The sequence below is a fragment of the Scomber japonicus genome, chromosome 14 (assembly GCF_027409825.1).
Source record: "Scomber japonicus isolate fScoJap1 chromosome 14, fScoJap1.pri, whole genome shotgun sequence".
NCBI lineage: Eukaryota > Metazoa > Chordata > Actinopteri > Scombriformes > Scombridae > Scomber > Scomber japonicus.
The window spans coordinates 26,753,444-26,825,532 of record NC_070591.1 but is presented as its reverse complement, the minus strand read 5'-3'; the positions used below and the strand labels follow the sequence as shown (position 1 = coordinate 26,825,532).

Here is a 72,089-nt window from a genome sequence, read left to right as displayed (position 1 = left end):
GCTTGTCGCTAACTGCAAGAAAATTGCCTCCCCTCTCACGTTCTCAATATCCTTTCACAGCTTGGTTTTGGGGGCTGTAGCAGATAGAAATGATTCTTAATTGAAACGTATTTATATTTTGAGTGGAATGGGAACTGTTGGCTCGGCAGCAACAATTCTTCACACCTAATGATACCATGCTAATGAGTTTGCCTGTATGATCATTTCATGACTAGTTCATGTGAGTGTTTTCCTGATCTGTAAAACATGAATTTACTGATTTTTGTCGGCATTGCAGGAAGTATCAATCAAAAAGATGTTTTTTTTATGTATTAAGAGCCATTCTTAAAATGAATAAATAAATTGGTTAAGGACATATTGGCATCATGGTTAATAGAAACCATGTTAACTGCTGGTAGGAGATAGGAGGCAAACTGTGGTGTCAAAATCAGTATGCCCAACCATCTGCCCCACTTCTTCCATATGAGCTTTTGCAAGGTTATGAAATTGTCACTATCCACTCCCCTGGGATATCTGTTGTTGGTGTCCACTAGTGCATTTTTAGCTGCTTGGTGCTCTACTATATCTGCAGTTCATGTCTAGGTAGTGTTTTTCATTCAAAAAAGCTCCCTGTTGCAGCTGAAAATGACTTTGATGAAAGTGGCTAGAATAGACAAAACTGTGAAATTGCAGGCAGTAAAACTGACACTTAAAGACACTAGAGTGCTGTGTAGAGCGGAGGCAAACTGCCAGAGTAATAATAATATGTCCTTAGAATAGTTTTTTTCATACTTATCAAACCATGGAGTGACCCTGTGTCCTGTATGGAGGTACCTTTTAGTATGTTTCTCTCACATAGTCAGGTTTTTGACCCTCATATGTAGGTTTTAAGCATTTGAACAAGTCACCAATGCTACTGATTGATCCATTCAGCTGGTGCAACCACTGTCTACAGAAGCTAAATTTGTAACATACAAACAAAATATACTGTAGCTCTCATTCTTTTGCACCTCTATACACGGTGTAATAATGCTTAAGCATGATAAAATTATCTATAAAGAAAGTAAACAGATTTTGTTTTTATAGTGGTATAGAGGCAATTTGCCCGAAGCAGCGTCTGTATTATTTAAGTGCTTTTTACAGACGTGACCATTGTTCTGTAGACTACTGAGCTGTTTTGTCTGAAAATATTGTTCACTTTTAGAGCTGAACTTACAAGGTAGACATGGCTATTGAGAAGCCAAACAGCATCTAAAGCACCGAAAGCCTCGTAATTGTTTCACTCAGTTACTGTTCCCTCTGCTTCATAGCGCAAGAATAAACTTCCCTCTCTGACTTTCTGCCTGAAGGCTAGAGGCAGGAATGTGGCAGGAATACAGATACAGCTTTCCAGCGTGTTTCGATAAAACAGAACTAGAACTTGAATCAAGAATGAGTTGCTGTTAGTTAATCACACAGTACACTTGCACCTTTATGAACATGTTTGATGCTTGGACAACACGGCATTGACGTCGTGTGATGTGTTCATGTAACTTTGTTATCAAAGTGGGCTCTAACAGCACTTAAAGAATTTGGTCTTTCAGAGACATTAGCCGTTCCTTCTATGAATAGTAAAAAGATAGCATCAGTCAATTGTACATTAAATTGCCTGGACATGGTGATGATGTAAATTAGCCATAGTATTTATGGAGAAGATGGCAAAGTTCTTTCCATAACAAGATTATAGGAATGGACTGGCTCTGTGAAATCACATCATCAAGCAACATCATTCACATACATTACATTCCTTGTCTAGTTTTTTGTAATTTTCGATTTTTTACACGATCAGCATAGCTAAAGTCGGTCTGGTGGTAAGGTGGATGGTTCTGAAAGACCATCACATGGATTGCCACAAAATCTTGTACAGACATTCATGCTCCTCAGAGGTAGTCAAAAACCTGACTTTACCTCTGGCGTCACCACAAGGCTGACAAGAACATCTCAGCAGCCAGTGGATCAATTGACATTTTGTGTGGGGATGTAAGCTTCCCAGTGGATAAATAATTTTGTGATGTTTGAATTTTCATGTAGTGCCTGATGTTAGCAACTCAAAGCACCCCTGTGCATAAGAGCAGCCTCACAGTGCCTCTAGCTTGGTTGTAGACTATTAAGGCCATAATTTGGCGATTTTACTTCCCATGTTCCATGTTCACCTATATTATGAATAAAATGCAGATCTCCAGATGAAACTTTAGCCAGACTTGTTGATTTGCATTAGAAACTATAGAGAATAAATTGTCCTAACCTATAATTTTGATGTGACCATTGCCACAGCCTGGTGCTGGTTGTTGTAATTGCGCTCACAGGCATTAATGTCAGTCTGTGAACTAGAACGCTTAAAGACAAACAAAACATGAGCATAGCATTATTAGGAATGGGTCCTTGAAGTGTGTCTACACATGCAAACCCAACACTGGACCAATATCTGCACCACAACAGAGCCTTCACAGAAAATTGAGTATGATAAGTTGTTATGGGAACTGTAAATTAGATGCAGAGTGGATTAGTTTTTGCTACAGTATAGTGTGAAAATGCCAGAACCAATTCAGCACCATACTGTTGTTAAGGACAGCTAAAGGCGGGGAAAAGTTAAAAATAATAAGGGCAGAGGTGATAAAAGAAAGAACCAATAAGAGGGGGATATAATGGGGGAAGAAGTTGAGAGAATATAAACCATTGTGAAATGTGGAATAAGCGACTGCATTTTTCTGACAATGTGCTCTTTTGAATCTGACCTTTTCTGCTTCTTGTCAGTCTTCCCCCTCAATAGATCTTCACTCTGAATATCTAAAATTTGAAGCAAAATGGAAAAATTCAAAGAAGGTCAGTTCTGTTTCTCTTGGCAACTCACAGGTCCTTTAACTTAAATAGAGAATAAACAGGCCGGTAGAGACGATGTGATAAAGTGTGCTCAGGGGAACTACAATACACGAGTGTCAAATTCAAGAAGTGCACTAGGTGTTCCTTCACTTTTTGTGGGTTTGTTTTACAATAGATTCATCATATATGTTACTACATTTCATCTATGGATATTATTACAAAATGAAGATGTATTGATTTTTCGTATAAAATGAGGCAGCACTGCAAAGAAGACATTATTTCCCCATACTATTCCCCCCAAAAAGGTTGCGCTACATTACATGTAAACTGCAAACCTGGTGTCCTTCAAATGTGTGCAAACATAGGTTACATGCTGTGGAAAGTATGACATTTCTCTGCTTATCTAGCAATTTGGGATTCTACGTATCTACTTGTGTTACTGTGGTTTACTGGCTGTCTTCATTTGTGGAAAGTCTACCATTCAGGACATTTTGCTTTGTGTCATCTCAACACACTCCTGTGGATGTTCTTTCTCTGGTAAATCTCTGAGTTTCTGAGGCGTGAAATAGTGAGACTAGTAAAGGGGACTTCCTTTCCACTCCCCTCCTCCTCACACATAAAAATCACATTATGGCCAATGTATCATAATTGTTCATCATGTGATCTTACACATAAAGTCCTGGAGCTTGTTGTGGCAATTTGCATTAGAGGGTCACACTTTCTTTAATGCTCAGAGTGTGACACACTCACACTCAGTACAGACAGATGAGTAGCTGTATGTGAGTGAGCACTGAACATTGGAGTGAATATTTTTTAATCTGTTTCACGCCAACTTCTAGGAGTTGATGTGACTAAATATGATTATACCAGACATGGCAGGATCTGTTTCAGAATAAACAGACACTCTTTTTCTTTTTCATACAGGAATATACTGCCCAGACTCACAAACATGATTTCTGTGACTATGTGACTATTAAGTGTTTTAATCTTTCATGAGTTCACACAAGCATTCACATATTCATACAATACCCCCCCCCCCTTTAATTATACTTAATCAAAAAAAATGATTATAGGCTGAGAATTAGATTTTGGTCTCCATCATCATCATAGTATGGCATTTCTGGCAGAGCCATTTGTTTAATGGAGATTTGTACACCTGTGATCATTCTGGTGAGCAAGGTTCTGAAATAAACACTATACAGGTGGCACAGCAACAGAGAATAAGGAATACAGTCTTTACAATTAAGACAATCTTCACAAGATTGAATTTCCAGGTAGTTTACCATGATGTCAGCCACTGCTCGTCTGTGATCACGTCATAGCCCTAGCCAGAGCTGTTATGTTACGAATAACTGATTGAATAGCCTGTCCATCATCATCATTAGCTGGGATAGAGGTACAGCATGATGTCCCAATCATAGCACATACACCTCCCTGCACACCAGTGGTTTGGCCTAGAGCCATGTGATTTTGTATTGCCGTCAGTCTAAGGGCTCCCAGTTTATTACTAATGGCTGCATCTGTCCAGTCGTAATATATTCTTTGCTACTCCCACACAGAGGAACAATCTTAAAGCTATTTTATCACCTTCAGACCATTTTCAATTCAATGGACCTCTTCTTTTGTGTATTTTGAGTAGTTTGGGATTGGGCCATGAGAACAATGGGACCCTGGGATGATGCCCAAACAATTTGAAACGTAATGTTTACATGTGGACAGGGAGTTTGGATATGATGCATTCTTTCCACATGCATTCAGTCGTTGGTTGCGGCTGGGTCTACATCAGCTACTCTGTAAAACACAAGATACACCATGTCTCATTCATGTAGGGACAGTGACTGTAGAATTGTTGGCACTGTACTTTGTCTAAAAATTGTAACTTCTGTTTGAAACAGATTGGGAAAGTCATTGAGTGAGGTACTATCATTGGTGCTGGGAATATCATGAGCACTTATTGCCAGGCTAACAGTTCCTTGACCATTGAAAAAGTAGAGCTGATTATGGGTTATTTTCATAGGAATGCTGAAATTTGGACTGAACTAGTCCTAATCCGTGGTGCGTTGTGTGCCCTGCTAGGCATTGGCTTTGCTGGCTGTTAATTTTCTTTCTTTTCTGCATGTGATATGTGATATGTTGGATGATACAATTTGGTAGTGAAGTTAGCATAATGCAACTAGGTGTTGGCTGTGTGGGCATGTGGAGGTTTGGGGTGTGTCAGCAATGCTACATCTCCTCTCGCTACATACAGTACCTAGCCTTTGTGATCTCATTTTTTGGATTAGGGGTGCACAAGAACCACAAGAGAGACAGTACTAGGAGGCATGTGAAAGCAAGCAAAACACAAATCAGTTAACTTGTGCTTGCAGCCAAATCGACAGACTGCACAAGCAAGCAGCATGATTAACCCAAATCAAATTAAATTCAAATTTAACAACAATATAAAATGTCAATGAACTTGAAAAAACTTCAATCACATCAGAGCACAGACTTAGAGTGCACAGCGTCTCTCAACACATTCCATTATAAAATCAATAAAGCATGCATGCTCAGAGAACAAGCTACAATCCTTGCTGTTCTGATATGGTTATGCCGTCTAATTGCATTTTTAGCATAGATAAGATGATTATGAATATGGAGACCAAATGTGAGGAGCCCCGATCTTGCCATTCTGTAAAAGTGTGTGGGGAATTATAGTAATAAAATGAATCCTGGTTACTGGCTGTATTTCCCTTCCCTGTTGAAAGTGAAGAGGCAATCAATCTGCCCTGTTTAGAACATTTTAGGCCTTTAAGGCAAAGCAAGGCAGCATTTGACAGTAAGAATTGGAAGCATAAAAAATACAATAAAAAAGATAAATAAATAAATCCCAATTATAGTAAAAATTGCCTTATCTTGGGGCATGATGGAAAGGGGTCAGATATTAAAAGGTTTTGGTCAAAATGCTAGTAGACAATGATTATTTAAAAAAAAATTATTAAATCAATAAATCTACCATCCGCAAAATATCTCAGAGAGACCGTTTCATTCCCAGCCTGTGAAACCTATAAGAGGGAATATCGATACATATGTAGGTTGACTAGAGCGGATTTTAAGCTTTTGGGTAAATATACCACCCAGCAGAGAATCTTACATATACAGTAGTCGATCTGTAACTGTAAACTCTCTTTGTGGGGAGCTAAATTTGACTTTAATGTTGTAGCCCAACTATAGGCTACTATACTTGAGTTCCAATTATGTTAACTAAACTATGCCAAAATCAGGCCAATAGCCTTGGGGTTTACCCTGCAAAAATGAATCTAATCAAAACACAAGGTGAAGGACACACTCCTCTGTAAAGGTCTGTCTACTTGTTTCTCTTTTTGGGATACTAGGACTTTAAATTTTTCCCATTTCATACAACCACATAACACTTCTGGCAGTGATCATAAGGGATGGAAAATATAGGTTAGTCTAAAGTAGAGCTTGGCTCTGATGAGAACGCGCCAAGCACTAAAAGCAGAGGAAAACAACTTGGGACTTTTATGATCTGTGTAAAACAACCGATCCCCAAACTTTGCCAAGGAAAGGTGGCTGTCAAACAAAGCATTACCATAAATCAGAGCTTTGTCTGGTCACCCATGGTTAGCAGACAGACTGCTCAGGCCTTGAATATAGAAGTAGAAGTTTCATGGATGCCTCACAGGGCTACATCAATCAGCCTCGACTGTCAGAACGGCTATGTGGCAGAGTCATGTGCCTCAACACTGAGATTCCACATAAGGAGGGGTGCAGTTAACCTAAATGCTGCCTCCAGTCCCACCTGACATGTATTGAGTGGCATAGTTGATAAAGTAGGCAATGGTGCGTTAAGTTTAGCTAAGCGAAGGAAACACATCTGCTAAAGGTACAATCACGCCAGAGGCAAAGTTAACCTGCAGAGAACAGGGGAAATACTGAGGACAGTACATGGGCTGTTAGCAAGGTACAGCTGACATTAGCATAACACGCATTGGAAATGATTCATCTTCTTATCAGATATATTGTAATTACTCTCTATCCCTGCTATTGCACTCACTGCCAGACATGCAGCATCCCTCTGATTATGCAGCTGACGGTTACATAAACAAAAGATGAGCCTTCTTTGTCACCTTGCTTCCTTCACTTAGATAGTGGGGCATACTGGGTAGATTGGGGATGACAGCCATTGTTTTTCAACCAATTATTTTTAGAAGAACCTTGGGAGAGAAACTGTTTTTTTTAGCCACACCAGCAGCTTCAATACTTTTAGACATAGATCTCTTAAACCACAACATGATGTTCTCATACTGCAGATTTTGTATGGTATAAATAATCCTATGCCATAACAGAACTAAACAAAAGAAACAAGAGGTTGTAACTGTGGGAAATGGATATATGTATGATGGAGGGTATATGTCTGTGGTATGTTTGTTCTTGTAACCTGTGAAAGTGTCTGTGTAACTTCTCACAGCTCTACAGAATGTGAAAATAATTATCCTGGAAACGACAATAAAAATCTATCTAGTTATCTAACCAAGAAATAAACTGGTAAAACAATACTGTATGTGCTTTACTGGTAGGAAGACTTTGTGTGCAGAGCCAGGCTAGCTGCCCCCCCCCTCCCTTCCCCAACCTGTTTCCAGTCTTTACAGCAAGCTAAGCTAACAGCTGCTGCTGTAGCTTACTGTGCAAATATGAGAGTGGTGTACTCTTTCCATCTAAATCTTAGTATAACAGCAAACACAACAGCTAAATATTCTAAATAAAGTCTGCAGTCTTATTTGCCAGATGTTTTTGTCTATGTTCCTTTATTTTCAGCTTGAAGTTGATATTACTATGTCTAAATAAATAAATAAAACACAACTAAAGAACGGAAAGTGTGGGTATTACTGTGTACCTCTGCCTAAGCCACCTCTGGGCAGCTTCCTTTTCTTCCCACTCCTCTTTGCAGGGTTAAAGAGATTTGACATGTTTTAGTTTGGCAACTCCTGATGGATTTACAGGCTTAGACGATGAATGGGGATCATTAAAGAGAAATGAGTCATACCTAAAGGTTGACTAAAAAAACAATCAATACATCCTGAGGGAGAGATCGCTACCACCATCTCTCTCAAATTGGACAGGATGTACAGTTTCTAACAGAGATGGAGATTATTCTTTTTCCTCTACTATTTAATTAATAATCATGACCCCTTCTTAAGATGGGGTCCCAGTTTGCCCTGCTTTCATTTGAACATAGAAATGAGCCAGATACATTTGTCTCCTGTTGCAAATCCCAATGATTTTCAATTGTACTTTATCATGACTTTGCTTTGCCTTCTGAATCCCAGATGCCATCTTAAGTAAAAACTCAAGTAGACTTTTGTGAGGTTAGTCCTGCAGAGTTGAGAGTAATACAGCAGTGCTGTACACTTAAGGACCCTTTATTTGAGATCTTTCATTATTTTTCCCTGCACAGTGATGAAAGATCAAGTGATATGGGTGTGAGTAACACCAACACTTTTGTTAGTTTTGCTTAAGAGCACGTGTGTTTCATTTCAATCCTAGATCCAAGATGGTAGAGATGTACACTGTTTTATGTGTCCTGCAGTATATTGGTAGCGAGTGCATAAACCGATTTTTCAAATCAAGAATGGTCACTCTGACCCTGTGTCTGGACAGAAAGTGTAGTGTTAGCGGTACATTAAGCAGATCAGCAGCAGCAGCAGCAGCAGCAGCAAGTGTCTAATCATGAAGCATTCAGATATGTTAAACATAGGTCACCTGCAATTTGGAAGCACTCAGAGCACAATACACAATGACTGTAGTTACCAATTAAAAGGGTGCAAATACTTCCACTGGCAGTTCAAAACTGTAGTGATTGTGAAGCACCACTACAGACAAAGCACAATGCTTTGGTGCAAACATATCCGCTCACATCCAAATTGAAGGCACAGAAGATAGGAACATTCTAAGAGCTCATTATGATGGGTCCACTTTATTTTAGGATGTAAATTATTTTATCTTTGCATGAAATGCAGCCCTTATTTTAAGCTACTTGAAATGAGAAAAGAATGTTTATTTACCATTAGGGTTCTTCTTATTATCATATCTGTACAAAATAAAATGTTTGTTCCTTTCATTTTGTTGTGTATATACTCATTCACACATCACATCAACTGCATTCATTTTTCTATGTGCTGAAGTAGCAGCCAGAGGCCAAGCAATCAGCCTTTTCTGAGCAGTCATGTTTTAAAAGGGCACTGCACCAATCAATTAAAAGATCCATTCTACTGAACTGTAAAGAGTGTAATCCAGTCAATCTCTCAAGACATTTTGGTCAAAAGAACAATATAGGATATATAGATCTGTTACTTCCTATGAGACCTTCAGAGGAACCATGAATAAACATGAGCATATAAGAAGAAATATAAATTCCTTTAACTGCAAATAAATATATATCAGACTTTCCTCTGAAGCTGAGATGATAGGGTTGATTCATCGATTTAATAATAGGTTACTATGCTGAAGGTGCCATAGTTTCAGCTTTCTGTATTTCACATGAACGAGTCTTGTTGGACCTTCACTCTTGCTGCTTTTTCTTTTTAAAAAATCATTCTTCGTTTTCACTTTTTTAGTCTAACTTAGCTGATCCAGTTAGTCTGACAGGCACTTTATAGTGATTCTCATGAAATCCACAATTTTTCTTTATTAGAATGTATGGCGAGCAACTATTAATGTGACCAGGCCATCACACACAATCTGTGTGAACCTCATAACATAACACCTCATAACATAACACCATCTGAGTTACTATAAAGTAGATTTATCACACTTCTTCTCTTACACATTCAGGTGCTAATCATCACCTCTTTTTCTCTATAAATATTATGCTAATAATTACTTTAGCTGTATTGGTAATTCATTGTATCCATCTCCTGATGACACTATCCATCCACTGCTATCATCACAGACTGATGACCATACATACAACAACATAGTAATACCTCTATCTGTGGATGAACTCCTTGGTCTTCTCCCTTCCTGCTCTGCCTCCAGCCTGTCTGCTTCACAGTGATGCCTTCACTCTGACTGACCTACCTACATACATACATACAGTGCATACAAATGTCAAACAACATGCTGCAGAAGAATGTCCTCTGGCTGTGCTTCTCACTCTCTTTGGTCAAAACAAACAATAATAATGCACAGACAGTGCTTTGGGACACGAATAACAAAGGCTGTAAACATGTGGGGCTTAAAAATAAGTGTGTTGTAGTACTAGAAGTTGGCAATAATTGATTTATCTAAAAATCAACTCTGATGATGAAAAATACCTTAGAATTGTACATTTACACACTAATAAACAAATAACTTGAAAACATTTAACACAGGCTATACAGTTCAGAAATGACTGTGAATTAAAGACTTGAATTGAGGAATCCTCATAAACGGATGTCCTCTTACAGCTGTTATAAACCTAAATGTTAGCAGTGTGCGTTCATGTATGAGTATATTGAACTTTGGGAGCACAGCAGCAAGCGACAGAGACATCTGTTGGCTGCCCAGAGGGGTGAACTTCCCTGGGTGAAAAAACAAACAAACAAGCTGCTGAGACAGACAGTTAACAGCAGTTATTTATCAGAATAAGGGGAAATAGGATAGGATAGGTTTTGCACTGAATGTCATCTGCTGTCGAGACGCCAGCAATACAGACATAAACTGAAACAATCATTTCTTATATGTTATTTGGTAATCAGTGATTTGTTGTACAGGGTGTAGTACTCTGTATTTATGAGTAACATAGCAGGACTGCAATTACTGTGTGTCTGCATAGAAGGTATGTAATCTTATGATCAATGAATGATGAGCATTCAAGCATGACGTAAAGAAATCAACTGTATGATTCTGAATGTTGCTAAGTAGGGTCAGTCAATACAATCATATCCTCTTGACATTTAGTAAGATGACACTGGAAGCCTTCATTACGTCACTGTACGTCAAACAGGATGTTCATATAGAAGCTCATATACAACTGAGAAATGGAGCCAGAAGACAAGAACTGAATGTCCTTTTCAGTCAAATACAAAAAGGGGATCCAGGAGAGTAAAATGTATTCTTTTACCTTTCTGCAGGACTTGATCCCACCCAGTAAAACCTCTGTTCACCTCAAAACATGACTCAACAGTTCACCTTGACACATACACAAACAGTGAGAGAGACAAATATTAAAAGCACTAGACTAATTCATTTTTAAAATGCCCTGACAGCATTTATGAACACAAGAGTATTTTGATCAAAGTCAGACCAGAAGACTGTGACTTTTTGTGTTGGGATGTTGCTTTTATTGGATATTAATTTGTTTTTGTTTCAGTTCTGCCAGTATTTCTACACAGCTTGCCTTTGTGTGTCAAGAGGATTACATGCCTCCAGTCCTTGAAACAAATTTCAAGGACTGCCTTTTTTTCATCTGCGTAATATTGCAAAAATCAGACACATCCTGTCTCAAAATAATGCTGAAAAAATAGTCCATGCATTTGTTACGTCTAGACTGGATTATTGTAATTCATTATCGGGCTGTCCTAACAAGACTCTAAAGACTCTCCAGCTGGTCCAGAATGCAGCTGCAAAAACTAGAAAGAGAGATCATATTACTCCCATTTTGGCTTCACTGCATTGGCTTGAAGAATTGAATTTAAAATCCTTCTCCTTACCTTCAAAGCTCTTAATGGTCAGGCTCCATCATATCTTAATGAGCTCATAGAACCTTATGTACCTACCAGAACACTGTGCTCCCAGCCTACTTGTGGTATCTCTATAGAATGGGAGGCAGAGCCTTCACTTATCAGGCTCCTCTCCTGTGGAACCATCTCCCAGATTTGGTCCAGGGGGCAGACACCCTCTCTACGTTTAAGAGTAGGCTTAAAACTTTCCTTTTTGATAAAGCTTATAGTTAGGGCCGGCTAGGCTTGTCCTGGATCAGCTCCTAGTTTATGCTGCTATAGGCTTAGACTGCCGGGGGACTCCCACGATGCACTGAGCTCCTCTCTCCTCCTCTCTATCCAGCCATCTATATCCATTAACATTAATGTACCACTAATGCATTCAACAACCTAAAATTCTTCCTCGGAGTTGTCTGTGCTTTCTCCTCTCACAGGTAATCTGGGGCTGTAGACGTCCGGATGATAGATTCCTGCCCCGGACCTTCTAACTTCAATGTTGATTTTCAGTGTGCTTCTCTCTCCTCTCTACCCCAACCTGTCGAGGCAGATGGCCGCCCACTTTGAGTCCGGTTCTGCCTGAGGTTTCTTCACGTTAAAAGGGAGTTTTATCTTGCCACTGTCGCCAAGTGCTTGCTCATGTGGGAATGTTGGGTCTCTTTATAATTAAACATGAAAAGTACGATCTAGACCTGCTCTATGTGTAAAATGCCTTGAGATGACTTTATTGTGATTTGGTGCTATACAAATAAAGATTGATTGACTGACTGATGAGGGATTAGATTTGAAGCCAGTTTTCCAGAGTTCACTGGTTTATATGTGTTTTCACAGAGAAGGATTTTTGAGAGCAGGACATTTAGTTTAAGGATGGATGTGTTAAAATTGATTTTGTACTGTAGTATTTGCTGAAGTATATGCATTTTAATTATGATCATTTACATACCTCTTGTAAATTTCTGCATCCACCAGGAGTAAAAAATATTTTTAGTGAAAACTATTTTAAAAGATGTTTTGTATATTTAGTATATATTGTGATCTGTTAGTCACGACTGATCAATGATCCATATATAAGGAAAACTTGAAAGAAGCTAAGACAAGACACGATAGACGAAGAAGTTCGAAAAGCTGTGTGATGTGCCAATTCAAGAACACGGTTTCTCAATTTTTACATACAGTGGGATAAAAACTGATCTTTTTCATAGTGAATTTATACCCCTGGGTCTACTGAAGAATGAATGCCAGTGTTGCAATTTTAGGTATCACTGAATTAGGTCTCAGTCCAGTGAATTAGGTTTAGAAGGATGCCAAACGTAAACCACAAAGTGATCCTGCTGTAAATGTTAAAATAAACAGAGAAGCATTTAAAACCTCAGGTCACGTACTTCCAACAGTAAGAACAATTATTTTCTCAAGGGTTGTGTCGTGTTGGGGAATTTTTAAATTAACATTTAGTGCAATACAACAACAAATATAAGGATTAAGCTTGCACTGCAATGCATGATAAAGGCATTCCGTAAATTAAAATTAGTAACCATAATTATATTTAATTTAAGCCTCATTTCAAGGAAAGGATAAATCCTGCTTTACCCCAACTGAACGGTTTTCATGAGTGCACATCTTCACAATGCGGGGATCAAAATATGAAAGCCAAGTCAAATGTCCTGAATGCAGCATTAGATAAATACCAAATAAAATCTACTAAATCCTCTGTCTGAATCCAGACTAAATCGGTCCAAATTGCTTTTGAAGGTACAATTGAAAAAGGCTTGAGTAAACAGACATGAGAAGACATAAGAAAACAAGCAATAAGAGAAGTTCAGTTACACTCCAGCAGAGACTTTTTATTGTAGAATCATATCCATTCCTGTGCTGTTAATAGCAGAGCTGCCAGGCCTCTCAAAGTGACCTAAAATAATTTTCTCACATCTAGTTTGATAAAGTCTGACGCAGACGCACATTAATGATGCATTGAGAATCATAGTGACTGTTGTGGACAGACACTCTGCACACTCAATATATTGAGTGTTATCTGCTAGGCAGAGATCCTGAAGGTACAACACGTCAGCACAATGCTCAGCTGTAATGTTTCTATTTTAATAATACAAGCGTGTATAGGGTGAGTCTCTGAAAGCTATGCACTCCTAGAGCATTGAGAGCTGCAGCCTTAATTTATTGAGCCAGTCATGTTGGATTTTGTATCTCACTCCAGCTGTGAATGATGAAACAATATTAAAAACATCAAGTGCAAAACTCACTTATTTCTTGTAAAATGACACAGCAGAGATCGTAAGAATCATCTTTTAATAAAATGTTTTAGCCTTCATACTAGCTTTAGTTTTTTGCACACAGGAATGTTTGCAATTCCAGCTGACATCCAGGCCTGTAATTGTCTTGAACTGTGCGAGAAAAGTGAGAGATTCACTGAGAGATGTGCAGCATATTATGTGACAATTAAATTAGCGAGTCCATAAAGTATACAGTTGAAAGCTGATGGTGTGAGAGTTGTTTTGTGTTGAACATCATCATCTGTGAGGAGCATTTGATCTGCAGATAACAAGAGAAAGTAGTAATTATATATGAGAGTTATATCAACGTTTTCTTTGCAGAGAATCCCAAGTCTCATACACAAGAGAGAAAGAGATGTGTGGGTGTGAGGGATGAGGTGAGGGTGCTCACACATAAATGCATGGACATGAATATATTTACAGTAAATGGAAATGCAAATGTAAGGCTAAATGAGGCAAAAAGCAGGATGTACAGTACTGTACCATATGATCTTGTAACATTAGGATGTGGTATCTCTGAACTGTGAAAGTTCCCTTTTCTCAAGACATGCACAGCCTGGCCAGAGGTCTGTCTTTCCCTCAGGAGATCTGCAACGCATGGTGAAACACGCAGCTTGTATTACTGTAGCAGCTAATAATGCCCATTCAGTCTTAGAAGCAACTAAATACAATGCATGTTGTAATGTTAGACAGTAATACTGATGTCAAATATTTGCTGTTTATTTGCGTGTGTTTAAACCTTACTGTCCAGAAAAGTGGCCACATTGCGTGTGTTCTGTTGAAAGCTGCTGTGCCACTGGTTGAGGACAACACAGCTCACACCATCCATGCTCAACAGCAGAGCAGTCTCCAGAGGTTTCTCCAGGGCAAACTGTCGAGCACTGCAGGAGCAAAACAGTGAGATTATGTGTGACAGAGAGAGGGGAAGCCCTGTTTCTATTAACTACTTCCAACTGAAGAGCCAAAATACTACCTAAGATAAATACATCAATTGTCCCTGAGTGAACCTCGTAAAACACATTAGAGAAGGAGAGGTGGAAGAAAGAATGTGTCTGTAGTGATGAAAGACGATGGGAAATTTATTGAAAACAACTAAATTGCTTAAATGGATAAAGCTATTTTGTTACCTCTTGTGCATGTCAAGGTTTGACTGACGGAGAACACTTGCATTGTTCTGGACCAAGTCAAAGAGCAGAGCCATGTGACACTCTGAAGAGAGCAAACATCATTATCAGGCAACAGAATAAATAAATCTCACAGAAAAAGACTAAACTATAACCAACAGCATTAAAAGTATATGGTACAAAGTATATGATACATAAGATGCCTCAAAAACATGATACACAATGCATTTTGTATATTGGGTGCCTCAGTTTCGTTAAATGCCCGGATGTTTCTTACAATGAAGGAACACATTCTACTTGCATTCATGACTCCTTTGTAACATTTCTACATGGAGCATAAACCATAGCCTTGAGGATGTCAATCATGCTCCACTACAAACAAGAAGACCTGTTCTATGCTGTTCTTATGTGACCAACCAAAATCAATCAGTTAGGTAACAGAAGACACAGGCTAATTAAGTCTGCAAAGAGAACCAGGATGTAAAAGAAAAAAGTGCTGTATATTATTGAAAATCCAGTCCTTCTATTACACAATGTATTTGCATACGAAAAACAAGTGCAGAGCTGAACTGAACAAACTTGATGAACTTGAACAAAATTGAAAAAGAGTCAAACAAAATTAAACAGAAAACCAAGACTTAAATACTAACAGAACAAATGAGGGAATGGGGAACAGGTGACCAGACACAAGTGCAGGGTTGGAGTGAATGGCAGGGCAGGTGTGAAGGCTGAGGAAAAACACTAAGGGCAAAGCAGGGCTAAACAAGAGAACAAACCAAAAAAGTCCAAAACCCATGAGGCCATGACAGTATTTCTGTTGTTTTTCTTTCAAGATCATTTTATGGATGTTATAGATGGTGTGTAGAAGCCAATGACGTAATAACTGTCGTTATAATAATCGGTCGTTAGTTATTGGCTTCTACAAAAGCCAATAACTAAATAGTTTATTACGTTATTGGCTTCTACATGGTATCTGCCTGCAGAATTGACATTTTTAAATATCTGTTAGAATGACAAAGTGCTCAAATTTCACCACATATTACAGCATTAGATACCTATTTGTATTGGTTGCCTGTCAAATACAGGGCTGAATACAAGGTTCTTTTATTTGTTTTTTAAGCCATACATGAGTTTGCACGGTGCAAACTCCAGTACATTTTAGATCTTCTCTGCCACTACTCCAGCCCTAGGCATCTTAGATCCTCAGATCAATTACTTTTAATAATATAGACTTTTTTTTTAATACAATTGGTAGTGTTTTCTGTCTTACATATATATAAGACATGAAAGACAGCATATATTTTTTATATTGCCTGGTATTTTATCATTTGCCTTTCATTGTTGTCTTCTATTTGTGACTTTTATTACTGATGTCATTTCAGCTCTACTGTTGTGCCTTTCACTATAATTTGCACAGAAATTTACTGAACTCTGGTTTTATTAAATGTGTTCTTAAAAAAAAATGACATGAAACTGGACTTGAATTTGAATGTGGACAGAAAACCCCACTATCATGCTCTCTATTTGCAAAAATACATTATAAAACAGAGGTAAGTGTGAGGTTTTTGATGAAACATGCCCACCATGAAAGTGGTAAAATTACACAAGTGTTTGGGTCTTCTATATAATTAATGCCTGAATGGTAGAAATCATTAGCTGATATGCAGTGGAAATCAGATTTGAAAGAACTGAGCCTTCACAGAAGAAAACAGACATACCAAAGAGACTTTTAGTAAGGCTCTCCAGCATAGAAACACTGTTACTTCTATATAGTCCATCTGCAATATATATTAATACACAACCCCACAACCTCACACTGCACAAGCTCTTAGACTAGATTTGTGGGTGTGAAAAACTCTGTCTGACACCAGGTGTGTGTCAGCAAGGTCATTCACTATCTTCTCCATGGCAGCAAGGACAGGCAATGTCTTGCAGCTATTCTGGCTGACTTCCTATACAGTCATGTCTTCATCTGAAGTGAGACACTGCCACATGCCCCTCCTCCCCACCCACCCACCCTTTGCTAAGCAACTGCTCGGGGGGCCAGAGCGGCAGTTCTGCTCTGACATGAGTCTCAGACGTGCAGTTGTCACAGCAGCAGAACAGTTATTGAGTTTTGTCCATATAAGAGCCACGTTAGGAAGTGATATTCTTCCTTAAACAACATTACGATGCAATGATGAAATAAACACAATTCCCAGATAAGCTATGAGTGCAGATGGTGCGGCATGTTCTGTATGACACCTTTTTTTCCCCTGCCATCGCCTAATCATATCCTGATGCCCAAATAAGTAGGAATGGTCCGGTGTGTTGTGAAGTAACAGCTGGAACTCAGACCGTGGTGTCAGTCACACTATAGTTAGCAGCACTAATGCCAGGCTAGCGGGTAGCACATATGTCTGGCCTGGGGCGATGTTTAGGGCCAACCTGACACTCTGTCAATCATGCTAGAAAGAGTCCACCCACCCTCAGACTACCTTTGTTTGCTGCTGAAGGAGAGTAAAGACAGCATGTAGGGTATAGGGCTATAAATGTTCAGTGAAATGTATTTGAGGGTGTGAAGAGCCGAGTGATGATTTGGGGCAGGTTATCTTTATTTGAAGGTCTCTCTAATTTTTGCTTGGAGATTGGAGTCATCTTGTCTCCTGATTATAGTTAATATAAAATGGTTTCTTTAAAGTGGTGTAAGTTGTATTAAAGAGGCTTCTTTACTGAAAATATAGATTTAAGCCATAAATCAGCGGAGACAACACTGACATCAGGTCTTAAAATACTTCAATTCAACTGCCATTATTTAACTGATGTCAGCGGATGTGTGATCTTGTATGATTAAAGACCATACTCCAAATATAACTCATCAAAAATGAATGAAAGCAAATCTTAAGAAAAAGGGAATCTAAAGATTTAAAGAAGGCTGTTGCACATCCAGAATAAATGAGAAGCCTTAAAAAGAAAGAGATAGAAACACTGAATGCAAACAATCCAAACTAATGGAATAAATTGGAGGAATCCTACAACAAGCAGGAGTCCAGATTCTTAAAGTCATATACATTATTGCACTATCAATCAATTACAGTTTTCCAGAGTATGATCCACTAATATAATTCCAAATGATTTATCCTCATTAGACATTTTCAGTTAAATTATCTTTATAGTCACACAGTGAAGTTGTGAATCTGATGGTAAAACCTCATTTAGGAGATTAAGCCTACTGCTCCATTTACTGCTTACATAATACGCAGACAGCTCTGCTCTAAAATTCAATCATTCGTTCATTATTTTTCATAATTTTCCATCTTAATTTACCATTTAATATGCTTTATAGAATTTAGGATGCTGTGTGATTTTATAAAATCTGGTTATTTGATGACAGAGACTACTTCTCAGTCATTTTTTCTTTTTTCTTTGTGGAACTATAGTAACATTTATGCTGATTTCTTCCTGCTAAAAAAGGACCACATGGAACAAATAGTAAAATTAAGACAAATACTAACCTACAGGTATGAGATTTACAAGTACAGAATCAATTTTCAGTATGTTGATCTGTTAATCCAGTACGTTAAATTCAGAAACCTTAAAAAAAATTGACAACTACATGTGACACTGTAATTCGGTCATCCAAAAACAGATAGAAGTTAAGATAATATGCAATGTTTTAATTCCCTCTTTCACTTTTACAAAACGACATACATTAACTCATATAAGATGCTCTCAGGTCCCATTAAATAAATATCATGTAGGGAGAATGTTGTGTGTGTGTGTGTGTGTGTGTGTGTGTGTGTCTGTGTCTGTGTGTGTGTGTGTGTGAGAGAGCTGTACCAGACAGATTGAGGGCTGCTAGTTTGGCAGGAGGAATGATTGCCATGAAGCGCTCTGTCCCCAGGTAAATGAAGCCACCACATCTGCATAGCAGCTGCTCTATCTCAGACAGACTTGACATATATGAAGTGGAGTAGAAGTGATTAGCTGCATTGCAATATAACAAATACAGTAGGTGCTCAGTGCAAAAGTCAAATAAATATGGTGCATTGCATTAATTTGCTCTGCTTAAAGGCTCTAACCTGGGTGTTTGCTTGCTGCCCATGATGCCCTCCAACTGATGGGTAAAATGCTGGCTGTTGGTTTCCAAAATCTCCTTCATCTTCTCGCACAGACTGGTCCCCTCTGTGCCACATACAGACATCGACATGCAAATATCAGACTTTCCACTTGTATAGGGTGTGACACTAAATGGCAGTTCAGTTTGGATTCATATACAGTGACATAAACGGACAAGAAAAGTGAGCTGCACATTCCAGCACATACTACAAACTGCTAGAGCTACACTGTAATTAACTATAAGCACCAAGCATATGTATCTGCTGCAATGCAGTGCATTTCCTCTCTTCTTTAAAGACAAGGTATTATGCTCATCTCTACCTCTAAATATTTATTTTTGGTCTCCACTACATTAGCTTTGCAAGATTCACAGTTCAAAAAACTCCTTATTAATCTTACACCAGCCCTTTAATGCAGCTTCTCAGTTAAGCCTCTGTCTCCTAACTGTCTCTTTAAAGTCCCCTCCCAATGAACCCGCTTTATTCTGGTTGGCCAGATTTCCAGAAACTTCTGAGTTCATATGAGAGTCCTGTTAAGTTACTGCAGATGCAAACCCAGCATTTCCTGCTTTAATGGTATAAATTAAATTGAAATGAATAATGAGAGACTTGAATTAGTGGCGGTTCAATAGTGGTACTGAACACCAGTCGACACAACAAGATATGGAGACATTTGGAGCTCTTTGTTAAATGACACTTTGGTCACTTTTAACATGACCATCTTACTTTGTAACATTGCATATATGACTGGGGAAAAAAAAGAAAAAAGTGTAATGGGTCCCCTTTAAGAAGAGATAATGCCAGAAAAACTTGTTGAATCACCTGGACTAACTGCATCTACTACATTTACTTACCAAAGTTACCTTCATTGTAAGGGTCGACAACATCTTTTGGAGGGATGTTAAGAATCATCATCAAGAATGAACACAAATGTTATGGCCAGTTTAAGATACAGAATTAGATGATAGATTAGAATAGTATTTGGAATACTATTAAACAAAATATAACTTAAAAAAAAGACCCCCAAAAAAGATACATTTGATGTTACGTGTGTCCACTGGGATGGTGTTAGGAGGCAAGACACGATTGGCAGGTATCTGGGTAAATGTTATTTCAATCAAACAAAGCACAGTTACAAACATATTGCGTACACAGTATATCCACATGTATTAAAATAATGTCTTTAGTACATGCACATCCGTAAAAACCAGTTGAAACACAAGACATGAGAGTGGATTTTTAAGACAGTAAAGACAGCGAAGCGGTAAATGAGAGCAAAAAGGACGGGGGTTGGTGGAAAAAGTAGAAGTGGTGCATGACAGAGGATAAATGCTCTGAAGCTAGAAATAGGATCTTTATGAAAACACATTATGTAATTGATTGAAAAACCACACTTAAAAGAGAGGCAGGAGGGAGTTAAATAATTGCCAGCACTGACAGCAGGTTAAAGTAATATTGCTGTCTGTATCTGGCGGGCCCAGATTAATTTACTGAACTCACCACTTTGATGGCTTGGCTTTGATCTCCCTTCCCCTTAGTTCCTTTGCCACCTTTGGTCTCCTTTTTGTTGTCACTTTCAACTGCCACAAACAGGAAGCAGAATTAATATATACACTTGTCTGTCGGGTAGATTACACAGCATTTGTACCACGAAAAAAAACTTTCTCAGTATCTGCAAAGTCAATGACATTTATTGGTGACTGAAGAACTGTTCTGTAAGTTTTCTTTTGGCTGCATCATCTATTACCCTCTGCAAATGAAAGCACTGAATACTGATTAAGCATTGATTATCAACTTAATTAGCTCATTAATTTTGATTCAAATCTCCCCTTCGTTTCAAATAAACAAAACAAATAATTAATGGGCTTAGGAGGAAGGAGTGACAATGTCTGTCAGCGCATCTGTTTGTGCATCAGTCCAATACTTTGGTCCAAAGACCAACCTTTTAAAAGTACATTTCCACAACCCATGGTAATTAGCACATATGTTTAATTTATACTTTCTGCTTAAAGTGAAGAGGGAGGGAAGGCATATTTGGTTGGTTGGCAATCTGCAACCTCACCATTGGATGCCCCTAAATCCTACATGCTGGTCCTTTAAGCTTCCAAGAGTACGATACTATAACAGACCAAAATGATGTAGGCAAAAACACTGAAAGAATGCACCTGTTTGATTAATGCAGTAATGGTGCCATGAGTGCCAACCTCTAAGGCAGAGCTCAAGCCAAACTGTCAACCTTATTTTTGTCACTAAAAACCAAAAACATTTGACTTAATCTGAAGGAGTAACAGGATTACTGTTTGGCTGTCAGCTCAGATCTTGACTGCCATCTGGTCATTTGGGGCGGAAAGAAGTGGTTTCAGTGGCACAGAGTAATTTAGAAATTAATTACTTGTTATTCCATATGAATGAATGTCAAAAAATACTCAGATGCTGCTTTAAATCAGTATTATTATAAAATCTCAGGTCATTAGATTGATACAATAGTTTTAAAAGGGTATTTGGAATTGTGTTTGACTCTAGAAGCCGCTATGTGGGGATAGCCCCACACTGGAAACATCAAATGCTTTCCCAAGTACAGAAAAACAGCAATATTCACACAGCCTTTGGCAATAAAAGCAGGAGAGCATGAACTTGATCAAGCATCATTCTGAGAGGATTCTAAAGTGTGAAAGCAGCAGCAGGAGTCATCTAGAGAGTGCGGTAAAGTTGGGCTTACTCGGTGGAGCAAACCTAGCTAACAATACCCAAATTGCCAGCGCATACAAACAGCAGCAGCACCGGAGACAGTCAAAAGTTTGTGGTAATGTAATTTGTGGTAATGTAATTCCATCAAGTCATTTTTCTAATGGTCGTGGCTGGATTTTCCGGTGAATCAAAGTGAATGAATAGTGACATGCTTCTTTGCCTTTACTCATGTGGGTTTCTACCCCTATTCCCCCTCTTATTCCAGTCATCTTCTGCTCTTCTTCCTGCATTTACTTAAAACATTCATTCCCAGCAAATGGCACTCCCCTCCTCCTCCTATAGCTATTCTTCAGCCGTCAAACAGCTTTTTTATTGACAGGCACGCTGTCATATTTGATCTAGTCCTGTAGTGTCCTAATGTTATGCTGCAGAGAGTCCAAATATTATTTCAGGAAGGATATGAAGCATTATGTCAAATTGTAAAATCATGCAATTTTCTGTTCATGCCTCTGTCTAAAGCAGTTGTTGCCCCATCATTTTCTCCACCTAGCTAGGTAATGGCTGTTTTAGGGAAAGTACATTCTGGGTTGTGGAGTCTGCCACACTGAACCACTGTACTGCTATATGCTTAAAATCATCTTGAAAAAAGCTCAGAGGCTCATCATGTACTTCTAAGTATCACCAATTTGGGGTCGCCAAATTCAGAAGTAGCCAACATCTACTTGTTGGAGAATCACTTAATGTCTTTAAGTCACAAATGTCTTGATAATAATAATATCCTGATACATTCACTTGCACTGCCATCTGTTTTTATTTGCATGGATTTCAATTAATAATGTGGGATCAGCATGGTCAATACTATTTGAGTGTACTTGGAATCACTCAAAAATTCCCAGACACAGTAACATTAGAGTCAGTAGGAACAGAAGTTCATATGAGGCAAACACTGCCCACCTGCAGGCAGTCTTTTTTTATAGTTTGTGCTAATTTGTCCTGTGCATACTTCATGCAAAGCACTGCACAGAATAACAAATAGCCCTTTCAAAAGAGGTTTCAGGCACTATATCTTCTTGACACAATAGTAAACTGTAGATGTCAAAAATATGGTAATCATGGTTCAGCACAAATCCACTTTTTTTCATTAGTTTCTTCACCCATGAATTTGATCGAGGTATTGAGAGGTCTATCAGGGGATGCATGTGGCGGTACCTCCCTGTCCCTCCTTATGCAAGTGTCAAGTGACATGCACATACACACTAGTTGAACAGTAACCTTTATACATTCACTCTCAAGTTATGCAAATGAGTCAACCTTTAAAAAGGCAGCATCAAATTCGGTGCTCTTTTCCCCTCCTTTCTAAAATATGAATGTGCATAATTCCCTCAAGGATTGATGTATCATTGCCAAAAAACAACTGGATTTTTCCCCCTGAGGATCTTACACTCATAGACCTCCAAAATAAAACCCTGAGAGACTGGAAGCTGACACAGTGTGATGGATAATATCAATTAAATACTTTTTCTTCTCCAGTTCTTGTTGCTTTTTATCAGGAACAATACTTTGAAACTGATGTTTAGCTACATTCTGTCTCCACATATATGATAAATGATTCTGCAAATGTAACACAGAGGAGAAAATAATGCTGAGAAGTGATGCTTGTTTGACCGATGTAGTGAAGTATAGCTTTGAAAGTCTTTATGTGTGACCTAAAATAGATATTTGTGTTTTAGATTGATTGAAAAAAATGAAACTGAAAATTGAAATGACACCAAAAGTAATGTAATCTTACCAGATTGTGAATGTAGCACGAATCTAATACCTATATGTTGGTATTTTAATGAGTGTGAGAGTGTAGTGTCATAGGACTTTACTTTTTATACTTGGCTGTCAATGTGTTTTCACTTGAAACAAATCATGTTCATTTGAGTAAAAACACAGTTTTGACATTTTGAGATTCATTTACACTTATTTTTGTGCTTTGGATTTTGTACCAATTAAGCAAATGAGATATAACATAGATTGGTGAGCTTTAGAGGAGCTGCAAGGCATATTTTGTTACCTTAAGACAGATTCAGGCTATTTCCTCCTATTTCTTGGGCAAAGCTAATGGAGGATCTAATTTGCACTTCTTTTTATACAGTACTTTGGATTTTGTACTGATTCAGCAAATAAGATATAACATATCATTTAATGGGCTTTGGAGTTGCTGCTACGCATATTTTCCCACCACCTTCTCTTTCCAGTAAGCTGGTGTTGTGATGCTTTTCAGCTGTACACACACTTTTTGTTTCAGACTGACATCTATAACAAGGTGTGGTAATTTCAACTTAAAACATGATTTGCTCAGTCAACAGTTAGCCTTTGCCAGCACCTACATATAATATCCGTGCAGTCCTGATTCTAAATTGCTCTAGCAGGCACAGTGAAATGGCCACAGTTAATGGACATCCACTTTAGTAAAGCAGGCAACGGTGTTCACGGATGTCTGCATGAACTTCTGCATGCCAGCAGGATGTGAAATGACCTTTCTCTGCTGAACAAATTCCATTTCTATGGATGGCTGCTTGCAGTCTGAATCAAAACGTCAAAACACTTTCACAAGTGTAAGCTATTGTTTACTAGAATATCATGAGGAATTATGTGAGTCATGTCAGTCAAACAACAAGAACCTCACTGTTTTTGTTAAGTTTTATAGATTAGACTGTTCTGCCATACATATTTATTTCCCTCATCAAAAACCTGAAGTCTCTTACAGTTTCTGAACTCTGGGGCAAGCTTCAGTTTGAACCCAATAGTCTTCCATTATAAACCACTGTTTTTACTGTTCTTTACCGTTCACTGTGTATGTCTTTGCAACAACATGTCCCTTACAATTCACAGTAGAGACCTACTTTCTAAGAAACTTAGGAGAATTATATTTAATTTGGCAGCATTGCAGAGATATCAGCAAGATAAGAATGCTTGTGTTAAAACTGTGATAAACTATGTCTTAAATGAATAATTAAAGTCTGTTTGAAAATATCTCACAGATTGTACCTTATCATTAAATACATAAGTTCGTCTCACCAAGTCATGGAGAAATATAATTTTCAATTTTCAACAAAGAAAGCAAATTAATCATGGTTTAGTGAAAACCATGGGGAAATGAGTGAACATAGGTGTTCTTAAGCAATCAAGAAAACTATTAGCATTCCAAGAATTTCAACAGGGTGCCTGTTTAATTCGCTAGTAAAAACTGGTTGAATGAACACTGAGCAGGAACTCTCATGATGGCTTTAAGCTTGCCTGAAATTATGTGGCTGCCGTCCACTCAAGTCAATTGCACTTCCGTATTCTCACAAGTTTCTAATCAAATACGTCACATGAAGTATTGCATTAGTCATCCCTTTTGTTTATACTAATTGAAGTACAGAGTATTATTGCTCATATCCATGCATAAGGGCAAGCAGTGTACATGTTGCTTCTGCTATACTAGCTGCTGTATGTATGTGTGTGTTTGTGCATACACCTGTGTGTGGAGTGGATATGAATTGTCAAGTTCCTCTTTAATAGATGGTCCCATGGTTGTTAATGGTATCGTATTGCTGCAACCAACCAGCCTCGTTTACTAGCTCACAGCTACATCCATTGTTTGGAGAACAGTAAAAAATATGCTTAACTCAAATGTTAACATTTTAATGTCACCTGGCTGTTTATCCTGAAGATGCAGATTTGTAGGGATGCTTGAAACATTTTTTTTTTTTTTTTAAATCAGTGTATTTATGTGTTTTTGGTACCTTTCTCTGGCTCTTCTCTGTTCAGGCGGCTATGAAGAAGCTGGAGAGAGAAGTCTCGGGACACAGAGCTCAGGCTTTCCTCCTGCAGGAAGGACAAAGCTTCCAGAGGCAACTCCAGCAGCTTTCTGTCTGCCAGTAACACCAAAAACTCCCCTGGTTCCATTTGTACTTTAACCGTGCACACAAACACACACACGCACACACACACACACACACACACATACAGATGTTGCTGTATAACATCCTCTAAGGAACAATTGCACCACAATTTCTTACTGGAACAGTGTGATTGTTCCAGTAATTCTGTTAATTCTTTTGCAAATATTTAAATACAGTTTACTGTCACTTTAATACTGCATGCTGCAATAGGGTTACTAGTACTGAGTTATCATGTTGTGAGTGTAAATCAACATGTATCATATTAAATCACATGTACAGCAAGCCTGAGGGGGATGAGCTGTGGCCCGTCTGAATTGAAACCTGCTGATGGTCTGTCAATGAACAACAAGGAAATGCAGCAGATGCTGGAATAAAAGATGATTCATATGATTCATTGTACGTATAGATAACTGCAAGGCCTTGGGGTGTCACAGACACAAACATGCCCACACCCAACATACTGTACCACTACCTGAGCTGCCTTTCTCGTCTTTATCTTTGGTTTTGGCCATTTCAGGGACTGGTACTGATGCAGCCTGGGGCCTGACAGTGGGAGATGAGGACAGGTGAAGATCAGTAGTGTTGCACAACCCTATGTCTAAAAAGGCAAGACATGAACCAGATAGTGTAAGATGTGACAAGTTGCAAGAAATATACACATGCAGTATTTGCTTTATGTAAGCTTGCTGCATGCTTTTCTGCATGAACAAACCTCACCAAACAACATTATCAGACAGACCAGTCTCACTTTGTTTTAAAAACACACATGTCCAAACTTCCTCACAGAGGACATTTGTACCTGCCACGGCTGTAAAACCGCAAGTCTAACTGATAACAATAAAAAATGCTCTGCCTCATTTAAACCAACACGCACAGAATTGAGGCCCTAGCACTGGAACACCTGTGGTTGATAAGACAAAATGTATGCTGTGATAAAGAAAAAAACTATTGTAAACACACAGTAGTATACCGTATGCACACTTACAATACAATCATAGATAAATTGTATATAATTCAAACCATATATTCCACTACCACTATCATACTACTCTGATAACTAACATTGGACTTCTAAACATTAAAAAAAACTTCACTTCAAACTTGCAAAGTTCTCTTCCTCAGGCTAATAAAATTAAATGAAATTTGTAAATCCTTTGTAGTGGATGTAATGGGGGTTCTGATGATATATACAGTACCTTGAGCAAGAGAAGTCTAACTGCATGAGAAGGGGATTCAAATAGTCTTCCATATCATGTACAATTTCTCTGAAGCGAGGTTCTAACTTTCTTTCTGCAGCAGTTTTCTGTATAGTGGGAACAAGAAAGCAAAGCAATGGGAGTGTCAGGAGCTGTGATGCAGTATTTATTGTTACAGGCCACTAATAACCTTCACGCCACACTTTTATTGCAGCTACACAATGCTTTAGATGTCAGCTGTCCCACGTCTCCCCCATGAAGCCAGAGGAGGCATGGGATGATAATAATTGCGGTGGAGTGAGTTTATTTATGAGGCTTGCAGTGGATAATTTTAATAGAGCAAAGGCCTGAACGAGACATACAAGAGTAAAAACCTGATGCTCATTGGGGGCCTCCTGTCTGCCCTCAGTACTGTGCCAACAGGCTTCCTTGAGGAAGGCATGTCTGGTCTCCAGGCCAAAGGCCCGAACCTGCTCCCGAAGTGCCATAAGAGCCCTGGGGCAAACCAAAACCTTGGCCACCCTAGAGCATATCAGGGTACCTGTAACAAAGGAATTGACAAACAATCAGACATGCATGCTCACAGACACATACAGGCCTTATAATTGGTCCCCATGAGCACTCACACCCCCCCCCTCCTCCTCCTCCTCCTCTTTCTCCTCCCTACGCTGCTCCTTTTGTAAGATCTCCCTCGCTCTTCATCTGTTTTATCTTGTTTTTTCCTGTCTTTTCGGCTTCATAAATTTGCCCTCATTCTCAGGAAATGAGTGTAGATACCAGCAAGCCACCCCCGCCCCATTGCAAATATTCCCACAACATCTTAAGTAAGACTAGTTCCATGAAAGGTCATGTGTGGTGATACAGTATGCTAATACCCTGTAATGACTTATTAAAGTTGGTGTTCTGTGCCAAGCCAGTAGCAAAGAGGTCAAAGGGAAATGCAGGTGATTTGTTTCACACTTCATTGCTATTTTCTCTCTCTCCTTGTCTTCATTAAATTTGAACTTTTCATCTGCCTTGCACATAAATGTTACGTGGGAATACTAAAGTCATTTGGCTCCATATAAATGCTACATGTGTGATAATGACCATATTCCCTTAAGCATTGGAACAACTTGCAAGCAGTATAAAAATACATAAAGTATTAACAGTTAAATGCTCTGTCTGGCCCGCATCTCACATTAAAGTAAGTAGTCCGACTATTCTTAGTTATATGAACATTGGTTTAAAAGATGTACAGGCCCCTAACCTGTAACTTGTATAGTCTTTCCTTTTTGATTTTCTGGAGCTTTAGCCATCTCATAGAAAGCTCCATAAAGTTTTGACCTAAAAAACAAAAAACAAAACACACAAACACAAAGACACCTTTTACTTCACCTATGTAAGCACTGATGCAAAAGTTAAAATACATTAGAACTCACATACATGCACTCTTTCTTTCTACAAGTACAGATACAGCAGTTTCAAACCATCAGCCCTCTAGTGGCAGATCTACCACACAGCAGGTCCTTTTGTACCAGTTATGCGTGTAGCCTAAACCTAATATGACTTGTGTGATCTGCTGTCACTTACTCATTCATCATGATTAACAGACTAACACAGTTATAGAAAACAGAGACAAAGATAGAAGTTACCCATCCTCAGAGTGCTGAAGCAACAGGATTTTCAGGTTCGGTGGAAGCTCTGGAAGGATGTTTAGGTGGTTGGGATTGATGGTCAGTTGGCTGAAGGCCTGCAGGGATTTAACATAATCTCAAAATGCCTTTAAAATGCTTTCTTTAAAAAACGGGAATATAATCATTTTAGTAATCAAATAAGGACAAGTGTCAGTCTTAAAGATTTTGGTTTCAGAGCATGTGAAATCTTGTAATTGAGATGCATTAACAATCATTTACTATTAATTGCCAAAAATGATTAGAAGACCTCTTTTCACATTTCACTATTTTTTCAGACAATCCCGCTGATGAATTTATGATATGTCAGTGATGTCAATGGTATAGATAAAATGTTTATCATTTGTTCTATGCCATTGGGATAAAATATAAAAAACATTGATCAGGGTCACACAACCTGCTGTGTTAAGACACTTAAGCTGAGTTAAAGACTATAATCTCCATCCAATAATATTTAGCAATTGTTCATTTCTACACAAGCAGAATCAACATATTAACTTGTACAAGTTAAGACTTTTCAAGACTTGAATTATGTTCACAGGAAAGCCCACATACATCCCACACACTAGCTACTGTACATGGTTGTGTGACTTATAAATATCTAAGCAGAAGTGTGTTTTCAGCTCCACCACTCTGTGTGATTTTGGAATCCTACAGTACATTCAGAGCAAAGACACAGCATCAATGCTGTGTCCCCCATCAAGGGAATTTACCGAGCTGGCTATGACAGCATCCATAAATCATGAGTGGGGGTGTGGGTGGTTGGTGACCCGGTACCTTGGAGAAACTGTTGAGGGAGTCCTCCACTCCCTTCACCATGCTGCTGGGCCTCTTCTCCTCAGAGAGGAGCAGTTTTCTGTAGAGGCTGAACAGAGCAGAGAGCTGAGACACACTGGTGTCAGTGCAGGCAGAACTTAGGACCTCAGTCATTACAGCAACAGTGCAGCAGCTCTAGGGATAAAACAGAAGATTGATGAAGGGGCTTTTAGTAATAGTAAGAATTATAGAAGGTAATGATATCCTGAAGGATACCATTAGGAGAGACAGGATGATATGTGGATGCACAAAGAGACTGTTGTACTATAAACAGTTTATTGATTTAGTATTTAAATGTGGAACTTTCTACGGTATACATGGACAGATAATAATGATGAGATAGATTGAAAGTGAAGCCTATGATTATCATGTTACTTTTGTATATTATACATACACTGCACACTCAATACATGTGTGCTGCTGGCAAAAAATGCCCATATGATCTGATGCATAGCACTGTACCTGAAACAGGGCGAGATATTGACCAGTCACTCCAGGGTCCAAATGGCCATGACAGTACAACATGTTGAGAGAGGCATCAGCCAGGATGGAGGTGGGAAGCTTGTGCTGGAGACATAGACGGACAGCTTCAGCCAGGGCCTTCCTGGCCTGGGCCAACAACTGCTGAGCTTTATGTCTCCTTCGCTGCACAGTAAAGAGACATCACAGATTTCAAACTTACTATAACAGTGAATCGCAGTAAGCCCACAGCCCCCACAGGTATAATTTCTAAAAAGGGGACTACAGCTCTGCAACAGTGAAACCTCAACATCAGTAGGACACATATTACATTTATGTATTGAATCTAATAGTACAATCAAAGTACTAAAACAATGTATTTAGGTATTACCTATTAAGAGTATAGTACTCAAAATCTCCAATAATATAATTCATCATTTTTGTGGGTATAGTCAGATCAGATTTGATAACCCACCAACTGCATCTGATTCAAATGTTGTAAATACCCAATTTTGAAGTACAGTATGTGATATCATCTTGTTCAACCAGTGCACCTGCCCACTTTTAACTAATGAGAAGAACACAGAGAAAAAAGAAAAGAAAAACAGAAATCTAGCATGTCAGTAAATTGCATGTTAAAGTGGAACCTCATCGCTCTCACTAAGAATCTGATTGAGAAAATACGTTTTCGAGTCAAGTTTTCCATAATCTTTACATGTCAAAGTTCTCATTAAGCCTCAACTTTGTTCTATGCATTCTTTGAAAGTGAAAGTTACAGTAATGTTTCTACCGTAGCTTAAGAACATTTTAAAATGAGGTATTACTTTTATTCATAGTTATAACTTCTATATTTATTTTCATGAAACCAAAAGAATTTCTAATATTGGTATGTCTGTAAACCCAAAAAGGGAGCCCTTGTCTTACTTTTCATAGTATAGTTACTAGCTCAGTGTGCAGTTCAGCAAACTGTCATAATATAGGATTTATTTTCTTACATGTGTACAGGGGTCACTAGCCACAGTAAAAGACAAAGCATAGTTAAAATTTGTTTATGTTGTTACATAAGACTAGGAGGTTCTCTGCATTTCTTTGGTATAAACAGTATTTATCAGTCCGGCAAAGACAAAAGTAAAATAAATGAACTGATAAAAGCTGTCTGTGAAGGCATTGCTCTCATTCTGATGATAAGAACACCCAGAGATTTACCTCAAGGGGATCTGAGATGTGAGGTGAACCTCTGTGTAAAGATCTGAGATTAGAGATGAGTCAGGAGTGATGAGGTCACTTGTCAGAAGGTATTTACCTGCGGCTCAGCCCTTTTGGCAGAGGTCATCCTTGGCTCATTTCTGCTTGTTCCTCTGTCTTTGTCTTTCTCTGAATCCTCCTCCGCTCCAGAGGCGACTTTGGGGTCAGACCAGGCTGCATTCTGAACAAGTTATTTTAAGATCACAGAACAATGATCGTCATTAGTATCAAATCCCCTCATGATCACAAACCATGAAGACCAAAGACTTTTCTGTAACCAGACATCTACCTCTCTAATGACGATAAGCTTCTCACCATGTGGTACAACCTTTTGTGTGTTCATGTTGAAGGATTAAGTTGAAGTTCTTCCTTGACTATCGTAATCTCTTTCTTTTCTTATTTTTGTGGATACAACTTTCACAAAAATAAAGTCATAAACAGGCTGATTTATGGCTGATTAATTGATTAAAATCCCTGATACTCCCCCTGTGATCCCATAGATCCCATAGAGATTAAACTATTTTCTTTATTTTCTTTATATCTAACAGCCACTGAGAACTCATCATTTACATGAGTATTATACAGTATGAACATTTGTGGTCTACCTGTCTACCTCGGTCCCAGAGGGCACACATATAAATAGGGTCCTCCCGTGCAGCCAGCAGTCTCAGGCTCTTCCCTATCAAAGCCAGACAGTGAGCTCTGGTCTCAGTGTTGTCCTGGGACTGAGAGCTGACCGCAGCCAGCTGGCCCAGAGCCACCTGCCCCAAGGTACTGCTCACACTCGACCACTCCTGCACAGGACACACGGAAGAAAGGAAGGTCAGATGAGGACAAGGAACCCAAGCAGTGTGTTTACTTGTACCATCATGTGGCAAACATGACACGATACAAAATTTGACTGGAATGAGTTGGTGTTCACGATTTAGCTGAAGAGAAACTCATTTTGGATGGTATAACTGTTATAGTGCATTAAATGATAAATTTGATTTATATAACAATTTTCTTAACAATGTTATAAAGTGCTTTACAGAAGAAGTAAAATCAAACAAAGCAGATAAAAGTAAAGCAATAAGGAGCACAGAGATAAAGAAAGAGGCACAGAAGAAGCCCGAGATAAGGATAAGATAGAAATATTGGAATATGTCTGGAAAATAACTGAACTACATCAGCTGTGTGCTTATACAATTCATAAAGACTGCTCATGACCCTGGAAGCCCTTCTCAGCTGCTTAATATAAATGATTCATTTTAAATTGTGATTTCCTATTCAGAGTGCTTGGTGATGCAATCGCTAACATCCTATTTGGCTTTCCAAACATTTGTTTACTGTCAATAAGCCCATTCAGGGTGGAGAGGATCTTTCAGCAGTGAACTGTAACTGTGTTTATGGTAGGAGATTAACCGCACCAGTGGTCACAGAGCTGCTATTTGTTACTTTGCACAATAGCACCCCCTGGTGGCAGAAATCCACAACTGCGTAATCTGCACACTGAATTTATGGTAAAATAAACTTAAATAAACTAACCCTAACCCTAACCCTAACCCTCACACAGTGTCTCTAATTCAATGCTGACATTAGTTTCAGCAAACAGGGAGTAACTCAGAATGGAATGCTCTTTACTATTGCAGCCCTGCCCAGTCAATCGGACTGTTTATGTTGAATAAATACATCTAAAAAAATCAGGAGTTTTGAACTTTTTGTGCATTGTCTAACCTGTTCTACAGAGTTGGGCTCAGGTGTGCAGCGTGTAAACTCGTCTAGTGCTATCTCAGCAGAAGTCTTCCTCTCCTGGGCCAGAGCTTGTTTTTTCTCCTCTTCACATTGCTCCTCCAGCATCGCCAGGCAAAATTCTGCCAAGGCCAGTCGTAGGCACAGCAGCTTCCGCTTAGACAAAAGTAAAAGTCCATGACTCTGGCAAGTGGGAGAAATCACCAGAAGAAAAAAAAAGAGGATATACATGAAATATTAAGTAGACAGGCAGTAGATCATAAAGGAATATGTAACACAGCTGAAATATACACATCAGGATTTATGCAACATGGGACAAACTCAAGGATAAAGAACATTCACAAAGAGTGGGCTGAGATGATGAGTTCACAGACAAACAGCAACTTCAAAAAACAACTTGGTGTGAATGAGAATGAAAAGTTCAGGTAAAAAGAAAAATGCCCAATTCAACACTTGGCTTCAATTATTACAGATGTCTCCTGTTTCCAATGAAAAATAGATAAACTTACTAAGGCAGCAGCACCATCTGCTGAAAGCACACTGATACAATCGAGTCAAACATTCACACAAGATTTAATCAAAAACTCAATTCTACATGGATTTGCAGCAGGTGTGAGCATCATTTTTCTTTCATGATTCCATCTACATGTAAATCGGGGCTGTAAGCAGTGTGATTCCAGTCCATCTTTGGCATTGAGGCCCTCAGATAACCTCATCTGTGTGAGAGCTTGTAGTATCTGGATCAAGTATGATTTTAACGGCCATCTGTGGTTGACAAGTTCAAGTAATGGAGGCTTTATCTGTTTGTGTCAGAACATTTTTAAACTGTGGGCTGACATAAACAGCAACACACCCATATACAAACACAAATATTTAGCTAAAATATCACACAGCCAGGGACCCCAGATTATGACTGGCACAACACGGTCCTAATAAGTACAACTAAAATCTCTCTCTCTGTCATTTAGCCATAAACAGGGCTTTTCACAGGAAAATCCTTTCTTCTCTAAACACTGGAAAACATGCTTTGATACTTCTCTAAATAGGATCACACATTTTGCCATCTGCACATGACTTTAATGGGCCAACAATTTCAGACAGCTTCTGAGATTAGGTTTAACAGCCAAGTAAATGTAATTTCCACGGTTGTTAAACACAGGTTTTATTGTTTTTGTTTTATTTTAACCAGCCTTTTCTGCTCATCACTATGCTTTAAAGAAAAGTATGTAAACTGGCCCTGACTGGCTAAAAGTCTAGATAACAGAAAAAAAATATGAAAAGCGTCCCAGGGTTTTTAAGGAGGCATCATCACAAACAAAGATGGATTTATGCGTGCCCTTTATTTACCTCCTCCTTAGCGAGCAGCAGGCTCTGAGCATTCAGCACCACATGTTCCTGCTCTGTGATCGCAAACTGCATGTGGGAGAGGCCATCGAGCAGGTAGCGCCATTTCTTCTGTGTATCAGTAGTAAGGTTGGCTAGGAGTCTTTAGAGGAGTAGTGTAGAGAACACAAAGTATTGTTTTGTCAGTGAGCAAACAAGTAAGATAGAATAGTGTTTGAGAATATAATGAAATCACACTTTAGTTCGGCCTTCATGTGCTTATGACTTTCAATATTTATCTGCCAAAACCAATAAAAATCCAGGTTAAAATCCAGATTACTTTACACTTCACTTTACTTTAGTAACACTTTACAAATACACACTATAATGTAGTTATAATCATGTATATTGTTTTTTGCACATTTTAAGTGTTTATTAATGTACAGTATTTATCAGAAATTATAACTTTTCCTGTAATGACATATTTTATATTATAACATTAATTGTCATTCTTTATCATATTACAGTTGCTGCCAAATACATTAATTAACATGTATCTCCTGCGAATACGTTTTATAGTGTTATAAAGAATGTATTAAATGCTTGTATACTATTTATAAATACTGAATACAGGGACATATGTAAAGTGTTACCGCAATTACATTTACATCCAGGTTTGGAGTCATTCCTGACTGACTAACCTGAGACCATGTGCGTACTCTGCATTACTCTGTGCAGCCTGTTCTCTGTAGTTGAGTTTAGTGAAACTGCTGCCACACTGTCTGAGCTTATCACAGGCAGCTATTAGCCTTTGGACAGCCTTTGTGCAGTGTCTTTGTCCAGGTTCAATGCTATCAGTGGCACGTATGCATTCAATGGCACCCCTGGAACAAAGAACAAATTACATTAAAGTAATCAGGTTGTTATGCGATGAGATCTCTGTATTGCCAATGATTCATATCTAGGTTCCTTTAGCAAAGTAAAATACAACATATTACAGAACTTAAAGTGAGCTACATGTTTAAAATGTGACACATTCAGAAGGTTTAACACAGAAGGGTGACATTACCTCATCTCTAATGATGTGATCAAGAATGTGAGTTCTGGGAGTCTGTTCAACCGCTGCTCCAGATTCACCTTCAGAGCCCCGCAGCCTTGTTTTATAATCTGATCAATCTGTAAAAAGAAAATGACAATGAGGAATTGTATTCTTAAACCAAAATTAAGGACATTTCACCAAAGAAATATGGTAGTAAGTTATTCTATACCTTAGTTTGTGCATCCTGGTCTTTCTGGCTTACTACTACTCTGACCTTGGTGAGGGTGAGTTGGTACCAGAACTCTGCATCCCCTCCCAGGACTTGGGCCTTGTCCAGTAGGATCAGAGCCTGGGCATGGTTCTGCTCCTCACAAGCCAGAGTGGCCATACTGAGCAAACTTTTTGCTATGGCAATCTGGTCTCCAAGCTCCTGAACAGAGGGAATCAGAAATAGAGAGTCACAATTGAGTAATTTTAGTAGAACTAATGTATTAAATAGTTATAGTAGTAATAGCAGATATTATTGGCCAGTACAGTGAAGGTATTATTATCAACAGTAAATTGTAAGTTGACTTTTTCTTTCACACAACTAGAGGAAACATTTGTCAGCAGATGTATAAGATTGTTCAAGCTGGTATGCCAAGTTTTTTTTTTAAATGCAATGTTTGCAAGATTGATCACTCAATTTTTTATTTTCCTGTCAGAGTCTGACAGCGCAGACTCTTGTTCTCTTTCAACTCACCACAGCCACTGAATGGGCCCCTGCCAGGAGCTGCCTGGCTGGTTGATAGAGCCCCATGCTGAGGCAAACCTCGGCTTTGTCCAGCCAAATGTCCTGAGCACACACATCCGCACTCTGCTGCCAAGACCCGGCCTTTTCATCTGTCTCAGCTTTCTGGAAAATCACCAAGGTTATGGACAACTCATTGTTTTCTGAGCTAATACAACGTACAGGCAGAAATTAATGTCTTGATTCTTTCAATTGTTAACTGCCTTTTAGTATTTGTCATCGACTACCAAGAAATTGAGTCCAAATCTATGCAGCCAACACACCCTGAACTGCCTGCTCCCTGTTAGGATCTAAACTGTGTTACGATTTATGTAAACTGTAATAAGCCTTGAAGATTTTAATATTGAAATCAAAAATTCACACACATTGATAGGGTTTCTGTATGCCAAAGGAAAAGAAAAGGTATAACTATAATTACCATTAAAATCATGATTAAAAGAGTAGCAGTCATTCCAGATTTATGAGAGTAGTAATTCAAAAGATGCTCAAGAAGATTTTGAGAAAAGTTGAGACTCTAAGCAGCAAGTGGAGAGTTGTTTGTGACCTCCTGCCCTACCCCCGCTAAGACTCACTAATCCCCTCACATTCAGCAGGTGAACTATAGAGTAGTCTGTTTCAAACACCTAGAAAACACTGGAACCAATCTTCTGGAGGTCTAACCATATGATGAGGGTCAAGGGTGAGAGAAGAACAAGGGAAGGGTTTTGGAGCCTGTCTGGTCTTGTAGCCAATGTTGCCCCCTATCTTTTCAGCTAGTGTCATATCAATGATGATTACAGTCATAGCCTCCTTAAACAGCAGGCCTCACTGAACAAGCCTGAGTGTGTACTGCTGTCTGTCATCTTATGTTGTTATTATTGTCGTATTGCTGTTGTATAAAGTGTTGTCTGTTATGTACAGTGCTGTGGAGAGGAATTTCCCCTTGGGGACAATACCGTCTAAAGTCTAAAAGTCTATAGAAGCCAAAGAGGATGAGGAGGAGATCGATGATGAGATGAACGACAATGATTGATTGCCATGCTGCATACATAAATGCCTATATGAACAAAACAGCACCACAACAAACACAACAATAAATTACACATAACAAAATATTGCACTCACCCTATGGTAAAAACACATTGCATAAAACACGTATTGCACACGCCCCCATAATAAAACACCATGAGACCATTGCACAACCCTACAGCCTCAAGCAGCATTATTTAAAAGTTCGATAGAGGTCGGCACAAATGAGTTTTTAAAACAGTTGAGTTTACAGCTGGGGACTCTGTATCGTCTGCCAGAGGGCAAGAGCCCATATTCTGTGTGGAGGATATGTAATGGGTTGGTCATTATCCTCTGAGCTTGCCTGAGAACAGACTGCTCATATATCGACTGGAGGATCTGGTATTCATTCCTCCCCATCACTTTCACAGTGGTGTGTACCAGATGAGAAAGCTTAGTTTTTAGTTGTTCTGTGAGTTTGCCATAACATGCTGATACCCTATATATATATGACTGAGCTCTCTAATACAGCCTGATAAAATAAAAACATGATCCTCTGGTCCACACCATACACACTAAATCTGCGTGAGAAATATAGTCTCTGCTTTAGATGAGAACACAAACTTTCCACATTGAACCTTCCAGCTGAAGGTGTTGTCCAACTGAACACTGAGATAATAGTACGGGCAGACCTGATTGATGTGTGTGTTATGTATGACCACAGAACTGTAATCCCCCACTGATCTAGGGTCCAGAACCATCTTCTTAGTTTTAACCACATTTGGCTATTGCAGGAAACTATCGTGAAAGAAAATAGAAAAAGTTATATCCATATGAGCCCAAAGGTTGCCTGTTTTTCTCCAATAAAGAGTGGTTGTACCATGTGAATGACATTTCCATTTGATTCCTGGTGTCACAATTATATAAAAAAGTGGGTTTATTTGTCTTTCTATGTTGTCTGGTTCAGGAGTTGGTGTTTTTCACTACTCACATAGACGGCTGCCAAGTGAACCCTTATTCCTACTGTCCACACCCAGATCTATACTCATGCTGCCAATTCTCTAAACTGTAATAAAACCAGAGTAAACTCATTTCTTGCTCTTCAATTATTCTCTTCATAAAAAAATAAAAGCAGAGATTTATTTAGTAAGAAGCAGGCTAACCTGATTGTGAAGGCCTCTCCTCTCCCGGGAAAGAGCGATGGCTTTGTGGGACCTGCAGTCATGAATATCATATAATGAGCCATTAAAACAAAATGTACAAACATTAAATCTTCATAGCTGAGCTGACGTACCCCATTTGTTCTTGTTCTTGGATTCTACTCAGATTCAGGAGCTTCTCGTGATATGGTGAATGAGTCTCCACGCCCAGCAGATGGCAGGTCCTCACAATTCTAATTGGGAGAACAAAAGAACAACAAGAGCCATACAGAGTCACCACCAGGTAGTAAACATATGTCTTTCTTGATATTATTACCAGTAAAATATCTGACAAGTTTCTTGATTAGGAAACTATGAACATTAGCAACATCATAGTTCAATGCCTCTTTGATTACACCTACATAACCTACATAAGTGGTATAACTAAAAAAAGAAAAGACAATCTCAACGATCTCATGAGGGCTGTCTCATTAAATCAGTCGTACACACAGCACTGTCTAACTTCTATCTGTAGACATGTTGCTACGCTGTTTGTCTGCGCAACATAAAGTGGAATGTGTTTTTATCAACTGGTATTGGCTATCAGTGGCTAACCTGGCTAGAACTGTTTTTTTAACCTGTAAACTGGAACGACACACTCGGGTGTTACGTCATTCCCAGCTCTGAGTTCTGACTTCCAAGGTAAATGCAATGCACATTAGCCCAAACCATTTTAAAGAACTGACCTGACTCACTGTTGAAGGGTTCAGGTGATGGAATAAAATCCGAAATTCAATTAAATATGCCCGCTCTCTGAATAGTATGATAGATGAAACATGATGTCATTTCCTTTTCCTATCTGCCTTGTAGCCTCTCAGATTAAATGGATTTTATATTGATTTGTTTATTTATTTTAAGTATAGCTTAACAACGAACAAAGTGAACTGAGCACTGACTACAACATAGCATACTGTTACTACAGTTACCACAAATGCAGTAATATGCAGGCAGCGCGGTTTACAGTATCTATGGATCAGACACAGTGTCATAAAAATTCATAAAAAAAACATTCGGATAACAGATGGGTGGTGATTGTGAATATTATTTCACAACCGCTCATATTAATTGCATTCTCTAAAATGTGAACATATCAGACAACAGAACTGTGGTCCACTGCTGTTCCAAAGCGGACAATTTAATTTTTCATCAGGCAAGAGTTACAGCAGGGAATACTAAGAAACATACAATTACTAATGACAATTATTTATTCAATTATAGAGAGAGATTGCTGCAGCAGGCTGCATACATAATGCATAAAGAAGAAACTACATTGCAAAGGCACATTTTACCATGTAAATGTTTACAATTAGTGAAAGCAGCATCTTTAATCTTCTAGATCATTAAAGAAAACACTCATATATCAACAGGGGTGGATTTGGGGATTTGGACCACGGGCAGTCTTATTTTCAACCTTTCTCAAACTGGGAATGTTTCAAAACTTTCTTTCTTCAGTAAAGCTATTAATATCACACAGTAAAAATACTGTACAAGTAAAAGTGCTGCATTCAAAGTTTTACTTAAAAGTGAAGACTGGAAGAAAGGTAATATCAACACAATGTTTTTAAATGTACTGAACTTGTGCTCAAGGTGGACTTTTAATTCTAACCATTTCATATAATGCTGAATGCATCATATTTTATTTGTTAAATTTCATGAGGAAAATCAGAATATGCAACATAACCAGTAACATTTATCCGTCAGAAAAATGTAGTAATACAGTGTTTTCCTCTGAAGTGTTTTGGAGGACTTAATGCAAGTTATTTTGATGTATACTGAGTTAGAATAGTGACATCATTCAATATATTTTTTTATATCTAAACATTATAATAAATCTATAGCTGTTTGGGACCCTTTAGTTGGGTGCCCCAGGCAGTTGTCTACTTTGCTGGATGATGAAGTCTGCCCCTGCATATCAATACAACACACACCCAATAGTAATGTTATAGTATTAGTGGCTTCAGGGCACGAAGACCTCAGTACAAAGACTGAGACAACTGAGACACAACCCCCCTCCCCCCAAATTCTGTTCTATTTTGATCCTTTTTTCTTATTTTTACAGTTTACAGATAAGTTTTTAATTTTGTTTTAAACCTGTTTGTTTGAATGAAGTAAAAATAAATATAACTTCCTCAACATTTGAATGGTGCCATTATGCCACTTACAACTTACAACTAAAGATGATATTAACAAACTAAAGAAACAACAGGTTTTGTAACGTTTTACATAGTTTTTTTTGTTTTGTTACAAGATGGTGGTGAAAAAAGTTAGTCTGGAGCCCTCTGTCTGTGCTACACTTGTTTTTGACAGGTCATAAAAAATCTGCCTTTTGACAAGTGACTTCAGACAGACCTATATGAGTCTCGATGTAAGGAGATGTTAATACAAAATATTAATCTATCAGTGTTTTTACCTGAGTCGGTAGAGGTCAGAGAGGCTCCTCCTATCCAAAAGGTCATGAGCAAAGACCTCAGCGAGGTGCAGTATGGGAAGCGCCAGGTGACCGAGTGACAGCGAGAGGAGCTCCTTCTCCAGCAGGTTAAGATAAAAAAGGCTCTGAGTCTACAGCCAAACATATGAGAAAATAAGGATAAAATACCCAAATAAATGCACATATTAATATTATCTACTGTCCAGAATGAAAGCGTGTCAGTGCAATACTTTATACTTTTATCAGCCAAGCCTTTGATCCTATATAACCAATGGAGACAGTCTAAGCTGAAAACAAATCAGAGACCATACCACAGACAGTAGATGGTTATGACACTTCATAGAAATGTGAAGGAGACCCGTGTAGCCTTGCCTGCTTTGTAATGCTGTGTGTATTAATACACTGGGGGTTACTGTTGGTTCTGAATATGTGCCTGGCCTGATCAGGACAGATGTAGTGGGCCCAGGCCTCTGGGGTGGAAGGAAGTGCCTGATCCAGGACAACAGGTTTAGGTTTCTCCTCAGCAGGCGGAGGCTGAGAACAGATGAGACAGGGAATTGATATTTTGTATTGCATTGTTATTATTAATGTGCAGTCACTTAAGATGAAGTACAATTAATTAAACATGACTAAATATGAATACTACTTGTCAAGGAAGGATGTTTTCATTGCTCCAGATAGTAATCAGGTGCTACGTGCTAATCTAAAACTTGCTTTCCATGAAACTGCATGATTCTTTAAAAGGTAAAAAACCTGTACTGTACTGTCTGTTACAAACTTGCAGTCTTGCAGTAGACTTACATCCTTCCCTTTTTTGCCTTTGCCCTTGTCTTTGCCCTTTTTGGACTCAGCAGAAGGAGGAGGTTTGGGTGGCTGACTCTTTGCCAACTCACTGGAAATCTCACAAACCACTGCCATGGACACCTGCAGAGTGACACATAGTGAATGTTCTATACTCAACTCAGGCCTGATTTGCATTTAAGAACAGAGGACTCTTCTTTATTAATTGGGTGATGTAAAAGATGCTATACCTGCCATATTAGGAGTACAAAGGTGTAGGCTCTGAGCAAGTTAAGCTGGTGCTCAGGTGAAGACCTGTCTGCCATGACGGCGAGCAGAGTGTGTGCTCGTACCAAGCTGTCAAGGCGCCGCATCTCTCTCAGATTAGACACATTTTCTGTGAATGACAATCCCTGCACTCCTATCAGAGTCTCAGGTTTCACTGTGTTTGTATTCCTCTTCTTCGACTCTTCCTCTAAATAGTGGGAAAACACACAATTGTACAACATACACACGTGTAATTAACTATGACAAAAAGGAACAAGGATAGATATAAATAATGATCTGAAAGTATAATTCGTCATATACTGTAGAATATCACACAGAAAATATTACTTATACTTTATTTATTTATCTGTTTATGTCATGTATTTGCTGACAGGACTGATTCTTTAATCTATGCACATCAAGCTTTCAGCCTTTGTAGAGAGAAAACCTTTCCGATGTGTTTTTTGGTGACATAATAATCTCCCACTGAAACAAAATTGCACTCCTTTCTATTTTTGACCGATCTCTGTAATTAACTTCCCCTTTTTCTTTTATTTGAGTGTTCAGTTTGTCTCTCAGGGAATATCTAATGGGCACATAGCAGGAGACTAAAGAGACAGCTCACAGCAGCATTTTAGAAAGTGTTACGCTATTATTAGTGGGTACCCACATGGGACATTGAGGAGTCTGTCTCTTTCTGTGGTCAGATGTTTTTCCTCTGAACAATATTTGTTTGGTTTAATGTTCAGACTTGCTGGTAACAATAAATCTCATTGCTGCAATGATCAAAAAGCTGTGGCACTATATGGTATGAAATGATTTCCGCAGTGAAAACACAATGCTATGATATAAAACATCAGGGATTCTCTAATAAAAGTATACAGGCATATGTACACACATGCTACCATACACATACAAACTTAAGCCATATGGCAGAGGACCCCCTGAGAAATCTGCTTTCTATGCTTACATAGTCACGTCAAAGGGAATTCTAACAATCTGTTATTTTACATTCTCTCAGTTTCAGCATAATTAACAAAACTGCCTAGTAATTCACACTGTTCTGCCATGATCTGATGAACAAGATGAGCCAGTAAGTTCTACCTGGACCTTCTGCCTGTTTTGTTTCCATTTGGAGCAGGATGTCTATGGCCCACTGAACCTGGTGCTGGGCATTCGCTTTGGGGAAGTTGTGACAGTACAACCACTCTCCGAACTCCAGCAGGAGGCTGATCTTTTGCCACCGATTCTCTGCACTCTGGTCACAGATATCATCAAAACACAACAGAAAAGAAAAAAAGTATTTTGCTTAGTATTTGGTAGTTTTGGGGAAGGGTGAAATGGGTTAATATGAGCATTATAGCCTTCTTTTCATAGCTGCAGCAATAGAGGTTTTGGAAAAAAAAGCTGTAATGATATTAATTCTCCACAAGATGGTGCTACAGCATCATACATACGTTTGAATATAGCCAAACCACACAGGAAATACAATAGTTTAAGTGTAATAATTCTACAAAATGACAAATTAAAATGTGATATCTCAATGTGAATTTGCAGAAGCATCTGTTTTGGTACTAATGTGAAAATGAGGCTGGAACATAGGTATTACCAAGAGAGAGGTGATAGAATTCTGGTAGTAGGTCAGCTGTTGGTTTACATTGCCAGCCCACAGTGCCGCCCGGTGCCACATGACTGAACAGCACTGCTCTCCTTCATGTTGTAATTTCTGCATGTCCAGCAGTATGCTTTCCCCCAGTCGTGCCTTCACCTGTATACGATACTTCAGCAGAGGTCTGGTAAAAAAAAACAAAGAAAGAATACAAAAGATGTATTTTGTCTTCCTACTGTATGTATCTACTGTGCCTGATCCCTCTCATCTCCTTCACCCAGTCCTCATTATTTGATTTGTTTTTACTCACAGCTGATGTCTGGTACGAGGCATGTCTCTAATAGCTTTATCCAGCAGCTGAAGTGCACCCTTCCAGTCTGCTCTATCAATGTGGATGTGGAGCAACGAACTGTAAATTTCTGCTTTCAGGGTCAGGTCATCTTCATCTACTGACAGAGGCACACACGCAAAAAACACTTATTTAGAATAGACAACTGATCTATAATCTAATGTATGCAAGTGTGTTGACATGTAGCTATAAATGTATATCTAAGAAATTAAACTCCATCCATATGAAAAAATAAATTGTTTATACAAGAATAAGTCATTTTTAATGCCATGCATTATTTACAGTAAAGAGGTTACAGAGGATAAGTGCAAATTGTGTGTGACTTGCCTCCAAAAATTGAAAGGGACCACTTTATATATGAACCCTTTCACTGTCCTTTTAGCACTTACTTGATGCTTCAACTTTTGAACTCCCAAGAGGAGGTGTGGTCGAGGTCAGCAAGCCTTTCACTTTGCCCTGTTTGTGGAACAGAAGGAGGAAAAGATTAATACTTGAGTGATAGGAGAATGTTGCCGGTCGTTGTGGATGGTTGATCGTAGTGAAAGCTCACTGATGTATGAGATACATTTGCCCTGTGTGTGACCTTCCACCCTTATCTTTAAAGTCCCTTTTACACTCAGTGGCTGAACATAACTGGGTATAGTTTGCCAGGTAGAGTAATGTCACTGCTGAAGAATGATGTCAAGTTGAACAAATACACCATAAATTGAACATCATTCTGAATTCTCATGTATCTTGTCTTTAATTATGGATTTTAAATTATTTTGCAATTGTACTACTGTTTATTCCCCTGACTGGATTACTGTCCATAGGCTGTTCAGGGGAGATGTATCCTTACAACAACAAGATCTCCCCTGCAGCACCCTCAAGGATTTTTTTTTATCAATTACATCATTAATTTAATACACCAAAGCATATTTTTGAGAACTCTGCTGCTTATATTACTTTACTCTCACTAGTTTGATAGCAACCAAACTAATGTAGTTTAAAAAATAAAACAGGGCAAACTACAAAAAGAAAAAAGGACATGAAAAGTAGATTCTGGCTGTTATTTGATTTTGTTCCTAATGGTTTTTTTTTTTGGCTGAACTTTTGTCTTGTCAGCAGTGGGCCTGATTAAACATAGAACATTTCATGCAAGACTTGTCTGATGCTGTGATGGGAGTTAGTGTTGTCTCTACGGCGCATAATTACAGGGGGCTGGAGCATTACCCGTTATAGAGGGGCGGACTGCGTGTTTGGAGGAAGAGTTATTGGAATCTTACCAGACATCGGTGTACACATGATGCCAACATGAAAAACTGCTAGAACATTCAGTATATAGATTGAACATGTGTTTAAATGTGTGAATGTAGTAAAGGGTGGCTCATACATTTGCATGTTTGGTGTTAGTATGGATCAGGGCGTTCAGGATCTTCTCCAGGGGCTCTTTGAGCTGCATTCTTTCCTCAGGAGTGCACGTCAGAGGTAGACAAGTGTTCCAGTAATGCCTGGCAGCTGTGACGCATAATGCTGGATTCTCAGCCTTCTCTGCATAGCTGTGGACAAGAGAAGGTAACAAGCAGATATAAGATTGCTAAATGTCACAGAGAGTACATTTAGAATGTTTTTGGAAAACTAATCTTTTGCTGCCCAAGGCATTAGTCAATATATACTTTAACTTCAACTTTATTTAATATAGTTCTTTACAGTTAGCCCAAGGTGCTAAAACAAACACAATAAAGAGGAATCAGAATGATGATAAAAATGACTACAACATCATTAATAATAAAAGTAGAGACAGCTCACCAGAAAAGCACAAACCTATGGAGACTTCAGGTGAAATATCTGAGCTTTTTTTATGAACTTATTCATTTTTTTGTTAGGTAAAGTTAAAAATTGGTAAGCAGACGTATGATTGGTTCCACAGTTTTGGGGCAGCAATAGAGAAGGTGCTGTCCACATAACACTTATTCCTAACCCTAACCCTGCAGATAGACAGCAGTCAGGAGTTCTATTCTATACAGGGGAGCAAGACCTTTCAGTGGGAGTCATGTGGTCCTTCTTTTTTGATTTCCTCAAAACTCTCACTGCTGCATTTTGGACTAGTTGGAAACAGGATAAACAAGACTGTGTGTGCACCAAAGCATATAGATGAACTGTGTACAGTGACAGTACCTAACACTGGACAGAAGCATATTCATAGCCTCTCTGTAACTGTGCAGATCTCCACTGGACTCATGGATTAAGCTCAAACCCCTCAAACAGGCTGCACTGCTCAGCATCTCATTCACTGCAGGCGAGCCATACCTAGGCATATCAAGAAATGCATTAGTTATCAGTCAATCAATCCATCAAACCAAATACAGAACTGATACCGTAGGAAAAGCCAACTCAATTAAAATTTTGCAACCTCAGGCAAAAAAGCTATTGCTTGTTCATTGGTGTGAACTGCAATACTCTGGAATGTGCACAAGGTGTCACCTGCTCCTCAGAGAGCTCTGCATGCAAATATCTCACCCGCCCCTACCTGAGTGTTTTCCATAACAAAGCACACATATTCATATCAAGTGCTATTGCATATTTTTAAGAGTCAGACTAAAACAGACCAACTTCACAATATGTCAAACCCGCCCAGCATTTTCCCAAATTTCCTTTAGTGTTCAAATACACTTTAAACAGCCAACAACACTCACAAAACACAAGGCATGGTGCTGAGGCACTTTGCTGCTGCTTCTTCCAGCTGCATAGCGTTCTTGGTGCAGCACAACACCAAGCTGTGGTCCTTGGCATTGTGACAGAAGGCAGCCAGCTGGCACCACACCTGCAGCTCCACCGCGGCGTCATTCCAGCTGCATTCAGACGCCATGCTCACCAGCTTTAAAGGTGAGGAAAGAGAAGAGGGAGAGGGAAGGGAAATGGAGGTGGTGAGGCAAAAGGAAGGAGGGAGTGTGAGTGAAGACAGGAGGAAAAAAGGGGGGAGAGAGAGTGACAAAGGGAATGATGGAGCAGAGATGATTTGAAGGAAGAAGAAGAAGAAGAAGCAGAAGAAGCAGAAGAAGAAGAAGAAGAAGAAGAAGAAGAAGAAGAGGAAGAGGAGGAGGAGGGAGATTTGTTTTTAGGATGATGATGAGGGAGCCACAGGAAGGGAGTACCAGTTTTAAGGAAAAGTAAGAGGGAATGAGGGATGGAGAAGGAATGATGTGAATGAATGGGGGCATGCATGGGAAGAATGGATGGAATTTAAAAGAGGAGGGAGAAAGAGCAAAGAATGGAGGACAGAAGGAAGGAGTGAATGGAAATGAGGAGAAAGGAATGAGGTAAGAAAAGAAATGGAGAAGGAGGGATGAGAGACAATGAAAGGAAAAAAACTTAAAACTGACAATAACTGACCAAAGCGTGATAATCAAGGCGGCTACACTATTTCAAAGATATTGACACATGACGAGATGCGGAGTGTGGGTCATCTCAGCATATGTTGTTGCCATCTGGGCTGCAGTCACAGTAGGAAAACATGAACATAGGAGGACTACATACTGTGGAGAAGCTGGGAACAGAGAACTCCATATGCCTTGGGATCCTATTGCACTGAAGCATCTCCACTCCAACCAGCACACGTGTCATCGCCAACACTTCCTCATTCTTACACTGCAAAGGAGAGCGGGGGGCGGGGGTTGGTTGGGGTATGAGAACAATACTTAGTGAACATTTCAGTCCTCTGCTGAATATACACTGATCCCTTATGCTTAATTATAGAAAAGACATATACATGTATTATTATTTGCTCATAAATTATACATGTGCCTGCAGTGTGATTATCATATTGTATGTGGCCCAAATGCTGCAAGAGATGGCCTAGTTGATAATGTATGACTTGCCATTGTGTGGAAAAATTAGTTGATGAATGATTTATTGATTGCAATTACAGATAAACCCCCATTTGTATTAACATTGTATTTCTTCATTTGCGAGGCAAGAAACAAATGTCATTAAGCTGTGACTCAAGGCAGGCTGAGGGGACGTGATGAAGGGGAAGGAAATTATTGGCTGACGAATGGTCATAGGATTATGGTGACTAATCAAACAGTCCATTTAACTGACAAATCGCGGAAGTGCTCTCCCTATATATATTTTTTCTACTGTAAACGAGTATGATCAAGGAAATGTGACATCCGGGCCTAATCGCTGAGCGGTGGATACAATGCTGTTATGTGGATACGGAGGAAATAACGCCTGCAACATCAGAGAGATGATTAAAAATGTCAAGCAATGTAAGCTTATAATATAAGCACATTATGGAGGAGCTGTGAGTACACCATAATACAGGATGGTTTCCATTGGTTTCTCGTGGAGTGAAAATAATGTGATTGCATTAAAAAGTATGATATAATTTGACTGTAATTCTCCTTCTTCCTTTTTATATATTGCAATATATGAAAGTTTCTGTTGTATGTCCTTCTTTTGAGACATTTTTTAATACAATTTTTCTCCATTGTTTTGATGCACTTCTGCCAACTGTGCTCTCAGTGTAGTCATGGAAAGAATTCAAGTCACAAATCTCCTGTCCTGGATATAATCACTGAGGTCATGCCATAGTGAGATTAGTCACAGACAGAAGAGTAGGACTGTTGTAGCCAGATGTAAATTTTGTTAATCTTAAAGTTCTGTTTTGATCTACTACATTGAAAAAGACAGTTGTTTTTCAGTTTTCTCTGACTGAGGAGTTTTTTTATGTTACAGTACTGTCTTTTCAGATACCAGTCTGTGATTCTGTTTACTGTGTGAAGAGTTTTGACAACACAGCAACTTTTGAAGCATGAATTTACTCCTTTGCAATTTAAAACACAGTTCTGCTGTTTGCATCATCTACTTTCAAAGTCTAGGCTTTTGTTTCTTACATTGCATGAAGATAAATAGAGAAAAACTCAAAGTAAAAGGTGCTGTAGACGCTCCAAGTCAGTATCTATAATTACTGTGCATGATTCACTGATAATATACAGCTTCCAAAGAATTCCACCAAAAGAATACTGCCTAATTAGTCAGGTCAAAGTACAAAGCCACTTATTTTGGATCATTTTCCATTATGATTCTAACTATAACCCTGTTTACAATGTGCCTGCATACTGATTACAGTCTAAAATCAGATAGCAGTGCTTTGAATGTTGATTTGAACCCAAACACTGATTAGTAACCAAACAGACAGAGACTATAGTACCTCATCATCTGTATCCATCTTTGAGCCAATCTGCTGTTGCAAGAGCCTTTTGAGCTGCACCCATGTGGCCACCACCTGTTTCCTCGCTGCGATGGGCACGGCCTCCCCTGCGACGTTGCAGTTGGACATACGAAGGGCGTAATCACAAAGCTTGGAGAAAGTGTGACAACAAAACAGTCTGAAAAGCTTTTTGAGTCAAACTTGACAGTATCATATTTCAGTCAGGATATTGCATGATCCTAAAAGATATTAAATATGTTTAGGTGGATTAAAGTGTCTATTAAATAGTATATAATATGCTATGTATGTGTAAGATTCTGTAAGAGTCTGTACATGTAGATGTTCTCTTGCCCCTTGTGCCAGACATACAGAGTAGAGTCACAATCCAGCAAGGCTTTGTTCAAGTCAGACACTGTATCTGACCTTGTGTTACTGTAGACTATTAATAAAAAATGTATTAGGCAGGGAGACTTTCAAAAAAAAAAAATCTTTCCTTCAAAAAGGGAACCGATGCGATGAAATTTAGTTAATAATTCACTGATAAAGAGCCTTTCATCTGGAGTTAAAGCTGATATTCATGGTAGATCCTTTGAATAGAAAAAGAGAAAGGCAACAGGATTTAATTGGCAACTTGCAGCAGAGAGAACAGAGGAGTAAGACTTCAGTGGCACAAAGGCGTTGTGTCATGAAAGCTACATGTAGATTAGTAATGTGGGTCGAAAGGGTAAACAAAAAGAACAAATGTATCCTGAGAGTTCTTGAGTTTTTGTCTGTGATATCTGTCACAATGAGGTGAAAATGATGTTTCCTGAAAGACATCATGCTGCTGATGTGCAGTTATGAAACCAAAACAATGTCTGTTTCTGTTCTGCCTTGAGAGCCTACAAATCAGCAGTTACAAACCTATACACAAAGCTGTTTTATCTGCTATCTTTGTTCTTGTCTATTCTGCTGTCCCCCATAACCCTATTTGACATCATACTTTACCAAAGTAAAATTCTAAGTTCGCTCGTCAGGGGGAGGATGGAGGAATTAAAAGCTTACACGTGTAATGGAGGGTGACGTTACGTTTTTTAGCTCCGAAAAACAACGTGAGAAAAGCTTCTCATCTGTTCTACAAAACAGCTCGGTCTCCTTGTGAATTAGAATCACATTCCTAATTTATAAAATGAAAACTGCTGAAAGGTCAAAGCGAGCTTTAAACTGTGCTTTGAAAAGTGAAAAATTCAGTCTGAAAGTTACACACATTCATGCATTATGTTTGCGATGAAGTATCTGTCAAAAGATTACATTTTGAGCTTCTGAAAACATCCTGAAAAAAAGAAAATTCAGTAAACTCCATTCATAGATTATACATACACAGTCTCCTCTAAGAATCTCAAGACACTCCTTTCAACTCCTGTCAGAGATTGGGATCTCTTTTTCAGCTTTAAAATGCTGAGATTTGAGACATTGTTTTCACAGTGGAAAGATCTGAAACTGAACAAAAGCAACTCAAAAAAACACCCGGACTCATAGAGGGATTCTGTACACATAATGTATTCAAACTAAATGTGTTGTGATCATTTTGCATGTATTTTTTTTTTGCAATTTGTCTTTCGTGCAGGTCTCTATCGTGCAGGTCTCTCAGGTCTTTATTCATGGAAATGCACACACGGCTACCTACATGCAAACTGACATACCTCTAAAGCTTTGCGGACATCCTGCAGGGCGGCAGGGTCTAAGAAAACCCCCTGGACACTGGCAGCTTTTTCCACCCCCTTCTCAGCTCTGTTTTTGCCCTTGTCGACAGTCGGGGCTGGCTCACTGCTGTCTGGTCCACACAGAGGCTGGATCAACCCTCGGGCCACAGCATCACAAAACAGCACAAACAGAGCGCGATTCCTGAGAAATACAATGCAAACAATGCTCCAAAGTGACATTATGTGGGAAATATAAGGAGTGAAAACTGAGCTCCGAGGCCCAACGTCTTTATTTTTTTTTTTATCTTTTAGTTCTTTCTGAAAGTATAAAACTTCACTGCAGATTTGGACAGTGAATGTGTTTCCTTGGCCACATTGTTGCATGAGAATGTCACTGAATCCCAAAATTTACATAATTATCGCTACGCCAAAGGACAGTTTGGTCTATTTTCATGAACATTCGCTGCTTCCTTTCCATAGCCAAAAAAAAGAGCCACACATGAACTGCTTCTTATTCTCTGAGGGTTCCACAGACAATGAATTTGCAAAGACTTACAATTTTTCAAAAGTCAACTCTGACGGCGTCTAACATGATGTGTGAGTTGCTGTCATCAGCTGAAAAAGTAATAATTTTCAGGTTTCATCTGAGTTGAGGGACTGCAGTGCTAAGGAAAGTCATTCAAAACCCCCTGAGTCATTTTAAATAATGAGCAGTCATCACTCCAAAAATATATGTTTCATATTTCTTGAAATGCTGACATTTGGTGAATGAGTTTTCATCAAACACCTGTATATAATAACATCAACAGCACCTGCACCAAATTAGTCTTTGATTCATTTCCATTGGAGGAGCTCAGCTTTTTTAGCATTGGATTGAAAATACCAATTTTGCAAATACTCCAGGCAAAAACACCGAAACAGGTATGGGTTGTGTGCAGGTGTCAGTACTTAACTGTATGTGCATGTCAACTGTAAGAATAACTACTACCTAACTGCAGAAAGCAGCTCCATCCTGCAATAGGAGGGGTAATGACTTTGAGATCAGGCCTACTCATAGCATATACACAGCACAGCATATACTGTATTATTTGCTATATACAGTATATGCTGCCATTAGGTCAGGCCATGCAGTTTGATCACTGACTCGTGCATGTTTCTTCCAATCAAGTAACATTGCAAAGCTCAGATCTGTGGTGTCTCCATCTGAGCTAGAGATGATCATCCACAATGCCCTCTTCACCTGTCTCAGCAAAACATCTCTAAACCACCTACAAACAGTCCAGAATGCTGCTATTTGGCTGTAAAGGTCCAGCCAGAGGTCACATGTTACACCCATTTTATGTTCTTACATGGGCTCTCCATCAGGTTTAGAATTCTATTCACATACAGAGCCCTGCACAATCAGGCACCTCAGTACATTGTATGTGAACTTCTAAATCCATATATACCCATTAGGTCAGGGGAGTCTGCTGATCAGGGTCTACTGGTTGTCCTTCGTTCTCTCCTGAAAACAAAAGGCAATCCTGCCTTTGAAGTAGTGGCACTATGGAAGACTCACCTGTTTAAATTGGCCTTGTTCTCACATTAAAATGTTTAATGCTGTTTTTTCTTGTGTTTGAGGTCCTCTGTTTGTCTGCGGCTTTGCTTTTATATTTTTATGGTCTTTTATGTTTTAATTTAGTCTTTATTTTTATTATTTTAAAGATTGTTTCTGGTATAGACATCTTTATTAGCAGTAGAGACAAGAAATCACTGGAGAGAGGAGGTTGTGACATGCAGCAAAGGTCCTCCGGCCAGGATTCGAACAGGGGTCCGCTGTGTATGTGGCAGGCACCCTAACCACTTAACCACCTGCGCGCCCTAATCTAGTTGTTATTGCCTTTGTTTTTTAATGTTTGCATGTTTTTATGATCTTTTTAAATGTATTCTGTGAAGCACTCTGTGTATTCTATTTCTGTGAAAGATGTTCTACTAAATAAATGTATTATTTATCATATTATTACCCAGAGCACTCTGTCTTTCGGAGCATCTCCACGAGGCTTTGGAAGGTGGGAAGGAGGCACTGGTGCTCTCCAGCTGCCAACAAGTGGCTGTTGTAATTCCACAGGTAAATGGCTGCATTTGCCGCCACCCACGATTCCCTGATCTCTGCTCCGAGCTCCGCTGCCCGCAAGAAGCTGGAGGTGGCGTAGGCAGACAGAACCTGGATCCAATCTCTGCATGAAAGAGGTAAAGAGGTACAGTAAAGAGAACCAAATAGAGAGAGAAATGTGTGTGTGTAAGAGAGAAATATATAAAGTAACCACATGGTTTTGTTTCTAGTAGACAATTACACTAAAAGTACAATTCTACTATTTTTCACATGCATAAGTTCATTTGTAGAGTGAAAGTGGAATGCTCTTAGCCAAGTTTTACTGCATGACATGCATTGAGTGGAACCCCACCTCATTGGTGTCAAACAGGTTAAATCTAATGAGGCATTTAACAGCTACTTCTTTGAGCCCTTGAATACACAGCGATAGCTCTCAACCCTCATAATGTCACACTGTGCTGGAGGTAGATTATATTTTCTATTTATTCATTCACCTGAGAATCATGACAAGGCAAAAGCCTAGCAATGCAGTAGCTACACTGCTGAATGGGATATGTAAGGTCTTGTAAGTCTATGTATGTGCTGGATAAACCTTTTAAAATGATCCAGTTAAGACTCCTACTTTGTATTTTACAACTCTGCAATCCAGGGAGACTAGTTACAGATAAAAAGCAGACTTTAAAAAACCTGGATTAGATATTTGGTTTTGACTCCGTCTGGTTCATGCTCATTTATCAACTGCATAATTTATAATGAGCAAGAGGAACCACGCTGGCCACGACAACACTGATTCTAGAAGAACTGAGCTGGAAATAGCTAATGAGGAAACAGGTTATTAAATGTGTAATTAAATGTGTCTAATCCTGGGGCTTTATGGCATACATTTACGACATTGTGGTCGTTATCTTTTAAGACAATCACATCATTGATGATTTGTGATGCTTTGTTTTGGACCACATAAATGGTGTGTGGATGATATTAGGTCTAAAGTGTAGTTTTGGTAGAGGAGATGAGGAAACAAAGCCTGTCTTATCTGTAGTAGAAGAAAAAGAGTCTCTCCCGTCATAATTTCCGACCGGTTATGCAAATATATTCACTTTAAAAACATATTCACTGGCCTGTTTAGAGAGCCACAGTCACTGAAGCACAAAAATGTGTCCCTCCACTCTAACAGAGTCTAAAAAAAGCCACAATTGCACATGGAGGCATTAGTGGGCAATCATGTAGTGCAGACTAATTTACGCACCACATTATATCAACTTTAGGAACATTGAATTTCAAAATGTACAAAATATTCTCAGAACAGTTGTTGTTAATTGAATGATTTTATCAAAACACTTTATGGACAGCATGGGACAAAAACACAAAGGAAACTTTGAAGGGAACATGGTTGTGGTTTTCATCTCTTCTTGCTGTTAGTGCACATAAATATTATAATATTTACTATAATAAATACATAAACAAATATGGTCATGCAAAATTAAAAAGGAATCTCATACTAAATAGTTGTACTCAAAATGAGAAAGATGTAAATCGGTGATAAAAGTGAATAATCACAGATATACATGCTGCAAATAGACAAAACAGACTATTTTTATTATAGCTTTGTGACGCTGCATGTGTGTGTGCGTATGTGTTTTCACCTGTATATAATCCAGTGTGGATCCTCCTCAGACACACAAACCCCTTTTTCCTGTTGGGGGGCGACAGGGCTGTTGAGCTGCACTCCTTTGGTTTGCAGTTTTTGGATCGTGGCCTGAGCAGGAGAGAGAGAGGGAGAGAGAGAGAGAGAGAGAGAGAGAGTGAGAGAGAGAGAGAGAGAGAGAGAGAGAGGCCGTTTAGTTCCCAGCATCAAACAGATAAGATTAAAAGGTGACTTCCTGTTTTGACAACTCCATAATAAATGAAGAAGAGAGGACCTCCCGCTATGGGAACAGCAGCTTCTCTAAAGCCAGAGCAGTAGCACATCAAAGAAAAAAAAAAGAAATGACTGGGGAGCATTTTACTCCAGTGGCAGCCATCTCAGATAAGACAACAGGAACTTGTCTTCATCATCAAACTGAGAGGTATTTATGTTTTAAATTAATGAACTATACTAAACTCTTTTAAAAAACAGGAAAAAAAGAATTCCCATGTGTCATAGAACAAAGGGAGATACATAAGAGAAACACACACACACACACACACACACACACACACACACACACACACACACACACACACACACACACACACACACACACACACAAGCTACAGTGTGAGTGTGTTTTGGCAAGGTCATCTACTTGCTGTGGAGAGTTATCTCCATTTTCTTCAAAGTACTGTCAAGTTAACATCTCCATGGACCTAATATGGACTTGGAGCTGGAGGCTTGATGGGAAGTGGGATTATACAATACGACAAACTCATAAGACAAGCACAACAATCTCTGGCTCCGACCAATCACCATCTATCTCACGGGCTTGTTAAAAGACACCCACAATGCATGTCTGCTACTGCAAGCAAGTCTTTCTAATCTCATGTTTCAAAAGTAAAGCCAATGCTAAAAAAAAAGATCTGGTGATCACCTCGCTACAAAAACAGCAGACAAAGAAAATGTGAATTTAAGTCGTCCTAATGTGTTTGTTCTATACATAAGCACCACTAATGGAAAAGGGTTATAATAAAGACCAGGAATACTGAGGTTTTTGTGTCTAACATGTAGATTAAGGTTGCCAGAGTGTGATCCTCTTAAGAACAAATGTGTTCATGTCCCTTTACAATCCTCAGAAAAGAAATCATTGTACTGAACCTTTGTCCTTTTTTCATTAATGATGGATTGGAAACAAACAAAAACAGATGTTAGAGAGCAAAGTCTGCACTCTATTTTGATTGTTTGTCTGCAAATAGTGAGTAACTTAACCACATTTATAGACGTGATGTGTGTTAAGGAATTTCCCATCATTTACGTCAATCATTGGCACGCACTGGGTCAAACTAGACTTTGAGGTCAACACAAGGCCACACCAAATCTTGACTGGAAGACACTGTCTCCCCTTTAGATAGCTGTAGAAAGTGAGTCTGCTCCTTTTGGAGAAAACAGGAGGCCCCCTGATAGTGTTGCTATAGCAGCTGAGGTCAGATATGTGTTTTCCTATCTCTCTAAACGGAGTAGAGGTAACTATAGTTAGAGGATATGGTGAACGCTGCGGGATGGAGGACAAAGGCCCTGAGTTGCATATAGGCACTGTTTTTATCTGTAGACCAATAGATTAAATTCTATATGCTGTAAATCTGTTGGATCTGACCATATTTGGGCATGGCTCAACCAGTGACATTATTTGTATCAGAACAGAAAATGTACAGATTATTCATTCACTTCTCCTTGATCAAGCTGATAAACCTTTTCAATAGTAGATAGTAGAATAGTAGATTCCTTAAGTATGTATGTGTGTGTTGAGTTGGAGGAAGGAGTTGGGGTTAAATACCTCAGCACTGATGAAGTGAATTTCTGCTAAAAGGCGCAACACGTTCCTCGCAGAGCTTTGGCCTCCATCGCAACTGTGAAGACACTCTGTGCTGCTCTCTTCCTCGGAGCATCTGCAGTCTGGACAGAATTGACAAAATTTGGCATATGAATTCTCTCAGAGACAGCAATCTTCCCCTTCTTGTAATTAGTTTGTAACACTGTTACTACTACTACTTCTACCTGCCCACCTGTGTCTTTATCGCAACACCTTAAACTATTATACAATAATAACACAACAGTACTATAAAAGAGATGACACATCTATCTAGTATGTCTGTGCTTTATTTTCGTACCACTCTAATGTCACTCTTTCAGTTGTAGGAGTATTTCTATTAGTGTACAGTCAGTGTGAGGATCACTTGTCATCTTACTGTCAGTCTTGGATATCTTCCATCTCCCATCATCGTAAAGCAAGCAGAATCGACAAGCGGCTCGGCACAGGTCCCAAACTTCCTGTTTCCTGGCTGTCTTCACCAGCGTTGCCCACAACTTCACCCTTGAACAGTCAACAAAGAAAGAAGGCAAAAAAGACGGAGTAATATCATCAAAGATTCAAACAGCTCAAAGATTCATCAGTATATAATGCTCAGTAAAATCTAAGAGTAATAAATTCAATAAGGTGTAAAAAGGCTGATTACATTGGCAACTTTCCAATTGGGTTTCTGGAAAGCTTGACAACTAAAAATAAATATGGAGAAAACTTTATACTGGAAAGTAGATACACATCAAAAAGGCATCCACATGTGTAACTGCACATACCTCTCTGTGTTGTCGGTGTCCTCTGCTTGTAAGGCCAGGTGTCCGTCCACCTTCTGTACAGATGTAGAGTGATGCTGAGCCTCAGCAGAGAGCTGAGCCGCTGGACCAGATCCAACACTGCCTAGGGGAACTAGACAATATTTGAAGTAGTGTATACATAAGTTTATTAATGCTGTTGAAAAAGCTTCTGCATTACATTGATCAATATATTCAAGCTATTATGCATACGAAAAGTCTAGCCTTTGTGTTGCAGCTTTTTCAGGTCTAACAGATTGTCTATAATTTATAGAACATGGAATAAATGTGCATAGCGACAGTGTAATCCTTTTGAGAAAGTTACATAATTATCCCTATTATGCCATTCCCATGTAAGCAACAGGAAACATAACGAAAGAACCACAGGAGTAAATGGCCCATTTCCAATGCTCTCAAACAGTGATGTTACTGGCTACAAGTTCTATCAGATTAGACACATAAAAATAAACAACAAACAAAGAAGCCTGGTGCAGATTTTTATTTAGATCTGCTGTTGTGTCAGCGGCACCGGGGCTGTTCGAGCGTTTGTTTTAGGGATTGGGATTATGAAGCGAGGTCTGTGTCTGTGGCTGCAGTGTTTTCACAAAGCAAGACGCTCCAGCGAGTGTGCACTCACCCTGAGAGTTCACATACTCAGGCACACACAATTACACGTGCACTCATACGCGCACCCCTCTCATTGATGAACATCTGTGGGACAATAGAAAACTGTGGCTGCATTACACGCGATAATTAATGACTTCTTCTAGTCTCAAGGGTTACTTGGTGTGCTGACTCTGGAGCTCAGAACTCAATGATCTGGGCATTGCTTGAGGCTTATAGGCAAAAACAATTGTTGCCTCTAGGGAGGTAAGGATTTAACCCATGCCTGCAGCAGAGCTTTCAGAGGCAAGATCTTTCCTGGATCATTAGGACTGCTGAATGTTCATCTGATGCTGTTGGACCAAGCAGCCTGCAATGAGTTTGAGATCAAAGGCTTTTTTGCAAGCTCTGCTTCATGATCCACTGCACACAGTCGATAGGGTTTGACTATGAGCAACACTGGAATACACCCTGAAGCTGTTTCTCACACACTATCTTCAGTCACAAAGTTTAACACTACTACTAGAAGACCTTCAGTCCAGATTTAAGAATTAGACACAACGACAGCCCACCAATTTTTGGAAGTCTGCATTTAATCTGTCTGTGTTGTATTTTTTGTGAAGACCGAGGCTCTATGGCGTTTGAGCAGAAACTGATGTTTCTTGTCATCCATTATGGGATAACTGCTGCTCATTGTTTGAAGCTATAAAACTGTCAGATGGCAGATTTTCTCTCTGAAAAGGTTAGAAAATTTTTTTGTTTGTAAAAATTACTTTTAGATTCACTTATTCTATACAACTCCTCAGATATGTTTGTAATATGCTCGCCTTTGATTTCTCTTTCCCACCACAACCTTCGTTTTTAATATACTGGCACAATTGCCACCTGCTCTACAGAAGCACAGCAATTGTATCAATCCTAGCAAATCCAGGGAATGTGCAATCAGCCATACTGGTCATATCTGATCCTGCTATTTTCCAGTAGCTCCCTTAAATGTCTATGCATAAAGGAGAGAAGGTGCATTAATCTGCAGCCAGATTGTGTTTCAGATAGGAGGCACTCTGCCTGATGTGCCTGTTTGATGCATAAATGCAATGCTCCTCATGCAGAATGCAAAGAGCAAAACAGCTTTGTAAATGTGGACATTTGTTTTATATCTATTTATAAGTCTGAGATGTGTTAATAGGATATCATTGTGAAAACTGAGAGTGAGTGTACTTTTGGAGGTGTTGTCTGCATCCAGCACCATCTGGAAATCAGCAGGAGCCAAGAGTAGACCCACAGCCACCAGGATGGGACGACTGTCTATTTTATCTTCAGGCTTAACGTCCTTAGCCTGAAAGAATGAGAGACAAGGGTTGAGATTTCAGTGTTAACTTGTAGCTTTACAATTTACTTTCTAAGCAGCCACACTCACTGATTCCAGGTGGAGCCTCACACATTCAAAAAAAAGTTAATAATTTGAATCTCATTGTACAATAATTGCACTGTAATTTTGCCTCATTATAGCAGGCAACATTACAGTGCTGTTTATTTTGTTTTAACATAATAATCTTGCCTTGTGCAGCTTTTAATAACCACTGTGTTTTGACTTGTCAGACCAACACAGATGTGCTCAGTACCTGCTGCATAAGCATAGCAGCTTTATCCTCGACCCGGGAGGGCGTTTGGTAGAGGGTCTGTCTGAGCTTCAGGAGGCGGAAAGCTAACGCCAAGCTTTCTCGCTGTGTCCCGTTATCCAGCAGCATGGCTTTCTGAAGGTGAGTCAAAGAATCCTCGAGGCGTCCCTCCTCCTCTTCAATCACTGCCAACTCTGAGTGGATCTGACAGCGCATTTCCACCAACATGCTGTTGATAATGACACAGAAACAATCCCAGCATAAAATAATACATGGTGACAGTACGTAAGAGGCTACAGTACAAGAGGCCAAAACCACAAAACAGGTCTGATGTCAAAGTTCGTAAGTGTGAGATAAAACTAAATATTTACCTCAGTGAAAGGAATGTGATATAAAAAAATACAGTTTCTTAGCATAAAACATCATAACAGTATTTTCCTCTAACTAAATGTAAACATGTGCTTCTTTAAGCATAAAAGCAACCATTCTAAAAATGAATCATTTAGTGATGGTGAATGTTGATCAGAAAGTCTGCAATACTAGTAGTAATCAACATAACATTATTAGAAGTACATTTTTACACTACATTATGATAAGAGGGATAATATACCAGAACCATTATACCATATACTATATTTAAAATTTGCTGATTTGGACTTTTTCATGTACTACGATACAGAGTACAACCAAACACATGTTCAGCAAAGTTCAGATACAACAAAAATAGCGAAAAGCCCCAAGAAATGCACACATAACCCTGAATGACAATGACTATAAAGAAGCTGGAAACCTTTGCATGTCTTCCAGTGCTTGGGCTACACTGAGCAAAGGTGTTTTAACACGTCTCCTGAGGTTGTGCTGCAAGAGGGGTAGGCAGAAACTCCACTGGGTAGCACACACCGCCTGCACGGCTCGGGGGTCCTCTTCTCTCGCCGCGGTCTGCAGCAACTGATCCAGCTTGCCTATCTCCTTCAGCCGGGCCTGTGGGAGAAAAACGGCAGGGTGAGAATGTCTACTGTAGCCATGATAAGAGGAAACACTTCTATCACTTGGCATGTGTACTTGGATTGAATTGGGCTTGAACAGGTTCTGCCAGTTCTTAAATGTGACAGTTTTCTAGCAAAATATGATATGGTATCAAATGCGATTACATGATGCCACTTCTTCCCCCCCAGGAATGTTATTCTTGGTAAAAACTGAGACTTTATGAGGTTAATTATACGATAATTAAAATCCACCGCTAAAAAATTATAAGTGATGAAAAAGCTTCTAGATAGGTTTAGCAGTTCCTTAAGGCCAATTCATGTGGGATTCTGGACCAAGTTATTAAAAGAAGTGAAATTACAGACACTGTTATTGAATAGTTTATCAAGCCTGTGCCAGTGAGCCCACTGACTGCATTATAATACATTCAGACACATTGCTGATAATTCCAGCGTATGATGGAGCACCTCCACACTGGCTTTGGAATAATCATTCATCTTCGCCTCTTTCTTCAGGAGGTTGATTTCACAGTTGATACACTCCATTATTATGCGTTGGCCGATAGTCTGAAAAGAGAGGCATACACGTGTGATTTCTGAAAGTCAGCGTTCAGCAGCTTGGGACACATTTGCAAACAATTAGTCAAGTTATACACGCATTAAAATGTTAGACATGTGACATTGCTGCTTGTGTAATAAATTCACTTGATTCATTAAGTGAATAAGAGCAACAACAGGGACTAATTTCTGACTTTCCATAAAATTCATTTGCTAAGAGTAATTTAAAAAAATGCACATATCTGTTCAGCTCTCGGGCTTGTGCTCTGCTAATTAATCTAATCTATTATCAAGGGCCTACCTAAGAGAAAATGTCAAAATCCATGCATAAATATGTACAGATACATCACGGGGATTTGCTACTGCCTGAGGTTTTAAGAGAATATGGGACACTCACAGCCTCTCCCGCCGACTTTAGCTCCTTCAAACACTCGGCAGCTACTTTCTGATGCTTCACTTGCGAGGCCAGCAGAGCCAACTCCAGGAGGAAGGCAACTCTGCAAATCCCAGATAAAACATAATTTATACAATTCACAACACATTCAGGACAGCTATCTGAGCCATGTACAAGCCGTGTACTGGCCCATGGAGATCCATGTGTGATTTAATAGTGGTGGGAGACTTTTCAAAAGGACAGGGAGGAAGAAAGGTGTTGGATAGGAGATTTAATCAGGACACTTTGAGTCACAGACCTGTCGGCTGGTTTGATGGGTGCAATCTGTTGAGAGGTTGAATTCTCTGGAATGGAGGAAGCTTTTGTACGATCCACCAGGAGATGGAAAATTTCCTCAAGCTCAGTCGAATCCTTTTTTGCAAGCTCAACCCCATTTATTTCCTTCATCCTGCTACAAACAGGAAAACATATATGAACATATACATTTACAGTATGTGTCCAAGAATGTGCACACATTTGTAGTTTCAACCCCCACTCCCATCCCCCCCTCCCTTTAATATACTCACACCAAACAGTACATTAACCTTAGGCTAAATAACCTATATGATGCTGATGATGGCTGGGTCAGACTGAGTCATGCTGTTGACGTTTACAGTTGAGCTGAAGAGCCATAAGGAGTTTTGACATTTGAGTACATGCCTGCAGAAAGGGGGAGTGGGGGCCAGGACTGCGTTTGTGCAATGCCACCCCAGAAGCTATGGTATGCTAGTAAAAGTACCCAGGCAGCTAGATTAACCTGTCCACTATGGGATTCTACAGGCTAAACTGAGGGCGAGTGCATTACTAGCATCTAGTGGCCTCGTTTAGGGTTTTATAATCGATTAAATCAAGTTTTATAGCTTAAAAAACAAAGACAACATTAAAGAAATGCACCTTGGAGGTTACAAATACAGAATGGTAGATTTTGTAAATTTTGGACAAGTAATAATGACCATCAAGGCCTGTCACAATAATATGAAAAGTCAATAATGTAATTATCGACATCATCATGTCTATATACGTATGGACTTATCATATGATACATGGACATGACCTTAATCATTTTTTTACCTCAATATTGCCACACATCATATTATCAGCTAAGAGGCTATTCATGTCACATTGGCTAAGCAAGTAGTGTCCTCCATTCCTCACTGTGCAGAGTGGGGACTGCAGAAGCAAGCAGCACCGCTTATATGGAATTAAAGGTAAATAACTCTGTCCCAGCCCATAATGGCAGTCTGTGTTTTTAGGGAAATATAGCACCCAATCTCTAATTTCATCCCCCAACCCCTTTTCTGTACTATGCTTTTATATTAATATTATATCATTGGTATAACATGATCTTTAAATGACAATAATATTGTTTATTTTGCGATTATTTCTGAAACAATATATTGTCCAACAATATTTTCTACAAAATAAATCCTGTCGCACTTGGTGGTGGTGAAAAAAGGTTAAGAAAAAACAAAACATTTTCTTAAATATAACACAAAAAACTTTCCTTACATTTTAAATTGCTGTATCTTGTAAATGATTGCTAAGGCAGTACACTGCCTGCTCATTTCAAGGAGGACATCACTCTCTGACAGCTGGTGTTGTACCTAAGGAAAGAGAGTCAGGACTCATATTTTTGTGAAAATGTTTCAATAGAAAGTCTGCTGTGTTACAAATTGAGTTGACACTGCATTAGAAGAGTCAGCAGATATTTATTGTACAGATTAGTGTTATAGGTAAAGTCAGGACTCAATCAGTTACACAATCTACTGAGAATTTGATGTACACCTTGTTGTTACTTAAGTATAATGTTTGGACTGCTTTCTAAAAGTATTACCAGATTAGTCCTAATGATAAATTAATCCATGCATTTCCATATTTGGTTATTTCTTTATATTCAGATATACTGAAGGATTAAAAGCTCATTTGTGGGTTCGGGTCATTTCCCTAAATCTTATTTTTTTTAAAATGCAAAGCTCATTTTCTTACCTTCTAAAAGTTGTCACTTGATATGTAAACTGTCTTCCTACTACAAAATTCTGAAGTATTTATGCAGCAAAAATGCTTTTTACCAGCAAGGTGAAGAGTTTTGGATAAAGATGTGGAGTATGTGCCTTGATGAATTCTTCTGTCACTTTGGCAAAACTCCCAGCGTCCTCCATTTTCCCAGAGTCCACAAGACTTTCAATCAGGTGCCTGAACAGAAGTAGACAGCAAATGCCAACATTTACCAGGTATTTCCACAATATATAGACATGTGATGATGTGAGTTTCCACTAGAGCAGTCTCCACAGCACTATAAACCAAGTTTCCAGTTTATTACTGTACACACACTTAACTTTTCTTTACACCCAATATACAATGGCCCTTCTTTTATTAATGTCCCCTTCCATTAAAATATGTTTTTCTTCTTGTTCTTTCCTCTTTGGATGTGTGAGCTTCACTGTGCAGAATGATGTATGAGCAGAGTTTGTTTTCACAATTATCTGGTAAAAGTGGAAAGTTTCTCTGTGCTCATCGGTTAGGGTTTCAAGGGGTCTACAAACATGATTTATGACCTCACAACTGGTTTGGAGGCCAATCCTGGTCCAATATTCTTCTTACAAAAGTGTGATGTGGAAACTTGAAATGTCCAGTGAACAAACACTGAGGATGGACTTTATAGTGATGTATCTTGTGTTCAACAGTTCAACTTTTGAAATTGCATTATTTGCATATTCATAGAATTTGGGTTTTCGATGAGGGTGAAGGGATAGGAGTCATTTTAGGGATTTTAATGAGGCAATGAGATTTTTTTTTGTGGAAAAAACACATATTATTCCAAGAAGAATATTTTAATATATCTTAAAACATGTCTGGAAGGGACCTTTAAGCTTATAATGACCCATTTTTGTTAACACTGTGTCTCTACGGTCTAAGTTTGCTACTGTTAAATAGTAATAGTATTGCATTATATTTAAAAATGTTTGAAATATTTGTAATATATATATTAGGGGCATTTTCAGGCTGACAATGGAGAGATTGGGCAGGAAATGAAAGAGAGAGAGACAGTGGGTGACATGTAACAAAGGACCACTGCTCACATCAGTCACTTATTTCAGTCATTTTACACACACCTCGCAATGTATTATTGTAGTGGGACAGTGAGTTTTGAAAGGAAGCCATGGATGTTGGCCACTATCTCATATGGATAACATTCAGCTGTGATTGTGGTCATGCCAAAACATTCTAATCCAATTACTACTCTGGCTATCACTGGCTTTATACTAAACAAGTATGTTCCATTGTGTCCTCTGAACAAAGATAAACTAACAATCGGGCCTGTTGTACCATGGGAGGATGTGATAAGACAACTTTCATTATAACACATTCTCCACTCCATAGAGGAGAATAAGGCAGCCAATTAACTCGGGAGACAGAAAGCTGTGGTCACACATCAAGTGCTGGTTAATTAGCTCTGTACATCATCCCTCATGAAGGCAGTGAGAGGCTAAGGGGGGAATTGCGAGGTCACTTACATCATGAGTTCAGCCCTCCAGCTGTGGTCCTGGTCTGCCACTTCTTCCAGACTTTGCACCACCTGCCTGAGGGAGGAAACCAGGTGGAGGCAACGCCCCGGCTGCAGGAGAGGACACACTGTCTGGAAGTACAGCACGGAGGCATTGAACACCATGTAGTGGTATCTGCAAGAAACAAACGTCAAGCAGAACAAGTAAACAGAGGGGACTGCATTATTTATACGGTGCACACGCAACCCATTTCCTCTCTCAGTACGACTCAATTTCAGACCAAGAGTCAACTCTGAACACAGAAGTCCTGTGAATTGCAAATGAGTGTGGATTTACCAGCGTCCAATAAGCCACAGGAGAGCAGTGCGTATGAGCCACTCTATGCGAAATAAGTGAAATTTATGAATTCAAAGCGCTGTTTTAGAGGAGAAATTGTGTGAACAGAGTCTCTGATTGCGTCTAATTTATTCACCAGAGAGCATGTTGTGCATTAGTCCAGGCTGGATGTATTAGATATGTATTCCCTTTGGTTTTAATTGGTATTGCTCATCCAGCCCTTTTATTGACAGGTTATGAGTTAATTAGAAAATACGTTCACAGCAAGAAACATGGGAATGTATCCTGTATGATTTCTCGTATTACATCTATATTTATTGCCCTTTTCACCCTGCTCACAGATACTTCCAGTAAGGTGTTAGAACGTAGGAAAATACATGCAGCACATGAGACATTTATGAATAATGGGTCAGGGTGAAGTATGAATTGTGTTATATTTCAAATCAAGCATTCATATCTTAGAATACATCTGTGCAGCAGGTTGAACCCTCATAACCTCTCAGCTCAAAGACGTTCCCTAATGTGAATATATTACTTTTGTTATGTATTTTTACAGGTGCACCTGAGCACTCTGTTTTTTGCTGCGCAATATCAGAGATGATAAACTGAACATGGTACAAATTAAGTCAACTTCCTGACACTGAAAGCCAAGTGCTTTCTGAAAGGTTTCGTACCTCGGTTCGTGCTTTGAAATTTCAATGGCTTTAAGAAAATACTGCACAGCCTCTTCAAAGTCCTCCTGAAATAGAAAATAATGCAAAAACGGGGGAGTGAGAACATGTCATACAAACAAACAAAGATTAGACAGATAATTCAATAAAGGAATAAAGGCATCCCTTTGACAGAAGACCAAAACAACCTTTAAAGAACTTTAATCTGTGAAAAGAAAAAGGGGCAATCATGCGCCTTAAAGTCTGAATAAGAAATAGTGACACCACAAGTGCTTGTTTACAAAGCTGCTCCATTTTTTTATTGCAAATAAATACAGTATATCTCTACAGTAACTGTGTTTGTGTGTGTGTGTATGCCTCACTGGCACAGAAACACAAACACACACAACCCCTCGAGGAGATGTGTCCAATTTACTGTCCTCACCCCGCTCCCAGTGGTCGGTGGAGACTTGTGCTGACCCTGGCAGAGGTAGGCTCGACACATTAATTGATTAGCCGGCGGATTCCCTTCAAAGTACATCTTTAGACACGCCGCGCTTATCTCCAAACGACCCAGCTGAAACACAGAGAAAGAGACATACAGAGGCCAAACAAAACAACTATTTCAACCTTATCTCAACAGCATTTTTCTCTTAGTTTGATGCATTATTAAAACTAGTCAGAAATGGCTCTATGTGTGTGTGTGATGCACATTTATTTCACACATGAAAGGATGTCAAATTAGAGGTTAGTTTTCATTCAAGGAACTGCAGAACTGTCATGGTAGATCATCTTTTAACATATGTTTTTACCTTTATCATGTAAGTTTTTAATCATGTTATAATTCAGTTAAAATTAGTCAAACTTAGTTTTACAGTAATGGACTAGGGATCAGTGTGATTTCTTATGCGGCTGGAATATTCATGTTTCTTTAGAAAACACAAGCATATTGTAATGTGGTCCTACTGAGGATGTGGACTAATTCGGCATTCACTTAAGCATGAGACTTCAAGGCAAGCTGCGTTTTCCACTGGAAGCGCGCCCTATGATACGAAGACGAAAAGAACAAATCGCATTTACGGAATAGTACTGTGTTTCATTATTCAAATATGTTTCCTTTGCCCTAGGACAGTTCAGTCTACATTAGTGAATATTCATAAGTGTCCCCCCACTGGGAGAAGAGTTAGATTTAGCTTACTAAAGTTACTGTACTAAAACACTGAAAAATGAATTTTTTTGGATCAGGCTTGACTCTGAAGAGGTTTTAATTTATGTGCTTTACTGATTTCAAACGCAGTACATGTAGATACTCACCATCCAAACCAGGCAATGGTTTTACATCAGCTTACAACAATAAAAGGATCTGAGTCCTGCTTTATTTAGTAAAATCTGATAAATCCCCTCCACATGCCAATAAATGTCAGGTATTATTCAGCAACCTCCACAGCATATGATGTCTGCATGTCTTTGCAGCAGCAGCAGACGTTTACTGTCCTAACAAGAGCGAATTCTGTTTTACCCAGTCAGATGCTTATCTGTCATTCTTGGAGGCTGCTTGTAGCGTTGTGTCTTATGCGACATCTCAGCAGTCACGAAATCCTCACAACATGAAAACACTTCTCACAGCACTTGGGAGGGCTAGGTCTTCATCAGTCAGTCTTTCATTCGAGGATTGCAGCATCAAAGTCAAATGCTGACTTCTTATCTGATTCTGATACTGACTGTGAGCCAATGTGTAGGCCTACATACGCCTGCCTTTATTGTTGGTGCCGAGATGCTGCAGTATGAACCTTGTGATAGAATTTGAAGCAGACTATAATTTATACTGGAGCACGTGTGGTGACTGAATTCCTTTCCATTGACTTGGCAAATATACATACATTATATTAATTCACTTTTGCTGCCATTTCCTTTACACTGTGATTTGCACTAATCAATTAATAGTAGCAGAATAGAAGAACTAGTTATCCATTGGGGAAAATAAACATTCAGCAAGCACTTAAAATGGAACGTCGGTGCTATCTAATGCAATCAAATACAACAGCTCTACTTTTTAAATCCTACTTTTATGAAGTGTATACATTTTCAGTTTTTGTTGACACTGTCAGAAAGGTGATAATTCTACTTTATGTTTACTACTGAGGTCGCATTGGGTGGCATCTTGGGGGCATGATATTGAAAAGTGTCAATATAATGCCTGTTATGTAATGTATGTATGATTGTTAATATGGTAGACAAAATATTAGGAAAACTTTTCCTATTCAGGAATGCTTTTTTTGCTTAATTTGTTATCATTCTCTTCCTGTTGTGTGTTGTATGTTTTCTAATGCTTTAGCACTTTGAGTTTCACTACCAATGCAAGGGTTATCTGTACTATTATTAGTAATGGTATTAGAAGTAGTAGTAGTATTACTGTATGTTTAAGTTTCCAAGGAATCCAGACTAAACTAGTCCCCCCACCATAATGTATTGAGACTTCTACTTTTCCAATTCAGGGATTATTTTTGGATTAACATGATTTCTAAGTTAACTTTTCACAGGAAAACACTGTCTTAGAAAACAAAATATGCCCTGTCTTTAGTCATGCACTTGACTCAACTGATTCAGAGCCTGTTATCCAGGGGCTGCCACCTCATTATGGTCTGTCTAAAATCCTGGTTATGTTCCTTCTGACATGTTGTTGACAGTGACACACGTACAGTAGGCTTACCTGCAGTGATGCTTCCGCGCATAGGACGTACAATTCTGGGGCAGCTCGTTTAGCTCGTCCGCTGCTTCCAACTGCTGTGAGTAAACTAAAGGCTGACTGCAGAGCTCCAGAGTCTGCAAAAAACAAACAAACAAAACAACAACATATAAACAGTGACGGAACACGTCTGTCACTCTTTATAATTGGCCAAAGGACACGACAAACCTTGTTGCTCAGTGGCCTGAGTTAGATACTGACGAATATCCAGGTCCATGTCAGATGAAGTTCACGCCAATGTTATCCAATTAAAACAATAACGTTACAGGTGCGAGCTAGCTAGTTGACAAAGTGCGAAATTGTTAAACTGTTAGAAAAACAACATGTCTAGTCATTAACTCAGGTGTTAATGTAAATATGCCAATAATTAATTTCAATAAACAACCAAATATGTCAACAGAAATGCTAGTTTGGTCCTCTATTTCCCACCATTCATGTTTGTAGTTCTGGAGCGTTGCCTAGCAACCGAAGACTGGGTTTGAACTACGGTAAGCGAAAAGGTACAAAAGGGGTTGATACGCTCATTTAGAGTATCCGTCTATCTATCCATTAGAAAAACAGCACGTCTGCTTGTTAACTTAGGTGTTAATATAAATATGACAACGATTTCTATCTATCTATCTATCTATCTATCTATCTATCTATCTATCTATCCTGTCTGTCTATCTAATTTATTCCTACTACACTCTGTGCCTGTGTGTGTGTGTGTGTGTGTGTGTGTGTGTATTTCTCTGCATGTGGCAGCGTGCATGTGTCACCCATACACACTCACAAGCACACAAAAAGCACCTCTTCATGCTTGTGGTGCCAATGCTTCTTAGTAACTTCAAAGTGCATCATTAGAAATCAGGGCACTCAGTGTGCAAATATAATTTACTTGGTCAAACCAAATACCACTACTGATGTGACAGGGGACAAAGTAGTCAGGCGAAGGGGGGAAAAAACCCCACCGTGGCTCTCCCTAAAGTAGACTTGGGGTTCCTAGTTTGAGGTTTAATCGATAGAATCATGTATTACCTGCCAGTATTTCAAAGCAGCAGAGATAGCTCTTTAGCAGCCCTCGAGCAAATTTGTCAAGCAGTTCATCATGGAATATGTCTAAAAATACACACAAAGAGAATATTCACTCTTTGGAATGGCTTTAAATGTGATATATATAATTATTTTCTGGAAGAGAATTTTTCCTCTGACCCACTTACTGTAATGTTTTGAGTTTATACTTCAATTTGTTGTTGGAAATTGCATAACTGCCATGTTATATACAGTGCTGTTGCTTCTAAAAGTGGGTAAATGTAGAGTTTTGCTCTGAATCTATTGTTGACTTGTGCTGTATGAGTTGACAGGTAGAACACAATCTCTGTGGACGAGGGGCTGTGGGCTTTTTTGTGGGACAGATTGGTTTCTATTTACAGTCACAGTTTTGGATTGATTTGGTCTGGTGTACTCAGTGCAATTGAAACATGCATCATTGTACTAAGTAAGATTATGTAATTGCAGTAGTGCATCATACCATGCACAGACTTTCAAACTTTTTCTTAGGTCACCTATAAGGGCTCATGAGTCCAAATATAGTAAACTGCATACTGTGTACTTAATTTACGTTGTCCATATGTTGCTATATGTGTCATCTTGATGTTTTATTTTTTGGTAATGTCATTGCTTCCAAGCAGAAGAGGGGTGTTTCTAGCTTGATAAAGCAAGAAGCTGGGCAATCTGGCCAAAACAGATGGTGCTATATGATGATGAATAGGCTAGAAAACTTTGTTAGTCCACGCTTTCAGAGTCTGTTGCAATAGGCTCATCCTGCTATATAGCTTACAATAACCTTACTGCTGTATAATGTAATTAAATAGAGTTATACTATCTTATATATTTCCTATATTATATTGCTTTAATATTGTGTATTTCAACTAAAATCTTGATAAAAATCTACCAATAAGGCAAAAAACGTGTAAACTAAAATGTAATGTTAAGGCAAAAAATCATTGACAGTGGAGAAATATGCAGCCAAATTAGCTTTATTTAATAGAAGTACTTATAGTTGTAAGACAGAAAAATGTGTTGGTATCCCAGGAAAAAAAACAGGGCATTTTCACCCCTTCTGCAATATCTGACTTTAATTCACTGTCACTGGAGCTGCTCGAGAAATGGTTCATATTCACAGAGAAAGACTTAACTGTCTAGGATTACATGGATAACAAGAGTCTGCACTCTTTTCAGAATTTAATTTGAGGCATTGAAGAGTGAGTTGAAGTTCAATCCAATGAATAAATGTTAAGCTCTAGTTTACTCAATAGCGGTATTTTGGTTCCCATTCCATGTCTGTTTATAAAGTTTTATGAATACAATTTTGCTGAAATGCATATTTGGGTCATGGTCTCTTGTTAAATAAGAAGGGAAATTGAAATGCCATTAAGTGATGATCCATGAGCTGTGTCTGTGACTTATCTCTGGACCAATGCACACTTGACTCTAGCCACATTTAATGAGGATATAATCACATGACACAATCTTGTCAGCAGCACTGATGCACACCAAGGTGGAGAACAAAGATAAACAATGCACCACCAGTAGCGAAATTACATTAAGCACCATCGCATTTCCCTGAGATGCAAACACCCAAAAGGCTCCTGTGATTCTCACCATGAGGCTCATTGTTAACATGCTTAGATGAACAAAATGAATCATAACAGACTTTCTTTTTTTTTTTTTTTTTTTTAGCAATTTTTTTATTTTATTTATTTTTTTAAGAATTAAAAGGAGCATGCTGGGAAGGCTAATCTATATTTACAGCGGTTGGTTGGTTGGTATCACACTGTGCTGAACAGAGAGTCACAGACAAAACTATTCTGCTGAGAGTCTTTATAAAAAACTGTTTTGATAAATCTAAAAGCTTTAATGATGATATATATTTCATGTACATTTTCTCACATGAATCACAATCTACAGCCGCTGAGATTGGGTGTGGTTTTGATTCACAATTCATATCTACTATAAGAGTTGTTTACATTAAGCTACACACATGCACTGTTCACCTCTCATTCATAATAAATCAAAACCATTGTATGGAGTACACTCTTTTGCATTATCTGACCCCCCAATGGTTTAACTTTCAGCTCCTCTGAAAATCCCCATTTCCATAAGATGTTAAAACCAGCGCAGTCTAATCAATTATTGATCAACTCACAAATTGTTATTAATATTTTAACATATAGCACATGTGAAGCCCACATACACAAGAATGGCAGCAGCCAAACAGCGATCGCATCGGCTCAACATATACAAACTAGTTGCTCCCCTACATACACGCAAGTCCCATTATACTACTATTTAAAGAAGTACTGTATGTAATGCTTTTGGACCCAAAGCCAAAACAATTCATCTATGATTGAAAAGGGATTGTTTATGTGTATGTTCACGAAACACTTTGACCTTTGATAGCAGAGTGTACTGTGATAGTGTACAACACTTTGAGTTACTTACAAGAAGATTTAGCACATATTGGCTTTAGAAATACATGGTAAATGGACTGCACTCATATGCAAGGCAGGGAGCAATTTAGAGTTCAGTGTCTTGCCCAAGGACAATTCAATTAGAGGAGACAGGAATTTAACCACTGACCTCTCAATTAGTGGACGACCCGCTTTATCCTCTGGGCCACAGCTACCCTAAAAGGTTTGTAAAATTAGTTGTACAAGTGGTCTTGAAAAAAGTAAAATGTTATCACTATTCCATCTGTAAGATATGATGATAGTCTCATTAACATGATGATTAAGATACTTTACATTGGTCTAAACTGAAGTATACTTACGATGGAATGTGTCTGTACATCGATTCAAGTACTAAAGTAC

The 72,089-nt window shown here is 38.8% G+C and overlaps 1 protein-coding gene across 1 annotated transcript; it reads right to left on the bottom strand.

The window, feature by feature from the left end:
* Positions 1 to 13,974: 13,974 nt before the first annotated feature.
* On the bottom strand, positions 13,975 to 68,455 carry LOC128372561 (cilia- and flagella-associated protein 46). Its single transcript, XM_053332657.1, has 59 exons — positions 68,407 to 68,455; positions 68,203 to 68,315; positions 65,938 to 66,069; positions 65,517 to 65,581; positions 64,516 to 64,680; positions 63,070 to 63,193; positions 62,510 to 62,604; positions 61,260 to 61,412; positions 60,965 to 61,064; positions 60,478 to 60,576; positions 59,817 to 60,007; positions 59,030 to 59,255; positions 58,626 to 58,743; positions 56,790 to 56,910; positions 56,402 to 56,526; positions 55,990 to 56,108; positions 54,166 to 54,278; positions 52,434 to 52,646; positions 50,431 to 50,632; positions 48,749 to 48,898; positions 47,071 to 47,181; positions 46,230 to 46,411; positions 45,712 to 45,843; positions 44,927 to 45,092; positions 43,944 to 44,010; positions 43,516 to 43,654; positions 43,206 to 43,389; positions 42,701 to 42,854; positions 41,581 to 41,804; positions 41,351 to 41,473; positions 40,922 to 41,083; positions 40,532 to 40,680; positions 38,217 to 38,315; positions 38,086 to 38,137; positions 35,888 to 36,040; positions 35,375 to 35,575; positions 35,176 to 35,282; positions 34,808 to 34,990; positions 34,131 to 34,269; positions 32,769 to 32,966; positions 31,645 to 31,846; positions 31,111 to 31,226; positions 29,811 to 29,993; positions 29,310 to 29,483; positions 28,494 to 28,591; positions 28,109 to 28,185; positions 27,234 to 27,400; positions 26,860 to 26,966; positions 26,136 to 26,206; positions 25,505 to 25,672; positions 20,541 to 20,620; positions 20,077 to 20,137; positions 19,895 to 19,927; positions 19,005 to 19,107; positions 18,763 to 18,875; positions 14,947 to 15,028; positions 14,564 to 14,700; positions 14,303 to 14,407; positions 13,975 to 14,078 (listed from the first exon to the last, which is right to left on the bottom strand). Exons 1-59 carry the CDS (start codon positions 68,453 to 68,455, stop codon positions 13,975 to 13,977), a joined length of 7,779 nt encoding a protein of 2,592 aa, XP_053188632.1.
* Positions 68,456 to 72,089: the final 3,634 nt, after the last annotated feature.

Excerpts from the sequence above, each read along its gene's own strand:
- LOC128372561 (XM_053332657.1), bottom strand. The coding sequence starts at position 68,455 with ATGGACCTGGATATTCGTCAGTATCTAACTCAGGCCACTGAGCAACAA. Across the intron at positions 31,227-31,644 it reads TAGACAGGTAGACCACAAAT|CCTGGTCTGACCCCAAAGTC; the intron begins GTTCATACTGTA and ends TTCAGAATGCAG. Across the intron at positions 20,138-20,540 it reads AAAGCCAAGCCATCAAAGTG|ATACCTGCCAATCGTGTCTT; the intron begins GTGAGTTCAGTA and ends ACATTTACCCAG.